Below are 67176 nucleotides of genomic sequence, written 5' to 3' on the forward strand. Positions count from 1 at the left end.
CATGTGGTATTAATCATGGACTTCGTCAATGGGAGCTCAGCGGGCTTCCTCTTTTAAAGACATAAATTGCAATTTGGACAATGATGCTAAAAGGCATATTTTATCTGACAAAATATTTAATCTTTTAATAAACAAATAAACCAAAATATACTAATCTCATATCATATATACTAAAACCCGTAAGGGTTGGTCACTGTGGATGACCAGTGGATTTCCGATTTTGTCCTCGCCCATTCTTCTTTTATTTCAACTTTGCCCCTTTTGCTTTGCTGTCAGATTCCAAACTCGGGTGGCACTGTTTTAGGGCAATGTCCAATAGAAGTCTCTCGACTTCTTCCTCAGAAATCGCAGAAATCCAAAAAGGAAAAAACTGTGCTCTGCAACCGATTAGCGATTTCGATTTCGCTTCGTGAGATCTGTTCGATCTTTGCTTCCTCATCTGTTCAATCTCTTCGCCACGCCATCGTGCTCCCAATTTAGCCTTTGATAGGTGATTAAATCTCACTTCTTCTCAACTACCCAAAAGCCAAATATTTGATTTTTTTTTTTTTTGTGCTTCGTTACTTCTTTGTTGAAATTTGGTGGTGAAATGTCTTCCATTTTGTTCCGTCTCTTTTCCTTTTCATTTGCTCTCTCTCCATCTCTTCGTCTGTCTCTCCGTTTCGATTTTGATTTCGTCGTCTAGAAAGGCATTTTGGATTTTTTTGGCTGTTTTCCAGAAACCAATCGCGCCGTTTTAGGTGTGTTGCTTCATCCGCATCTTATTTTCTGTTTGGTTAGCAAGAAAATTTTTTTTAATTGATTAGTGTAAAATTCAAGTCTTGCCGTTTTGTGCTGAGCGTTTTCTTAATTTTTTTCGTACTTTGTGTGTGGATGTTTGATCTCATTTCGTTTTTTGTTGCAAGAAACATTGGTCTTTGAATTTTAAGGTTTTATTGTACAAGCTTGCAAGCCCTTTCTGGGTGAGGTATATAATTTATATTTTTGTTCTTAAATCTTTTTCCAACAGAATGTTTAATTTTTTTTGGTCCTGTTTCGTTTTTGGTGGGATGATTAATTATTGGGGTTTCCTTTGTCTGTTTGGGTTTTTAGTATGGGTTGTGATTTGGTTGTTTTTTATTTCCAGGGAGAGGTGTTCATGGTTTATGAGTTTGGATTTTTAGTGTGGGTGTATGATTTGGTTGTTTTTTATTTCAGGAAACGTTGCCGTTCGAATTTTATGGTTTTTGTATAGAAGTTTGCAGGCCCTTCTGATTAAGGTATATAATTTATGTTCCTCCTCTTATATCTTTTGTTGAACAAAATTTAAAAATTTTTTGGGTCGTGTTTAGTTTGCGGATCTATTTTCTGTAAAAAAAAATTGGTGATAATTAATTTTGAGGTTGTGTTGTATATGGATTTTTAGTGTGGGTATATGATTTGGTTTTTTTATTTTCAGGAAGCAGTGGCCATCGTTTTTGCCGCTTTTGTATGTACGATTCCAGATGCGTGAGGTATAGAATCTTCAAATTGCTCACCTTAAGTAGACAACGGCGTGCATATGTAGTTTATCATTGAATAATCAACCTCTCATCACTAAATTATCGTTTAAGTTTGTTTTTAATTTAGTTCACAAATGAATCAACCAAGTTATCATGCCATATTGATACGAAATTATAAAGCAATGTCGACCATATTTTGTTTGTTTTTTTTTTTTTTTTTTCATTCTTTTGAGATCTATTATTCATATATATCATAGATGATGAACAATAAAAGAAATTAAATGCCGCTTTGGATGATAAGTTGATGTTGATGACAAGTACTATTGATGATACCCACCATTTCTCATCTGTTCTAATGTTGCAGGTATGTATATTATGTAACAAGTTCTCTATCAGTTTGTTAATATCCATAACCAATACAGGTTTTCAAACACTTACACAGGTTTGTATTTCAATGAAAAAATTCTAGGAAAAACAAAAGGAGGTTAAGCCCATCTACATAGGGAGTCGAAAGAAAAATTAAACTCAAAACTAGAGAATGAGAATGCGTCTGATGAAAAATAGGAAATGAACACATATAAGGTAATGTCACAAGGTGAGATTTCAGTATGAAATTTTCATTGTCATACTGATTAATGCTTTTAAACCAATTGGTATAGATTCTATTTGTAGTTTCTTTTGCTTGATCAATTTACATTACTTTTTTGAACCAAATGCAAGTTCCAATATTGCGATAACAGAATAAATTAATTGAAATTGAAGCTTTTTCTGATTGAGAAATCTCTTTTTGTTTAAATAGTGTTACAAGTTTTGTCTTTATTATTTTGCCAATAGGTGGACTTAAAAAGGATCAAGTATGTAGGGGAATGGTAGGATCAACATATCAAAGGTAGAGATTGACTCTTTCTCTCATGTTAAACTTATACTGTGATGTTTATTATTATTAAATTTTGAAAAAATTATTGCTTATCATAACCTTATCACAATACTAAATAACAGGGAGAGAGATGAAAAATAGAGAGGAATCTATTTGATTGTATGTTTACTTTGGAGATTTTGGATAACAGTCATGAATTATGGTCTTAGTGCATCTCTATTTTTTTTCTTCACGTTTTTGCATACTGTTTATAGCTAAATGATTTTTATTTGGGTCTTCTAAATTTTTAACTATTACTCTGAATCTCTGATGAAGTTTTATTAATTTTTTATTCATTGGTTTCAAGTATGGCCGTTGACTATGTGAATTTTAAGTTTTGCACAGTTAAAGAGACTAGATGGTAATGTTTCATTTCTCTCTTTCTCCCTTCTTATTTTCTCAGCCACGAGTCTTAATAAGATACAACTGACTAAGAATTTGTTAATCATTTTAACACGTATGACATAAGATATTTACTTTTTATGATACATTTCTAATTTTTGCAAATTACTTACTTGATTTACTATTGTTATATGGTTGGCAGAATTTTATGTTAAGTGTGTCACTATATTGTTGTAATAGTTAAATTGGATGTAATATGAAGTGTTGACATAAAACTAGGCACAACTAATTATCTTTCACTTCTTGAGATACAATCATTGTTTGATTTAGCCTATAACTAATAAATCTTTAATTATAATTAGTCTTTTTTAGTTTACTTGGATCAGAACTCATAACCGTATAAAAAGGCAGTAAAAATTAAAGTCTGCCTGTTCTGATGACAACTGATAAATATACAGGTCTGCATGTATACTGGTTGATGAAAAGGTGAGCAATCATTACTTAATGATCTTAAGTAATAAACACTTGGTATTGCTCATTGAAAATTTGTTAATTGTTTCAATGCATATGATCTAACGTTTTTGCTTTCTGTAATAAACACTATCTAGGATCTTTATTTTTTGGGTCAAAAACACTGTTTGGGATCTTTTTGTCATCTTTAGACATTGCTTGATTTTGTATTGTCAAATGATATATATTTTCATAATCATTGTGTAATCATTGTGTCTGTATATTATATGGATTTATTTTTTATAATATTCAGTGTTCTATTCTTTGTATTAGATCTTTTTATACTTAAAACAACTTTTTTAAAGTGTTAATTAAAATGGTTAATTGATAGTTAGTGTTTGCCTATGCATATTATTGCGTAGTATTTACTATGCACATGCATATTCATGTTATGCTATATGTAATGTTCACTGTTATTCACTTATTCACATGATATTTAACAATATTTTTTTCTTGCATTTTTTCCCATGCTGAATTGTCAAGCGACAATTCAATATAAATAAATGAATTTTGTTTCTTCACTGTTAATCTACTGATGCTAGGGATAATTTAAGCTTCTACATTCTTAACATTTTTCATATTTGACTTGCAGGATTAGTGTCAATGTACACCTTTCCGCAACTATTTGTTGTCTTTTTCCCTCACTCTATATAATTTTAGTCAAATTGAACTACTTTTTAAAACTTGAGATTTAACTGAAGTGCCAAGAACTTAGTTAAATGAAAGTTTACTTTGGTTTGATGACATTTACATGATTATTAGGTCCACAATCATTGGATGCATTATCTTTTGTATGTTTTAATCATAATTTGTCATAAAATTTTCAATCCCGCAGCAACGCGCGGGTCACACTTTATAGTATCTACTATTTCTTTACACACCAATGTATGAGTGGTGGTGTTTGTTTGAATAGAGACTTCTATAGAGGACATGGACCCTAATTTAGTGGCTGCATGGTGGCTGTTTATAGCTATTTTTCTAATGGGCACCAATAAGATCAGTGTTCTATAGCTATTTTTCTAGTAGTGGGTATACTAAGACTGCTAGGGCTGGTTTGGTATTGCTGTGCTTTGAAAAAAAGCTACTTCTGCTGTGCTGTGAGAATAAGCAGCTGTGAAATAAAGCAGCAGAGTGTTTGGTAAACTTTTTTGTAAAAGTTCTTTTGAAAAAAAAAAACAGTATTAGAGTGTTTGGTAAACTTTTATGTAAAACAGATATGAAAAAAAGCCGGTTTTTCAAAGCTAGGTTTTGCAGCTTCTTGTTTTTGGCTTTTTTTCATCCAAAACTGTGAAAAAAAGCTGAAGCTGAATGTTTACCAAACACAAAAACAGCTCCCAGCTTTTTTTGATAGCAGCTTTTTTCAGAATCACCTCAGTACCAAACCAGGTCTAAGTACTATTGCACATTGCCAAATGACAGAACTTACAATTGCTGATAGTGATTTTTGGACTCTAGCTACTGTTTGCCCCTAAATAGAGTGGTACTTGTGTATATTGTTGATGATGTCCAACTGATCAATTCAACCCCAAACATTGAAATTCAAGCTTCATCAAACTCTTTTGACATTCCTCACATGTCAGCCCCAAACATTGAAATTCAAGCTTCAACAAACTCTTTTGACATTCCTCACATTTCCGATCCTTTTGGCATATTTGAGGGATTTTTGGAGCAAGCTTATGAAGGAGATCGGGAACAAGGCAAACTTGTTGGGGCAGGTATACATAACATGGAAAATGAAGAGAAAGATGGTGGTGGCAATTCAGAAGATTCAGATTATCGAGACTTAGACTATGAATAAAGTGGTGTCGATGACAACTTATTTGACGACAATGTAGAGAAAACTTAAGGGAAAATGCCAGTGGAAAATGCAATGGAAATAGGAAAGCATCACGTAATTATGAACCCTTTCTTGATTTAGGATTTGGAGATGTTAAAACAGACTACGAAGATTCTGATGGCTTTAGAAGTGCTTCTAGCTCATCATTTGAAGGTGAACAACCAGTGAAGCGGAAAAGTAAGAAGTAAATGCCCAAACTCATTCCTTTTAGAAGTGATATGGATATCAAGAACCCACAATTTATAACTGGAATGATATTTGCCAATAGAAAGGAGTTTAGATAAGTAGTGACATATTATGGTTGTGTCCATGGAAGACAAATAAGATTCCCAATAAGAGAGCGTTATGAAGTTAAGGGTAAGTGTACATAGGACGGACGTCCATGGGTGATTTATGCAAGCAAAGTAGATGGGAGCTCTGCACTTATGGTGAAGACACTCAATGATGTCCATGCATGTCCGAGAAAGGAAAAGCTCAGACTATGCACCTCAACTTGGTATCACATAGGTATGCTGAGGATTTGCTTGACAATCCTAAATGGGAAGTGTACAAAATTTCAACAAACTGTTCATAAACAATACAATTTGCACGTGACACCGGCTCAACGTTATAAAGCACGGTCATTGGTAGCTGAGAACAGTGAAGGGGCTTATGTGGAGCAATATGCAAGGTTATGGGATTATTGTGAGGAGCTCAAGCGAAGAAATCCTGGCAGCACAATTTTGGTGAAGACTGAAATGGAAGGAGGAAGATCTAGGTTTCAGGGGTTGTATGTATGCTTTGCAGCATTGAAAAAAGGCTTTTTGGAAGGTTGTAGGCCAGTGGTGGGATTGGATGGATGTCACATTAAAGGTCAACATCCAGGCCAATTGCTTGCTGCCATTGGTATAGATGCCAACAATGGCATGCATCCAGTAGCATATGCAATTGTTGAAATTGAAGATAGAAGAACTTGGACTAGGTTTCTCTAGCTACTCATAGCTGATTTGGGTATTGAAAATGGGCTTGCTTGGGTCTTTATGTCAGACAAACAAAAGGGGTTAATAAAAGCTGTGAAGGATCTTATTCCAATTGCTGAACACATACATTGTGTTCGACACTTATATAACAATTTCAAGAAAACACACGTTGGCATTGCATTGAAACAAATTCTTTGGTTAGCAGCTAGAGCAACCACCATTCCAGGATTTAAAGCAGAGATGACTAAGATGGAAGTTGAAGATGGATTGATGACAAACCAGCATGTCATTGGAGCAGATCTTCTTTTAGGACATCATCTAATTGAGATATCTTGTTGAATAATCTATGTGAGTCTTTTAATAGTTCAATATTGGGAGCAAGAGGTTGATTTAGCAAAACACACATGTACATGTAGAAGGTGGGATCTCACTGGAATTCCTTGTGCTCATGGAATCTTCTTTTAGGACATCATCTAATTGAGATATCTTGTTGAATAATCTATGTGAGTCTTTTAATAGTTCAATATTGGGAGCAAGAGGTTGATTTAGCAAAACACACATGTACATGTAGAAGGTGGGATCTCACTGGAATTCCTTGTGCTCATGGAATCTTCTTTTAGGACATCATCTAATTGAGATATCTTGTTGAATAATCTATGTGAGTCTTTTAATAGTTCAATATTGGGAGCAAGAGGTTGATTTAGCAAAACACACATGTACATGTAGAAGGTGGGATCTCACTGGAATTCCTTGTGCTCATGGAATTGCTGCAATCTATAGAAAGGAGGACGATCCATACAAGTATGTTCTTTCTTGTTACAAGAAAGCAGCATACTTGAGAGCCTACACTCCTTATATCCATGCCATGCCTAGTCAAGAATTTTGGCCACCTACAAATCACCAACTCGTTGCACCTCCAAAGTATCATAAGTAAACTGGTAGGGCAAAGAAGGTGAGGGCAAGAGAGCAAGATGAGCCACAACCACCATCAACCTTAAACAAATTGCCTAAATGCTTCAGCAATGGTCACTTGTGGAATGTGTGGCAAGAAAGGTTATAATCGTACAACATGCGGGAAGAGGCAATGGCAATCTTCACACGTAAAAGTAGCTTAATGGTTTCGCTTATCTGCATTTTTAGTCACATATGGTTGTTATAAATTGGGGAATATCATCTCATAGGCCTATGGAGAAGCTGGGAGAGGACAAACTTGTGGGACAAATGAAATTGGCCATAACTCACCAACTACTGAAAGTGGGCAAACACAAGCAATGGTGTGCTCACTGAAAACTTTGGTATTTTAAATTTTAGTCTTGTATTTACAGACTGATGTATGTGTAACTCTTTTATTGATCATTTTGTAGCATGCCACTGGAGGAAATATGGGAAGTGAAACTCGACCAAATCAGGGAAAAGAACAATCTGCATCTAATGCAAGTTCTTTTGACCTATGTCTTTGTCCCTCTCTCGTGTGTGCGCTTTTATAACCCAATGACATCTGTTATTTTTAAATTTTTTTTTTTATTGTTTGTAGGTTTCTAAAAGGGGTAGAAAACAAATTGCAAGAGGCAAATCAGTGCACAATTCAAGAAAGCCACATGAAAACCATAGAATCTGAAGGAAATCAGTTGGAAATTTAGAATCTTTGTTAATGTCAATTTTTTTTTTTTGGATGAAGACAATGTTGTGAACTTTAAGCCCTCAGTACTTGGTGTTTTTGATTTTGAACATAACCAAGCAATGAAACAATATTTTTGATATGGTAGCAATGAAATGATCAGGCATTGCATTCTCTTATGGTTGCTCAAAATATGTTCAGATACAAAAGTGGGTGTGTTCAGTTTAGCATGTCACGAAATCGAATTTTATATAGGCTTTGTAATATGAGAAACGAGTTGAGGTTTGGTGCCAAAAATGGAGTTGTAGATGCATATGCGCTACTCGAACACAACTATCCGCATGAATACTCTCTAAAACAAAATTTAAGGGTTTCACTAAAAAACAGTAAAAACATGTTAAAAGATCTTAAAATGACAAAAATAACCCTGAACACAAGTCATGTGCGAGGCACATGACTTATTTTGGATGGAAAACTTAATGAAGTTAGGATGAGATGACAAATTGATGATTTCGACAAGTTGGTATGACAAAATGCTTAAAATTTTAGTTTACATGACACTTTAAAAAAGGCGTACAAGTTTATATGACATTTCAAAAAAATTTCCTTAGAAAAATTATGGTCCCTACGTCCAACCAAATAATAAGGTTTTTGATGAGATAATGCATGCCAACTTCAGCATTATAATGTTCATGATTTTGTTTGCGTCTATACATATATTTACTTCGTAAATGTAGATTAGGTTGGTTGGTAAGACATTGTATATGTTGCGTTCTTATATTTAAGTTTAAATTCTTCTCTTGTAAGTAATAGCTTATAATATCGTCTTAACTAAAGATACTTATTTTTAGTGGGATATATTTTGCTTAAGTATGCATGTTTGCAAATTAAATGAAAACCTCCAAAACGTATGGGGTTAAATTGAATTCTAACCACCACCACCACCCTCATATAATTAGGGCAAAAGGCGAATTTAGGAGGGCTCCCTTCAATCATATTGTGCCCCTGCATATTATTGTGATTCAATGAAGCTCCCCGTTAAATGAACTGCACCAAATAGGGGACACCTTCTTCGGATCTGTGTCCGAAGCTGACAAACACAAGGATCCATGCCACTCATTTTAAATCATATGGTTCTCATTAGCTTGTTCTATTGGCATTTCTCACACAAACCACAAGTTCAGATCTCCCTCTCTTTAACGACTTGGATATCCAAGTTCTTGAACTTCAAAAACAAAAATCCAGAGAGCATCTCGACTCCAAATAGGGTTAGCTTTTCCACTGTGCATGTTGCTAGCCCCAAAAATAAGGGAAACCCCACCCCAAAAAAAAAACCCACCCACAACAAAAGTACAACTATAAGTAAAGCTTTATGAGGGGTCGCTTTGAAATTGATCTTAAAATTAACTAGTCTGTCGTTCCAAAAATTGTTTTGACAATGTTACATTTAAAATTGTCTGACAATATAACATTATTCCGGACAAAACTTTTGTATAAATTTTAAGTTCAAACAAAAGACACTATACATCTTCTTCCTGACTATTTTAGGTGTAAACTCCATTGCTGAAAATTTTACTATGCTCATCATAATTATTGCCAATCCACCAGGCAATTGGGTTAAATTGCCCTTGACCAAAAAAATGATGGTCCATCAGTGCCAAATTGGGCAGGCAATTGGTGGGCTCCAAGAATCTCATTGAACTACCCTTGCAGCCAGTTGGCAATAAGTAACGACATGCCTGACGTCAAGTAGCAGAAGGTTGGCCCCAACCTGGTGCATCGAAGTGAACTAAATGGCTCTAATTTGGGTGTCCCATAATTGTTGGATTTTCAACAGTTTGTTGATCTGGACCATTAAATTTTAAATAATAAAAGAAATTTAGAAAAATGATGTTGTGTCACGTGACACTTTGTGGCGCATTTGATATTAAAAAATTGAAAAATTTAACTGCCATGATTAATCCCTTGGTAAAAAATCCAAAAAAAGAAAAAAGAAAAAACTTATAACAAAATTTTTTTAAAACAAGTTCACACTTAAACAAAAATATGAGTGAATATTACTTGATATATAATGAAAACCCACTTCAAGGAAAACCCACTCCTTTCAGTCCTTTCCGTTGAAAATCTCATCGCCTCTCCTTTCAGCCCTTCAAGGAAAGCCCACTTCTTGGGCCGTCTTCAACCACGTAAAGCTTCACTCTTTTATTAGTTTCTGTGCTTAAATTTGTTGGGGTTGGCAGTTTTGGATTGAAATTTGTGTTTTGGGGTTTGTTGGGTGCCTGCATGTGGAAATTTGGACAATTTTAGTTGTGGATTGTGGGAAACCGACGCAGTGACGGTCCCATTTCATGTAAGTTGCTTTCGTTTGTGTGCTTTTGGTGAAATTATGATGAGGAGGGTTGGGTAGTTGGACTGGTTTTATTTGTTTTGTGAAATTAGAGTGGGATCAATCAAGGTTGAGACCTTTTTAGGTAAGAGTAATTGTGAAAGTTATTTTTTTACAATTTTTTTGGCAAATTTTGTGACTTGGTGGATTTGGAATTTTGGTTATATTAGATATATGAGTAAAGAAAATAGTTGAACTGCATGAAGCTTGATGTAATTCCGGTTTTAATCAATGTTGGACTTGGGAAACCTAGTGAATATACAAGCGAATCTACGATTAGTTGAGAAACTTAAAGGAGCTTGAGGGGAAATGAGGGTTTAGGTATTTAGTGACATTCGGGCGATTCCTGAAGTCTATTTGATGTCGGCGTATCGGAAATGCTTGAACAAGGAAGAAAGGTGCTCGAAGAGCTGCAGTAGTTAACTACTTGGTTTGATTAGATTGCTATGTTAATCAAAATGTCCCCTGTAGTATGTTATAGGGTTAAAGTTTTACATTAGTGTTCTTTAATGACTTGGTTTCAAAAATTTTGTCCGACTTTCCTTGGTCTGTGAGGAAAAATGAAATTATTCTATCTTAATATCTCTGGTAAGAGCGGGTATGCATTCTTAAAGGACTTGTTTGTCATTCTTTTGAGCTGTTTAATGTGCTCATTTCAGTATGCATCATCCAAAGTCTACAACTGCTAAAAGTAGCACTACAAGGGCGAAGGAGGTATCATCTGTTTGGAAATAAGAGCTATAGACATGCCCCATAAGGGTCAATAGGTCTCAGTTGCATATCTAGTTTCTCATGTGTTTCCATCCTGAAGGTTAGAAAAGATGGGTGCTCTAGACGCTTAGAGAATGGTTCATCAACACCAGGGATGGCAGCTGATCTCATGTATGTGGTTACATGCTGGAGTTTTCCGTGTGCTTGCCAACGGTCGGAGCTGATCTCATGTATGTGTTTACATGCTGGAGTTTTCCTTGTGCTTGCCAACCAACTGATCTTATGGAACGATCCAACGGTCAGATCTCCGCCAATTGCTAGAATTTAGTGGCGGTCGACGTTTAATTTTACAAACTTAGAAATTCAATTCAGGAAGATCTGTACGTCGGATTCCCGATTCGTAAGTTCTTATTGTTCTCAAATATTACGTACTATTACGTATTAAAGTTTGGTAACGATCCAACGGTCGGATCATCAATTCATATAATGACCAAGTGGCGGTCTCTATCAAAACTATAGTCATACGACTAGATTTCGTCAATCGGATGTCACGTATGGAATTAGGGTATCCAAATTAGTCTAGGAAGGGCAGGTGGGTTCTCGGTCCACCCGCCGCCCCGACTCGTAGGAAAATTTCACCTACTCTAAAAATTATCAAATTTCACATAAATGAAGATCTCAATGAGTAGAGCAAGTTTTATACCTGTGGCCAAGTCCAATTTGGCCGGAAAAGCTCCAATTTCCCTCGAACTCGCCAGAAACCTTACAAATAAGTGGTTTCAATCCGTCAGCTCCGGTGCTCCTCCGCCCCTACAATTGTTTGGGCTTTGTTCCCTACCTCAAGATGAGTATTTTGGTGGTGGTGATGGTCGACCTAGCTTTCCCGATCGACGGATTTCCGTCGTGGCACCCCCGAAACCGTCAGGTTTCGTTCTTCGGGAATTCAAGGCTAAACTCAGTAAAAATTGGTTGGAAATGAAAGAGGGGAAGGTGATGGTTCATTTACAGGTGGTGGCGAGGTTCGAGTCGCCAGAAAACTAACGGGAAAGCAACGGGGAAGTTGCTGGGTCGCGCGAGTCCGGTGCGGGAGAAACGGGTCAATTAGGTTTGGGTGCCCTCATTTTCTTCTTCTCTCCTTTCCCTCCTATTCTCTTTCTTGATTTGTCCCTTCCCTTTCTCTTTCTCCCCTCCATTGGCCCAACCTCCCTCATTTTTCCTCCATTTCTACCCTTCTCTTCCGTCCATCCCCTCATTTTCTCTCTCACAACCTTCTCTTCCCCTTTCTCTTGTTGCCATTTGGCAGCCCCTAATCTTTTTTTTATTAACTTCTAACGTCCGTAACGTCTCCTTTCTCTTCCCAATTCACGAACAGCCTTTGCCTATGCGCTCGTGGGGTCGAGCCCAATTAGAAAACATTAAGAGTAACCCCCGAAGGTCTACGGATTTAATAATTATTTTCAAAAATTCAAACTTTGTAATTAAGTAATTAAAATCTAAAATTTAATATAAATTTCTAAAAATAATATAAAATCTCTTTAATAAAAATACGTAGTTTGCAATAGTGAAATCCAGGATGTCACATTATTCCGGACAAAGCTTTTGTATAAACTTATAGACATTATACGCCTTCTTCTTGATTATTTTAGGTGTATACTCTATTGCTGAAATTTCTATTATGCTCATAATAATTCTTACCAATCCACTAGGCAATTGGGTTAAATTGCCCTTGACCAAAAAAATGATGGTCCATCGATGCCAAATTGGGCAGGAAATTGGTGGGCTCCAAGAAGCTCATTGAACTACCCTTGCAGCCTGTTGGCAATAAGTAACGATTGACTGATGTCACGTAGCAGAAGGCTAGCCCTAACCCCATGCACCGAAGTGAACCAAACGGCTCCAATTTGGGCGCCCCATAGCTATTGGATTTTCAATAGTTTGTTGATTCAGACCATTAAATTTCAAACTATAAAAGAAATTTAAAAAGATGATGTTGTGCCATGTGGCACTTTGTGGCGCATTTGATATTAAAATTTTGAAAATTTTAATGGCCAAGATTAATCCCATGAAAAAATATCCAAAAAAAAAATTAGAAAAAACTTACAACAAAAAATATCTAAAAAACTTTCAAAGTTCACTCTTAAACAAAAATCTAAGCTGATATTAGTAATAAATAATGACACGTGATGCAAAGAAAGTGGTTGAAAATGGAAAGAGATCCTCTCCGGCTTCTTTTTACCAAATCCATCAAGTTCAGGGACCTATGTTATTAAAATTCGATTGGACGGTTACAAATAGGAGACCAGTATAAAAGTTATAATTGGTTATATAAGATTTAAAGTGCCCGATCCCGGTCTTATGGATTTGGTGGAAGGGATCAGAGTCCTTTCCGTTGAAAATCTCATCGCCTCTCCTTTTAGCCCTTCAAGGAAAACCCACTTCTTGGGCGTCTTCAACCACGTAAAGCTTTACTCTTTTATTAGTTTCTGTGTTTAAAATTGTTGGGGTTTGCAGTTTTGGATTGAAATTTGTGTTTTGGGATTTGTTGGGTGCTCGCATGTGGAAATTTGGAAAATTTTAGTTGTGGATTGTGGGGAACTGACGCAGTGGCGGTCCCATTTCATGTAAGTTGCTTTTGTTTGTGTGTTTTTGGTTGAATAATGATGAGGAGGGTTGGAAAGTTGGATTGGTTTTAATTTTTTTTTTTTTTTGTGAAATTAGAGTGGGATCAATCAAGGTCGACACTTTTTTAGGTAAGAGTAATTGTGAAAGTTATGTTTTTACAAATTTTTTGGCGAAGAAAATAGTTGAACTGGATGAAGTTTGATGTAATTCTGCTTTTAATCAATGTTGGACTTGGGAAACCTAGTGAATATGCATGCGAATCTACGATTAGTTGCGAAACTTAAGGGAGCTTGAGGGGTACTGAGGGTTTTAGGTATTTAGTGACATTCAGGCAATGCTTGATGTCTATTTGATGTTGGCGTATCGGAAATGCTTGAACAAAGAAGAAAGGTGCTCGAAGAGCTGCAGTAGTTAACTACTTGGTTTGATTAGATTGCTATGTTAATAAAAATGTCCCCTGTAGTATGTTATAGGGTTAAAGTTTTACATTAGTGTTCTTTAGCGACTTGGTTTCAATATTTTCGTTCGACTTTCCTTGGTCTGTGAGGCCAATGGTAGAATGATCATGGAAAAATGAAATTGTTTTGTCTTAATATCTCTGGTAAGAGCGGGTATGCATTCTTAAAGGACTTGTTTGTCATTCTTTTAAGCTGTTTAATGTGCTCATTTCAGTATGCATCATCCAAAGTCTATAGGCATGCCCCATAAGGGTCAACAGGTCTCAGTTGCATATATAACTTGTTTCTCATGTGTTTTCATCCTAAAGGTTAGAAAAGATGGGTGCTCTAAATGTGCAGAAAGTGGTTACTGAGTCTTGTATTCATTGGAATTCAGCTTGAGCAAGAATTTGGATTTGGTATGCATCTGGATTTTTAGCTTCATGTATGTTATCATGCATGTATGGCCACATCAACAAGTGTTTGTAGTAAAAGATAAAGCACACGACATAAGTTGTAGAATAATAAATTAGATACCAAGTGCAAAACTTCTTTCATAAATCTAGAAGAGAAACACTTTCCGGATGGCTTTAGCTACCTTGCGATTAATCTACAGAGGATTTCTATGCATTTCTTTATTGAATTGTAATCCTAGAGTAGTGGTCATGTAGTGCTGGTTGCATTTTAACTTACACCAGTATGTTGCTAGGTTTTATGGAAACAAGAGGACGTTTTATTCAGTGGTGAGCAAAGAAAAGAGTTTATACACTGAAGATGGGGTTCAAACTTTAGTTTTAGACATAGTATTCCATTTTACAGAATAAAATTGCTTGAAACAGAATATGAGAGATTATTTCAGTTTTCCGTCACATCTGTGGGAACAAGGATTGTTTTGGATATCCTGTACATGTAGACATGACGCCTCATTTTGAAATGTTTCGAGATGCCTCTATTTGAAAAGATTGAAAAAATAATGGTTTGATGCTGATCTACATCATGCACAGTTGTTTTGATGAACTGTTTTAACTAATTGGTTTGAAATTCTAATGTTTTCTGATTTGTTCTTCTGCAGTTCGAATTGGTTTCCTTTATCTCACGTCTGGTTTGGGTGGGGGTTTGCTTTCAGCTCTTTTTATTCAATATGGTATTTCAGAGCCATATCAAGTTGGACAATGTATGTAAATAAGGTAAATAAAGTTTCTGTATAATCAATGATGCACCTCTTTATAGTATATGACCCTTTCATCTTACAGTTTCAGGTTTCTATCCTCAGTTAGCAGCATTGCTTACTCTCCTTTTCATCATAATAATAAACTTAGCAGTGGCAATTCTACCACATGAGGATTTGTCTCCTGATTTCTTCTTGGATTTTTGTTTTTGATCCACCCCCAGTTTAAATGGCTTACCCAATGGAATGCTCCCCCTGGACGTGTTAGTACTCCAGTTAAATCTAAACACAATACGTATGAGTATGTATTGTGGGTCCTCTCTTTGATACTACTGATTGTTGGGTAAGCTCCTCCTCGATCTCTAATTTAATTTTTTGACTTCATAAACCTAATCGATTCCCTGCACGAGAATCTGGTAGCCACAGTTGGCGCGTGCACATTTTTTTTTTTATCAAATCAGAGAACTGGATTTTGTGTAGATATGTAGATATCATGTGTCCTGTAATATATCCTCATTGTTGTCATTGCGAATAGTCTCTGTATCTGCTTGTTTCTGATCAGAATGCTTTGTAGAAGGCATTGTGTTATCGCTGTTCTCTGTGTAGTACTAATTGGTCACTTTGTTGATAGTGGCTTCTACTTTGTTATTTTGGGTTGTATGTGCTGGCAGGTTGTTGTTTTGTTATTGGAAATAAAAGTTCATTTTCCTCGTATCTACGTAGTATCAGAATATGCAGGCATTTTCTAACAGCCGTCATGTTTTTGACAGGTATACTCTTGGCCTGATTACTCTTTTTCGAGGGGTCAATGTAAACAATCACTGTTCCTGGTGTCGTTATTTGAGCAGTGTCCCTTCGTCAAAATGGAATTGCGAGTCACAAAATATTTATTGTTTGGTAAATTAACTTCCACCTTAATATTTGATAGATAGAAGTGCTTGCTTATTAATACGATCATGGTTGCATTCAGTCGTTCTAGTTTGGCATGCCGTTTAATCTAATGCCTTCAAGAAACGTAATTTAAGAAATGACTCACGAAATTCTAAGTCAGGAAATTGCTTCTACAATGTACTTTGCTAGTGCTATAAATTCGTTTTGTACTGACATATTGTTCTTTATACAAATGTGAGGCTTTGAGAAATATCAAGCATCGAAATCTCGTCAACATTTTAACTGCATGTTCAAGTGTTGATTCTCTTGGTAATGATTTCAAGGCTTTGGTTTTATGAGTACATGGAAAAAGGAAGCTTAGAGAAGTGGCTGCATCCACCGACTGATATTGAAGAAGCAAGAGAGGCACCCAAGAGTTTAAATATTTTGCAAAGGTTCAGCATTTCCATAGATGTTGCTTGTGCTCTCGATTAGTCGATTATCTTCATAATCACTCCGAAACACCGATAGTTCATTGTGATATGAAACCAAGTACTGTTCTTTTGGACAACATGTCAACTAGACATGTGTCTGACTTTGATTAGCAAGGTTTCTCTCACAATTGACCAGTATAAAAGCTTCAACAAATCAGACAAGTTCCGCTGGAATAACAGGAATGATTGGTTATGTGGTTTTAGGTAAATATTCACATCCTCTCCACTGTCGTCCATAGCCGCCGTCGTTATGAACCCGGAGTGGCCTAAGGATCAAGTCAAGGACGAGACTTGTTGGTCCGTTCCCGAATATATAAAAACAACCAAGAAATGGTACTATCTTTCGAAAACAGAAGCAGAACGCGAGGCTCTGGAGTTTGGAAAAAGAAATGGACTTGAGGTTGTGACTGTTTGTCCTTCTATCATTTTGGGGCCAATTTTGCAATCCACTCTCAATTCCAGTAGCTCTCTCATTGTTGCGACTATGATTGGTATCTCTGTGCATATTCATATATTAATGTACAAGACATGTTTTTTTTTTTTTTTCTTTTTAAATTTTGCATAATTCAACTATTTTATTCTCAGTATGCTAACAATATTTTCTGATGTATGAATGACAGAGTATGGTATGGGAAGTGAGGTGTTAATAACTGGATATGTCTACATTTTTGGAATTCTCTAGCTAGAGATGTTTACAGGGAAAAGACCCACTGACAACGTGTTTAATGGGGACTTAAACCTTCATGTTACAACTTTCAATTAATGCTCTTGAGTCTTGAGCCCCCATGAAGTTTAAAAATTAAGAAGATTTGATCTCACTAGTAATTGTCACAAATTTTAGAACGGTTGCATCCTACAAGCTTTCTTGCAATGATACTTTAGGGCAACTACGAGAAAATCAGCAATCTCACAGTCCGGCCCCTCAGAAAACGTAGACTTCAAAATTTTCATTCATGGGTAGGGTCGCTCTGCTAGTGTAACTTTCATATTAGGTGACACTAGTGTGACTTCTAATGTGACGTAATATGGGGTGCCATGTATTTGATTTTTCAGTTTTGATGGTTGCCGAAAGTTTCCGTCCGCTTCTAGAATCAATGTGCTTTAATGGTCTTGGTCCTTGGCGCACCGAAAGTGCCAGACTATAGGTCCCAATTGTGGAAGTAAGCTAGTGAAGTCGTCTAAAAAAAAAGCCGAAGTTATTATTATTACTTGGATTTATTCGTTCACATATTTGAATTTTCAAGAACCATAAACTATGGTATGGGAAGTGAGGCATTGATAACTAGATATGTCTACAGTTTGGGAATTCTCTTGCTAGAGATGTTTACAGGAAAGAGACCCGCTGATAATGTGTTTAATGGGAACTTAAACCTTCATGTTACAATTTTCAATCAATGCTTAGGAGTGTTGAGCCCCTATGAAGTTTAAAAATTAAGAAAGCTTGATCTCACTAGTAACTGTTACAATTTTTAAAAAGGTTGCATCCCAAACAAGCTTTCTTGCAATGATATACTTTAGAGGAACTATGAGAAAATCAGCAATCTCACAGTCCAGCCACTCAAAAAACGTAGAGACTTCGAAATTACCATTCACAGCTAAGGTCGTCCTGCAAGGTAACTTTCATATTAAATGATATTAGCGTGACGTCTGATGTGATCAAAATATAGGGTTCTATGTATTTGTTTTTCCATTTTGGATGGTTGCCAAATGTTTCCAGTCAGCTCCTGGAATCAAGGTGCTTTAATGGTCTTGGTCCTTGGCGTACCGAAAGTGCCAGACAATAGGTCCTAGTATTCTTTCTCATATTTGAATTTCAAGAACCAGAAACTGTGGTGTAAGTTCCTCCTATGATCCTATCCTTCTATAAATTTCCTTGTCATGCAACAAATGGAACTCACCAAATTCACAACTCAACACCCATCTCTCTCTTTCTTTCTGCATCTCTCACTAGTTATATATACAGCTAACCAGATCAGGAATGGGGGTTTTGGTTTCGAAATTCATCTTGATATACTTGCTTTTTAGTGCAGTGTTCGTTTGCTGTTGGAGCTCCCTGCAATCGGGACTTGGAGGGAATGTGACGGATAGGCTGGCGCTGCTTGGCATCAAAGCTCAAATAAAGCAAGATCTGCATAATTACAACGTGATGAGCTCCTGGAACGAATCCACGCACTTTTGCATGTGGCATGGTGTGACGTGCAGTCGACGACATCGCCAAAGGGTCACTAAGCTGGACCTGCAATCTCAAAATCTGGTAGGCAAACTATCCCCAAACATAGGAAATCTAAGTTTTCTAAGGGAGCTGCGGCTGCAAAACAACAGCTTCAGTCATGAAATTCCTCCACAGATTGGGAATTTGCGTAGATTACAGGTATTGCGATTAGACAATAACTCATTTAGTGGCAGTATTCCACACAATATATCACATTGCTTCAACCTTATCCATGTGTTTTTCTCTCGCAACAAGTTGGTGGGTCAAATTCCTTCAGAAATTGGATTGCTTTCCAAACTGCAAAAATTTGCATTAGAATATAATAATGTAACGGGACAGGTCCCTCCTTCCTTGGGGAACCTTTCGTCACTCCAGGGACTAAGTCTTCTCAGTAATAACTTGATGGGAAACATCCCCGGTTCTCTTGGTCAGTTGAAAAAATTAACCTTCCTGGGATTGGGATCAAATCAGTTGTCTGGTAGCATCCCTTCCTCCATTTATAACCTCTCTTTTCTTGTTACATTTTCCATGCCAACTAACCAAATTCAGGGGAGTATTCCATCAGATATTGGCAGTAATCTTCCCAATCTCGAAGTCTTCAACATCGGCTCAAACCAACTTACTGGGTCCATTCCTCACTCGATATCCAATGTCACAAGTGTGTTGAGATTTGAGGTTGGGGGAAACAACCTAATTGGACAGGTACCGAATCTCCAAAAGTTTCACAACCTCCTGCAGTTCAACATTCAACTTAATAATATTGGAAGCGGTAAAGATGGTGACTTAAGTTTTCTCTCGGACTTGACCAATGCCACCCAGTTACAATGGTTGATTATTAGCAACAACAATTTTGGAGGGACATTGCCCATGTCAATAGCCAATCTCTCAACCAAACTTGAAATTTTTGTGGTTGACACCAACCAAATATATGGAAGTATCCCATCTGGGATAGGGAATCTGGTGAGCTTGGAATGGTTGCTTTGGGGGAATAATAGCTTCACAGGTAACATCCCCTCTGACATGGGTAAGCTTTCAAACCTTGGAAAATTAGATATTTTCATGAACAATTTATCAGGAAATATTCCGACTTCTTTAGGAAATTTAACCAAGTTATACAATCTTGCGTTGCATGGAAATTATCTTGAGGGCAGCATTCCTTCAGATCTGGGGGAATGCCATGGGTTGCAATTGTTGTATCTTTCTGATAACCTCCTAAATGGCACAATACCCATACAAGTTTTTAGACTCCCCTCCTTATCTATTTCTTTGGGCTTGTCTAATAACCTCTTCACAGGTTCCCTTCCCCCGGAGGTTGGGAATTTCCATAGTCTAAGTGAACTGGATCTTTCTGATAACATGTTATCTGGAGAACTCCCCAGTAGCCTTGGTGATTGTGAGAGTTTAGAAGTCCTGCATTTGCAAGGAAACTTCTTCAATGGGTCCATTCCTTTGTCTATGAGTTCGATGAGAGGGATTCAAGATCTAGACCTTTCTCGCAATAATTTTTCAGGTGAAATTCCACATTTTTTAGAAGGCTTTAGGAACCTAAAGAATATGAACTTATCATTCAATCAATTTTGGGGAGTGGTACCAACGAGAGGTATTTTCAAAAATGCGAGTGCTATTTCAGTTGCTGGCAACATTAATCTGTGCAGCCCTGTTGCTAATTTAAAGCTTCCCAAGTGCAAGTCTACAGAGACCAACAAACGAAGATTGTCTCGTACCTTGAAACTAATACTCCCTTTAGTATTTGGGCTTACTCTTCCAGGAATAGCCATGGTGTTCTATTTCTTTCTTTGTTCATCAAGGAAGAAAGGGAAAGAAATTTCATTGAGCACTTTGGGGAACACTATTTTGCAAGTGTCATATGCTGCTCTACTCAAAGCTACTGAAGGGTTCTCAGAGGCTAATTTAATTGGTGCTGGCAGTTTTGGGTCTGTGTACAAAGGAGTTCTTGATGAGGATGATAAAGCTCAAGTTGTTGCCGTGAAGGTGTTTAACTTGTTACGCCATGGAGCTTCGAGGAGTTTCATAGCCGAATGTGAAGCTTTGAGAAATATTAGGCACCGAAATCTCGTCAAGATTATAACTGTGTGTTCAAGTGTTGATTTTCATGGTAATGATTTCAAGGCTCTAGTTTATGAGTTCATGGACAACGGGAGCTTAGAGGAGTGGCTGCATCCACCAACTGGAACTGAAGAGTTAAGAGACCATGTACCCAAGAAGTTAAGTCTTCTTCAAAGGCTAGACATTGCCATTGGTGTTGCTTGTGCACTGGATTATCTTCATAATCATTGTGAAACGCCAATAGTTCATTGTGATCTCAAGCCAAGCAACGTTCTCTTGGACAACGAACTGACTAGCCATGTTTCCGACTTTGGATTAGCAAGGTTTCTCTCACAATTAACGAGTAATGTTTCAGCAATTCAGAGTCAGACAAGTTCCATTGGAATAAGAGGAACGGTTGGTTATGCAGCTCCAGGTATATATATGTTAGATATACACTTCATTATATTTCCTTTTTTTATTTTGGAGTATTTAATTTACAAAATTCAAACTGAACTATTTATACACAAATGTGATGTTTGAATTGTAGAGTATGGCATGGGGAGTGAGGTGTCAACGAATGGTGATGTCTACAGCTTTGGCATTCTCTTGTTGGAGATGTGTACAGGGAAGAGACCCACTGATAACATGTTTGGTGATAGCTTGAACCTTCATAATTTTGTCAAGATGGCTCTCCCCGGGCGAATTACTGAGATTGCAGACGCACCACTTCTTGAAGGAGACATGAACGAGAATCCCAATCAATGTAATGCGAGAATTCATAAAGTTGAGGTGTGCTTGAGTACAATATTTAGAATTGGAATTGCTTGTTCTGCTGAATCCCCAACAGATCGACTAAAGAATATCAATGATGTTACATCTGAACTTCATTCCATTAGGAACACTTTTCTTGGATAGAAACTCTTTTTTATGTGCTTTTGTGATAGAGTAATTTTGTGTACTGCATGTGTAAGTCTAGCTTTTATGTTACCACAATAGATGTGGAAGTTTGCAATGTAAATAATCACCAATGAGGTTCATTGTGTGAAGAGTGTATTACTACTTGTACTTCGTATTTTTGTGTAATATTCACATCGATTAAAGTCTAGTTTATGCCATGAAATTGTTGAATATTCACAATGACATATTCCAAATTTTTGAAAGATTCATAACCTCAAGACCTTCAACATTCAATAAAATCATCTTGGAAGCTGTAAATATGGTGAGTTGAGTTTCCTATCAGACTTGACCACCATCAGGGTAAGGTGTTTTCAAAAATCAAAGTGATATTTGAATTGTTGACAACACTAGATTCTGCAAGAGAATTCCTAATCTCAAGCTGCCCAATTGCAAGTCTAAAGAGCTCCGAGAAAAGAAGATTAGCTTGCAGCTTGAAATTAATAATCCCTTTAGTATTCGGACTTGCTCTACTTGCAAGTGTCATATGCTAATTTCTCAAAAGCCAATGATCGGTAATTTGACTGGTGTTGGCAGTGTCGAGTTTGTATACAAAAGGGTTCTTTATACTGATAATAGAGCTCGGCTTGTACTTGTAGATATGAAGGTGTTTAACATGTTAAGTCACGGAGCATCAAAGAGTTTCATATTAAGAATATATTGTAATTAATGTATAATATCGTATTTGTCTAAACTAGAAAAAGCTATTCCATGTATTGCGGATCTCGGCTTTATAGGATTAGAATCAGGATTTGATTTTGCTATTAGTATTTGTATATATATATATATATGGGCTACAAGAAAAAGGGGCTATGGATACAAAATTGAGGACACGGATAAGGAGTTTATGTCCCTTTGAACACTAAAAGGGTGGCACAGTGCATATTTCATAAAGGGCACCAAGTATTGTGCCCAAATGTGAAAAAAGTTGACACAAACACATTATTGGGCATGAAAATCAAGACTTTCGTGCCCAAATGTCCATCCAACTTTCATGTGTCCCTTCAACATCAAAAATGAAAATTTAATATTAATTTACAAAGACACGATAGCAGTTTTCGTGCCCCCTAATTTAATATATTTAAATAAAAAGCATGTTTTTTGTGTCCTCTGCATATTTACTTTTTCCTATTCCACAATAATAAGATTGTTTATTAATTTCAAACTGACACAATAATATTTTCGTGCCTTTTGTTTTAAATAAAATAAGAATACCACCCTCAAATGTACATTTTGAATTATTTGCACTACATGCTTTTTAGATTTCAAACGGCGCGTATAAAAATAATTGTGCCTTTTGTGCAAAATAACAATAAAAAAAGATGAAAAACTTGAAGATGAGAAAAGGTTATTAGTCTTCTCTCTCCTCCCTTCATCCTGTCTCTTCCTTCCCCTTCACTCTCCTTCCCGTATCCTTCCTGTCCATATATTTCAGGCAACAGCGCCGCCTTCCACTTGTCACCACAGACCGTCAAATTATACCTTCATAATCCTCTTCCCATCATCTTTCCGATCCTCAAGTTAGTTTCTACAAATTCATAGCCAAATTTCTTCAATTTCAGATCTAAGAAACATATGATTTTGTTCGGGTTTTGTGTGTTTTGCAGGTATGAGAGCGGCGTACGGGACGGCGAAGAGAGAAGTAGCAGTGGCGTCGATGGGTGATGAGGCCCGAGCTGGTGATGAAGCCGATCGTTTCACTCGGTGACACACGACACAAACGGTCTCGCCTCCGTCCTATCCTCACCTCGCTGCCGACTCCCTTCTCTCGCCTCCGTCGCCATTCTTATCCTTTTTCCACCTACCTTAACTTGCTGTAGTTAACGAGACACGAGAGTCTTAGAGCTGTTGAACCCGTCCAGCTCCACCTCAAACTGCGGCGGCGTCCTCCAGCTCTGCTTCTTCACACGAGCCTGAGGTGAGGACTGCATATTTCCCTCTTGCTTTGCTGTACTGGTCGTGTTACTTGATGGAACTGCGACAGTGCTCTTCAGCTGCTGTGTTCTTCAATCATGATATGTTGCTTTTAATTTTTGGTGCAAAGCTTAAAGGAGATTGTGAAAAACTGCGCTCAGGTCCTCCCCAACGAAGCCGTCAATGGACTCCTCGCCCAAGGTCCTCCGCCCATTTCTCTCTCCTCACTTTGTCTCTCTAAAATTTCAGATTTATTTCTCTAATTTTTTAACTTGAAGTTTTTGGTTCTTTCTATTTTAGGCCAAATGAAAAAAAATAGAATTGGGCTGAGGCACAGTTGTATTAATTAATCCCTAATTCTAATAAATTCCAATTTCTCAACCCTAATATGATTTTGGTTCTGGGTACTTTCTCTCACTCTGCAAATTTGAGCAGCAAAGCACAAATCTTTGTGTTCTTCACTTCAGCCAGTTTCGTATTACAGGTACATCCACTTTCTATCCATTCTATTTTTTGGTAAAGTGATTAGAGTTGTTTCGGTTATAACTGTGTTAAAAGTTTTAGTTAGGATTGAAATCATTGATTGCCCAGCTTTTGCTATGTGGAATTGGAGGTGGGCTTTGTGTTAGAAGTCAAGAATTTGTGTGCAATAATAGGGATTGAGTTACAAAGTTGTGTGCTGTGTGCATCAATTGGTGAATGAATTTGATTGGTTCTGTTTTTTGGGATTGAAATTTGAAACAAAATATTCATGCTTTTGTGGCTTACGTAGGTGAATGAATTTGATTGGTTTTGTGTGCCTACGCTGTTAAAGAAAAGCCGAAAGCAAACGAAACGAAAAAGAAAATTAACAAGAGTGATCGAGCAATGATGAATAAACTTAACAGCGTCGGTGATCCTGCGTGAAGTCGAATCATACGTACTGACCTTTTCTTTCTATGTTGAATTTTATTTTATTTTATTTATGATTTAGGGTCAGATTTGAATGGGGGAGTTGCTGCGATTATAGGAGAGCTTGATCATGGTGATGCAGGTACAAGAAAAATGGATGCTTGGGGTACTTGGCGGGGCCATTCAAAACAACCCAGTTGTTCAGGAGCAGGCAATCATTTTTTTTCCCTCTCTAACGCGATGGCCACATCGAAACCCATCAACCACCAAAGCCACCCTGACCAGGTTGCCGACTCGAACATGAGAAAAGAACTGTGCGGGTTCACTTAAAACCTTAATATTTGATGTTCTTATTCCTGAGAACATGAGAAAAGAACTGTGCGGGTTCACTTGAAACCTTTATAATTTTAGTTTTATTTTAGTTGGGGATAGAACATGTAAAATTCTAGTTGTTTTTATATATAATGGTTGTGAATATCTTTGTAAATTGTAATATTATAGATGCGTGTGGTTGTGGGATGTTTTAATTATATGAAAAAATAATTTTTTGTTTAGCCTCAATCTCAATTTGTAGGGGATTTCGGTTTTTAATATTTTTTTTTTTTTAAATAGTTGACATATTGGGCACAATAACAATAAATGTGCTAACAGGGGTGGCTGCAGGCATCTGACAATCAGAACTGGGCACAAAAGGACCTTTATTTGTGCTTACGCTTTTCAGCACAACATACATTATTGTGTCTTTTTAGCAATGACGATGCCCATAGAGGGCATAGACTCTAAGATAGTAGCTGCACTGTTGCTATTGGTCTATGGGCACATATGTTGATGCTCTTTGGCCTCAAAAGGACATAGATAATTTATTGTGTGCAGTGGCCATTTTTGTTGTAGTGACATAGCCTCGGTTCAATACACAGAAAGTATGCAGCCATATTATTCTTCCATATATCAATCCTAGGAACTACCTAGCTCTTTCTTAATTTGGTATCAATAAAGGCTCTTCGATCCACTTCATCAAACCCCAGCAAAATAAAAACACCATGACAGACAACCAAATATCCAATCCCAACACAAACAATTCGGATTTATCAAATCCATACTATGTTCATCCTTCAAATCACCCTGGCCACGTACTTGATTCTGAAAAACTGAATGGCACTAATTATTCCTTCTGGAGCAAGTCTATGCTTCATGCCCTACAAGCCAAAAATAAAATTGGGTTCATTGATGGATCCATTAAGACGAAAAACCAGGTGACTATGCCTTATGAGCACAATGCAACAACACGATCCTATCATGGATTTCGAATTCTTTTTCTATTACTTCCATTAATTTTGTGTTTATTAAGCCATGGATCTTGGATAGCGGAGCTACAAATCATATCATTTCTGATTCCACTTTATTTACTAACACCAAACCTACGTCTATACCCGTTGTTAATTTGCCCAATGGTTCTTCAATCCCAATCACTTGCACTGGTACAATACCATTTAATTCTGATATAACTTTAGCCAATGTCTTGTGTGTTCCGTCTTTTAATCTCAATCTCATGTCCACTAGCAAAGTCACTAACTCCCTCAATTGTTGTGCCATTTTGTTTCTCACTTTTTGTGTTTTGCAAGACTTGGCTTCAGGGAAGATGATTGGTTCGGGTAAGATGCGTGGTGGTCTTTACTACATGTCGCCTATCCACCAGACACCTGCCTCTCATCAAGTCTCCCATCCTTCCAATTTATGGCACCAACGACTCGGACATCCATCCCCTTCTCGTCTTAAATTAGCTTCTTCTTTGTTATTTTCTAATGATATTTCCTTTGACAATAATTGTAGTGTCTGTCCTTTGGCCAAACAGACAAGACTTCCGTTTTCTTTAAGTTCAATATTGATTCATGCACCGTTTGTTTTATTACATTGTGACATATGGGGTCCTTACAAAATTCCCACTCACTCTGGGGCTCGTTTCTTCCTTACAATTGTGGACAGTTTTAGCTGATGCACTTGGGTGTTTTTAATGTCTAAAAAAAATCTGAGACACAAAATCTCTTAAAGTCTTTTATCACCTTTGCACATTCAGTTCCATGCCATAGTTAAAACCATCAAAGTAGACAATGGGTTTGAATTTCTATCCATGAGGGATTATTTTCAATCTAATGGCATTGAACTTCAACGTACTTGTGTTTACACCCCCCCCCAAAAAAAAAACAAAATAGGGTTGTTGAACGCAAACATCGCCATATTCTTACAGTGGCACGTGCTTTACGCTCTCAGTCCAACATACCCCTCATCTTTTGGGGTGATTGCATACTCACTGTCGTCTATCTCATCAACCGTTTACCTTCACCCCTATTTTCCAACAAATCACCCTTTGAACTATTATACAAATGTCCACCATCCCTTAAGCATCTAAGAGTTTTTGGATTTCTCAGTTATGCTACCGTTGTTCATCCTACCCACAAATTTGAACCTAGAGCTTACCAGTGTGTTTTCATTGGCTATCCCATAGGTAACAAAGGGTACAAACTTTATAACTTGGAATCTAAACAGTTTTTGATAAGTTATGATGTAAAATTTCATGAAACTTCATTCCTATTTTCTAATCTTTCATCTCCTGATTCTCATATCATTGCTCTTAACCCCAAAAATCAGGACCCCACCTCTCTTTCTCCCATTTCCCCTTTAACTCCACCGCTTCATGCACCTAACACCATCACCGATCAACCACCTACCTTAACCCCACATGGTGTTGACCCCACTACTTGCCCCTTACAGGTTGACACTCCCACTCCAAATATCCCACATATTTCCCTTCTCACCGACATCCCTCCCCAACCCGTGCACACCTCTCCTCCATTACTAAACGTCCCCACCCCTCTTGAACCCCCCACACCTCCTAACCATCTCAATGCCTCCCATCCCGACCATGATATTCCCATCTCTTCACCATTCATTCTGCATTCTCTCAGGCAGTCCGCTCATCCCAAACAGCCACCTGTATGAACTAAAGACTACTACTACATGTCTAACCAAGTCACTCACTCTTCTCTGGCACCACGTTCTGCAAAAGGTACTCGTTATCCTATATCTAATTTTCTTTCCAACTCTCGTTTCTCTTCTACCCATTGCTCTTTTTTAACTAACATTACAGGTCAATGTGAGCCCACCACACATGCTGAAGTTATCCTTGATTAGAACTGGCAACAAGCTATGCAAACATAATTAGATGCATTACACCATAATCACACATGGGACTTGGTTCCTCTTCCTGCTGGTCATAAGTTTATCGGCTCAAAATGGGTTTTCAAAAAGAAGTACAAGTCTGATGGTTCTCTTGATCGGTACAAAGCTAGTGTTGTTGCAAAAGGATACACACAGGTTGCAGGAATTGATTACCAAGAAACTTTTTCACCCACTGTCAAACTCACCACTCTGCGTTATCTCCTTACCGTTGATGCTGCCCGCACTTGGTTAATTCACCAGTTAGACGTTCAAAACGCTTTTCTTCATGGCACTCTCCATGAAGATGACTACATGGATCCCAATCCGGATCTTCACCAACAGGGGGAGAATCTTGTATGTCGGCTCAAAAAGTCTCTTTACAGACTTAAACAGGCATCCAGAACTTGGTTCACCACCTTCTTGGACGTTATTCAGAAAGTTAGATATCATCGATCGAAAGCAGATTATTCTTTGTTCACCAAGGTTCGAGGTACTTCAATCAATGTCGTTCTTATTTGTGTTGATGATATACTTATCATAGGAAATAATATCCAAGAGATGGAACAACTCAAAGCATTTCTTCTCAAACGCTTCCGCATCAAAGACCTTAGCAATTTGAAGTATTTTCTGCGTATTGAGTTTGCACGCTCAGAAAAGGGAATTTTTATGTCACAGAGAAAATATGCACTTGATATTCTACAAGACTCAGGGTTTCTCGGTGCACGGCCAGATTCTTTTCCAATGGAACAAAACTTGGCACTTACACCCACAAATGGAGCATTGTTGAATGACCCAACTAAATACAGAAGGTTAGTTGGCAAATTGATATATATCACTATCACTAGACCGAACATCATTTATCATGTTCATACTTTGAGCCAATTTATGCACGAGCCACGGAAACTGCATTGGGATGCAGTTATGCTAATCCTTAGATATATCAAAGGGACTCCTGGTCAAGGTCTACTATTTTCTACCAACAATAATCTAGACTTGAAAGCTTTTTGTGATTCTGACTGGGGAAGATGTTGTGCCACGATAAGATCAGTTACAAGATATTGTGCTTTTCTTGGCAATTCACTCATTTCGTGGAAGTTCAAAAAGCAAGATGTTGTGTCCAAGTCATCAACTGAGCAGAATACCATGCTATGGCAAATACTTTCCTGGAAAAAACTTGGTGTGTTACATATTACAGGATTTACGAGTTCCCCAGAAAACTCATGCTTCATTGTTTTGTGATAATTAGGCAGCCTTATACATCGCATCAAATCCTGTTTTTTCATGAACGTACCAAGCATATTAAGATAGATTGTCATATAGTTCGAGAAAAATTACAAGTTGGTATAATTTGCCCTACGTATGTGCCTACGTTCAGTTAGCTGATATATTCACAAAGGCTATAGGGAAGGATCACTTTGTGAAGTTGTGAGACAAGTTAGGCGTTCATAATCTTCAATCTCCAACTTGAGGGAGAGTATTAAGAATATATTGTAATTAATGTATAATATCATATTTGTCTAAACTAGGAAAGGCTATTCCATGTATTGCGGATCACGACTTTATAGGATTAGAATCAGGACTTGATTTTGCTATTTGTATTTGTATATATATGGGCTATATAGCCTCTGTTGAATACACAAAAAGTATTCAGCCATATTATTCCTCCATATATTCTTCCATATATCAATCCCAGGAACTACCTAGCTCTTTCTTAATTTTTCATAGCCGAATACGAGGCTTTGAGAAATATAAAGCATCAAAATCTCGTCAATGTCATATCTGCATGTTTTCTCGATGATGATTTCAAGGCTCTAGTTTATGAGTTGATGCACCAAAGAAGTTTAGAGGAGTGGTTGGATGATTTGCATCCACCTCCTGTAATTGAAGAGGTAAGAGATCAATACACCTAAGAATTAATATCTTCTTCAAAGGCTAGACATTGTTATTGGTGTTGCTATTGTGCACTGGATTATTTTCATAACCATAGCGAAACACCAATATTTCATTGTGATCTAAAGCCAAGCAATGTTCTTTTAAACACCAAGTTGATTGGACATGTTTATTGAAAGTGGATTAATCTCAGACTGTTACTTATATGAACTTCTCTATATAAGTGAAGGGAATTGAGTTCAAGTTGGTTGGTATGGTAAAAGGGTTTGCAAATGGCCATTTTTTGTAGAATTTTAACCCCAACTTTAAAGCCCAATCAAGGTTTTCTTTCTAGTATTGTTGCTATCAATATTCTCCCATGTGCATTCTGAATTCTAATCCAATGGTTTTAGGAGTCGTTCTACCAATCTTGACAATGAAAGGGTTTCTATTAAACCCACAAAAATGAAAATTCTTAGCCGTTCATTAATGGATTTGAATTCAGATTTATAACAATTGATAGAGATTTTTTTTTTTTTTTTGGGGAATTAATAGGATACTAACAAATATGTTTTTACAACAAAGGTACGTCACGATAATGTGACTTATAGTCGTGTCGCAAACCTTTTAACTTATCGCCCTATCTTTAATGTACTCCAATTATTATTGTCCTCCAATTGATAGTATTTAATGAATGACATCATAAATTGTTCCCAAAATATTAATTATCAAAGCAAATAAACTTGATTGAGTTATAAATATATCGTGAGCCAGTTGGTATGGTTAGCAGAAAAATCAATTTTGTTCATAATTTTCATGTCTTCCGAGTGGACAAGAGGCTATATAAGTGAAGTTCCAAAGGATACGGTGGTGTAATTTGGTCCATGAATTGTCTCGTCCAATCTGCATGCATGCGGTAGGTGACTGACTCCCAAATAATTCTCATTACCAAGCAAATTAAATGCCATTAATTACGAGCTTAAAAACTCTTTAATTATTACCTCCCTATTTGCTTTTGCAATTAGGAAGCTTTCCCCTTTTGTGTACAATATTATAGGAATATTTTTGTTCTCCACACTCAAATGATGGTAATGCCCACTAGCTTACTTATCATCATTATATGAGTTTATATTTCGAGATTTGTATATTAAATAGACAAAAATCTCAAAATTTAAACTTATCCAACGATAATAAATAAGATGGTGACCATTACCACCACTTAAGGGTGGTGAATAAAAATCACCCCAATAATATAAGAGGTAGTTAAGTTAGTTGGTGTGGTAGTTGGTCTTTAGCAAGCTTCTTATAGAAAAGAAGAATTTGGGTGCTTTGGCCGTTTTGCAGAAGAAAATATAAAGAAAAAGGGACATTTGATGTTTGGATAGACATAGTGATGGTGCTAGCTGTAACTGCTTCTTGGTGTTAAAAAAAAAAAAAAAAAAAAAAAAAAAGAAGGAGGAATGAGAAAAGGCTAATTTGCACCCCTTGCATATTATGATGCCAATTTGCTTGGTTGAGAAACTTGTGGCTTTTCTAATGGAGATTGCGTAAAGTTGCAAACAATTTGTTAGTGGTTGTGCGAAATAGGTTTCATATTTGCGAAAATTATGGTCCCTACGTCCAACCAAATAATAAGGTTTATTATGAGATAATGCATGCCAACTTGAGCATTATAGTGTTCATGAATTTTTTTATTTTTTTATTTATTTTTTGTCGAAAGGTAGATATTATTGAATTCGAATAGAAACATTATCTGATGCCAAAGTATTAAATAGCCACTCTCACTTGAGAAAATCCTAGGTTGGGAGTCCCCGATACGAGATACAAACAAAGCCACATGATTTTGTTTGCATCTATACTTATATTTACTCTAACTCCATAAATATAGGTTAGGTCAGTTGGTAAAAATATTGTATCTGTTGCGTTCTTACATTCAAGATTAAATTCTTCTCTCGTAAGTTATATCTTATAATATCGTCTTACCAAAACTAAAGATACTTATTTTTAATGGGAAATATTTTGCTTAAATATGTTTGTTTGCAAGATTAAATGAAAACCTCCTAAACGTATGGGGTTTAATTGAATTCTAACCACCACAACCACCCTCATATAATTAGGGGCAAGAGGCAAATTTAGGAGGGCTCCCTTCAATCATTTTGTACCCCTGCATATTATTGTGATTCAATGAAGCTCCCAGTTAATGAACCGCATGGGCATGTAGGTAGCCCCAAAAATATCCTTAAGTACAACCATAACTAAAGCTTTATGACGGATCGCTCTAAAATTGAAACCTCAATCTTAAAATTAACCAGTCCATCATTCCTAAAATTGTTTGGACAAAACTACATTTATTTGAGTGTATTTTACTTCAATGAGATTTGTTGCTAGAATTTAATAGCTCAAAATTGTCTGACAATATAACACTATTTTGGACAAAACTTAAACGGTATAAATTATAAGTTTGAACTAAGGACACTATGCAACAATTGTCGGGCCTTGAGCTTGCTGGCAATTGGTGGCGTCGGGCCTGACTTCAAGTAATATAAGACTGGGCCCACCATGTACACCGAAGTTAGCCGAACAACTCCAATTTGGGCGTTTCACAGCCGTTGGATTTCCATCGGTTTGTTGATCTAGACCGTTAGATTTCCAATGGTAAAGAAAAATTGGAAAAAGATGCTAATGTACTACGTGGCGCTTTGTGGCGCATTTAATTTCAAAAAATTGAAAATTTAAACGGTCACAATTAATCCAATGGTAAAAAATTCAAAAACCTTACAAAGTTCATCATTTAACAAAAATCAAAATGAATATTACTAACAGATAATGATACGTGGTCTGACGAAAATGGTTGAAAATCTCATCAAAATTTTAAGACGATAATGACATGTAAAGAATAACTGGACCAAAAAATATTAAAAAAATAAAAATATGTTTGTGAAATGTAATTACATTTAGCCTTGCTATTTCTTTTCAAACGGATAGACATGAACGAATATGATTACTGTCTTGACCTGGCCCTCGCCCTCCTAAAAGTTAAAACGAGAGAACTTAGCTCGTATATAAGGCACTCTAAAGCATAATAGAAAATCTACCATTGCATCCATCTGTTTCCTTTTTCACACTTTCTATGTATCATGTTGATTTCTGAAAAAGCAGCCCTGCTTCACTGGCAGCCTTGTCTACCTCCTCTCCCTCTGGTCAAACTGCCTTACAGTTCCATGTTCCTCAGTCCCTGTCCACTTAGTAAGCTTTTGCAACTCCTCTGTTGTTTTTCTGCATCAACTTGAACTCGTGTCAGTACACATGCAAATTACCCTACTCCTCATATTAATCCAAATAATAATAATAATAATAATAATATCTGAAGGAAATTTGATTATTTACAATATAAAGGATTATATATACATGACCCATATTTTCTTCATTTATTTTTGAGGTCACAAATTTCACGGTCCACAAAAGCCTCAAAATTCGACAAACAAGATGATGTATGAAGGATTTATTTTAGATTAAGATCACATAGAAGAAGATCGCAGAAAAGGATAGGAGATGTATATGCGTGCAAAACTATATATTTTGTGGGGGCATATTTTAGTTGTTCCCCTTGCCAAGCTCCTTTCAAACAAGTCGAAGATATTCAACGAGAAATTAAACCACATCCCATTCCCATTTGGTTATGATAATTTGGATTTTTGTTTAAGTAGAAAAATGTTATGTATAACAGGGATTTCGATATACTATAACAAAAACAAAATAAGAGAAAAAACATAATAAGTTATCATTGTTTATCTCTTACTTAATATTTAGGCCCGTAAGGTTTATGTAATTCATTATATGAGCGATATATGGTGATAACCTACCTCGTTTTTACTAGTTCAGCCCAATCCCCTTTATGAAACTCCTATATATATATATATATAGGAGTTCAAATTAAGATTCTCTTTTTATATGGGAAGAAATAATCAGTAAACTAAAAGCTAGTTGGTGTATGATAAAGTTATCCAAGCACTAATGTCATGTTCAATTTTGAGCTCAAATGAAAAAAGTTTTACCTAGGGTTACGACAGAAACTATTCATATTACATTTATTTTTCAAATTAGATTACAGTTTATACGTGTCAAGTAGGGTTTGCGTGACATTCACTTGTGCAAGTGGATTCCAATTATATGTGATAGGTAAACATGGTACATGTAACATTACTTTTTCATCATTTGAGACCCTTTCATGCCTTCATGAGTTAGAGATCACCGACCAATATCATGAGGTCAATCTTGATATAATTCTCCTTCAATGTAGGCCATGCAATTGCATTAATTTGTCTCAACAAATAGCAGTTTACATGAAGAAAAGGATTTCTTCACTTCCATTTAACCACACAATCAAAGCTAAACTGGAGACGAATGTCCATATCACCAAGCCAGTTCCACCATAATTGTCTATACAAACCATGTGGGACAACACCATCAGCTTAAAATTGCGTTGGAACGAGGAGAATAACTTATTACATAGCATGGATATGTGGCCATGTAACGTTCTATGTTAAGAAAATAAGGAAATGTAAACACAAACTTACATATGTTTTTATTTCATTAGCACGGGAACCGATCGTCTCAATGTATCAAAGGCTTCAAAATTAAAGATAAAAAAAATATGTACCAATGAATTAGATTTGTAATATGTAAAAAAATATGTACCAATGAATTAGATTTGTAATATGTGCAAACGGATTGGAATATTAAGTTGCAACAATGAGGACATGATAGAATACTATCTTTCTTTGGCCAAATTATATTTATACCCTTGTAGTTCTTCAGATGTTTCGCTCAAAAGGGATAACTAGTTTCAGTATTTGCAATTGAAGTCGTGTAATTTGCAGAAGCTTTCAATTAAGGACAATCCATTATATCATGAAACGAGATTTGATGTTCTGGTCACAAGATAAAATAACATATGGAATGGCAAATTGACCACTAATTAATTTGGAGCGTGGTAATTTGTTCATAAATACTGCTTTGGAAGGGCATAACAAACTATTCATAGTTGAAATCGTAAACTATGGGCTCGTTTGATTGTGTTTTTTAAATTACTGAAAACGCTTTTAGAGAAAAATATTTTTAGGTTCTAAAAGCACTTTATGTGCTTTTTACAATAAGCACCAGTTATGTGTTTCTTTTAGGAAGCACTTTAAGTGCTTTTCAGGATTTACTAATATTTTTACTAAGTATTGTTTCCAAAAATATTTTCACCAAAAATGTTTTCAATCATTTTAAAAGCACATCCAAACAAGCTCTATAAGTCTAAAAGGCCTCAAGTGCCAAAGAAAACTACAAGTCCTTTAGTTAAAAGAAATGTGAAACTACAAGGATTACAATTTACTTTGGCCTTCCCTTTTCTCATTTTTGAATTTAAAGGTTACTATTTTTATATTTTTTTTATCAAAGGTTACTATTTTTATGGGGTGACAATATAATATATATTTCGTTTTATAAAAAATGATGATGGAATTTTTTTCCATAAGTGAAACTTTAAAAATAATTTAGACAATTTAATATTTTGTTTTGAAAAATAGTACAAGTGTTTATGTAACATCCCATATTGTCCAAGGGAGTGATCCTTATATGCATATTCCCATCCCTACCTAGCACGAGGCCTTTTGGGAGCTCACTGGCTTCGGGTTTCGTAGGAACTCTGAAGTTAAGCGAGAAATGGGCTAGAGCAATCCCATGATGGGTGACCCACTGGGAAGTTGCTCGTGAGTTCCCAAAAACAAAACCGTGAGGGAATGGTAAGCCCAAAGCGGATAATATCGTGCTACGGTGGTGGAGCGGGCCCAGGAAGTGATCCGTCCCGGGCCGGGATGTGACAATTTGGTATCAGAGCCTAACCCTGACCGCGTGTGTGCCGATGAAGACGTTGGGCCCCAAGGGTGGTGGATTGTGACATCCCACATCGCCCAAGGGAGTGATCCTTATATGTATATTCTCATCCCTACCTAGCACAAGGCTTTTTGGAAGCTCACTGGCTTCGGGTTTCGTAGGAACTCTAAAGTTAAGCGAGAAAAGGGCTAGAACAATCTCATGATGGGTGACCAACTGGGAAGTTGCTCGTGAGTTCCCAAAAACAAAACCGTAAGGGAATGGTAAGTCCAAAGCGGACAATATCGTGCTACAGTGGTGGAGCGGGCTCGGGAAGTGATCCATCCCGGACTGGGATGTGACAGTTTAATATTTTAAGACTCGTTTGGAAGTACTTTAAAATAGCTAAAAGTTTTTCGTGAAAATGATTTTAAAACCAATCATTAGTAAAATATCAACATATCCTTAAAAAGTATTTAAAGTGCTTTAAAAACATTTCTCGTAAGGCGATTTTAATCATTTTAAAAACTCTTCCAAACTAACTCTTAGCTTAATTACAGAACAATATTATATATACTAACTGAACTACCTAACGAGAGAACTTTTGAGATTTTTTTTAACAAACCATTTTATTTATGATTTGTAGGACCCAAATTCAAAATATAAACAATGGCAAGTGAATAAATTAATCAGATATGACAGCCCTCAGGTAAAGAACAAAAAGAACTGCTCGGTTTATAAAACCAAATCGAAACGTTCCACTAGTATAGGTCAACTTCTTTAATTTGTATTCTTTTTAGAATTTGGCTGCACTAATACATGTTCGATATAATCATTTTGGCAGTTAGATGCGATGACACTCTACATTCTTACAAACTCTCTCAAATACGGTAACATTAATTAAGTAATGGGAAACATGTGTGACTGTGAAGTCAACATGTTTCTTTAAAATATTATTTACCATATTAGGAATAAGTAAACAATTTCGGAGATACGCACATTTATATTTATAGATTAATAATCGTAGGGTAGCCCAAACCTTTCTTTTTCTGTTGAATATTCATAAAGAAAAAACTACTTCAAACTAATTTATGCTTTCCAAAGATACTGAAATCATCTTTTTCATTTTTCTTCCCACCAAACAAACAAGTTAAACAAAGATGAGAAGAGACTAATTAACTCGAAATCCAAATTTCTAAACCCTCTAAAAACCCTTCAAGTCAAACAACAACAAACTTTCTTTCATTAAATTGGATCGGTTGTATAAATATTAGAATGTCATTGCGCATTGTTCAAAGTTTTTTTTCTTAACTCCAAGTACTTTATGTTATTTTTAAAAGTCTCTTTCATTAAATAGGTCCTTCTTTACACATTTTTCCCTCAATGTCTGTCTCATAATGGTATTTCTAATCGAAACATCTGTAGCTATAAATCTTTATAACTAATTTTCTCTCCTCTTATCTTCAATTGCGTCCACTTATACTTTACCTAAAATATCCTCTTTCTTAACCTTATCATCTCACATATCCAACAAACATTTTCATCTTCACTGCTCATTTTCTTCAGGTGTTAGCGTTTGATGGCCCATCCATCCACCACTATTTCACTCCATCCATCCTTGTAAACTATGGTTGAGATATCCATCCAATTCTCTTTTCTTTTGCAAGATAGATCTAAGATAACTAAAACATTTACTCTTTAATACTTCATGATCTCCAATCCTCATCCTAGAAATCCCATTTTCATTGAATTTGCATTCCGTATACTCTGCATTGAACTACTTAAGTAAGGACCTTTAAATTCCCACTAAAAACCTCAAAACAAATGCAAAATTCTAGATTGACTTTCACATGGACGGTAGAAATGGCTATATTGTTAACTTGGTGAACTATAAATCAGTGTTCGAAAACGCGGCCTAGGCGGCCGCCTAGGCGTTAGGCTGTGGTTCGTCGCCGCGATTAAACCAAAATTGTTGAAGAGATCAGGAAAGGGTATTAGGCGGTGCCTAGACCGGCGATGGGCGGGCTAGGCGGCCTCGGCGACCGCCTAGGCGGCTTTGATGGTAAGTCGACGTCGTTCTTCCGCTGTGGCAATGAGGTTGGACGACTGGGCGACCATCCCGACATTTTGATCTGCACAAAACGAAACGATTGGGCTGGGATGAGAGCGATAAACATCGATCTGCAATTAAAGAATAGAGGATCTGCAATTGCAAGGTAAAGAAGAGGAACTGCTTGGCTGGGGGGAGAGGGAGAGAGAGAGAGAGAGAGAAAGGTACATGCAATTGCAGAGAACCAAATGGGGCGGCGCGGCTGTGCTTGAATAATTAGTGTTAGGGTTGTATTTTCCTTTTTAAATGGATAGGAAAGTGAAGGAACGACTAAATGAAAAACAAAGGTATAAACTAAGGAATAATTAGAGTTAGGTTTGTTTTTGCGGTTGGGCCCATTGAGTTTCTTTAAAAACTAAGGATTAAACATTGTTTTTTTATTAATGAACATTGTTTTTTTTATTAATAAGAAAACAAATCCCAATTTATTTTTAATGAAAAACAAAAGCCCAATTAAAATAAATGGACTTACTAAATATTACAAAATCAATATAAAAAGGCCTAAAATTTTACACATATATTTAAATCCATCTTAGCCACCCACGCGCTCATCTAAACCCTGTCTAACCGTTTAGCAGTAAATTCCTACCGACTACCCAATTAACGTCTAACGTTTTTTAGAATCTTGATAAATCAAGCAACAATGATGAAGGCTCACAGGTTGCGAGTGCATCACACGCTCAAATAAGAGATCATCATGAATCCAATGTCAGGCTGGTCCCGCACACGTCAAATATCTGACCCCACCACCTACGTGGTAAAGAGTTATTGGTCCACGTGTAAGGTCTTGTCCAAAATAAAATCAAGAGTGAGGTGGGAAGCACATAGGGTGCTAAATTTGTGGATGTGACCCATGACCTGGCGGTTCAAGGAACATTTTTATATTCTTCCACATTATTTTACAAAAAATGAATTTTATTTCAAACTTCCGAATGATTAAGAAAGTTTGTCTCAACAATTTTGGCAGTAGACAAGTGAAAATGTTTCAATTAAAAAGGTAAAATCTCGATCACAAAATTCATAAGAACAGTCTGAACAGATTTGGCTCTTGCGAGAAATTAAGCAACATATTATTTCTGATTTGTTTCATTAAGACAATAATTTTATATGCTTCATAGCTAAGTTCTAAAATGATAATTTGGTTTCAAGTAGTTGTTCTATAATGGTCTATGAGACTGACATAACTCTTCATTTTGGTTTGTAAGATTTGAAATCGATATAAGTAGTCCTAAGTTTATCAATCATCAATCATTTTGGCTATTCAATAAAAAATATATGCTAGATAAGGACAAAATTACCCTCAATTTAATAAATAATGAGCCACAATGATTTGACAAAATTGAGGGTATTGTTGTCATTTTATCCTTATTTAAGGAGGTTTTCACAGAATGATCAAAATGATTGATACTGAACAAACTCAGAGTCCAGTCTCAGAACCAAATGAAGAGTTATATCAATCTTAAAAACTATTTTGACGAAAATATCTTTAATTAGTTAAGAATATTTACGGTAAACTTCAAATCTTATGTTCACTTTCATTTTGTAAAGAATTGAATCTGTGTAGTATTTATACATTGAGATTATTATTATTTTTTTGGTAAACATTTATACATTGAGATTTAAACGATAATGAATAATGCAGACTCAACACTACTACAACAAATCACAACTAATTATAACAACTACAACTACCCTAAAACCTGTCTCTGGTGTGATTGATGTCCAAGAGCAATCAATAAGCATGCCTTACACCTTTCACCTCTCCCTAATATCGCTTCTTTAGGGAAAACCATCATTTTTTGCTTTAGCTAATATAAAGGACGGCTTCGTGGCTCCATTTTTTTTTACATTTAACACATATTTTTTATGAGGCCTACTTTGTATGTATTTTAATGATCTGACTTGTCTATTTTTTAGAACATCATTCATAAATCATCTTGCAAAAAATTAGACAAATTCAAAACTATTAAAACACTCATTTGTAGTGAACAAAACAGTTCTACAAAAAAAAACCCTTTATCCAACGATCATATGAATTTCAGATTTGGATGATTTTTTGGCAGACATAATCTTTGAAAGAAGATTTAAAATATAAACGGTTTAGATCATTAAAATGCACTATGAAATGGGTTCTACAAAAACAAGTGGCAAAAGTCATGTAAAAAAAGTAATGTCGCGTATCCTTCTATGTGTGTGTATATATGTGTATGTATGTATGTATATATATTTGTACTGTACTATATTTTAATTTGATAATCAGAGCTATGCCAATTGGTGAATTTCTAGGTGAGTTTCCTTTGTACCTTTCACTGATGGATTCTCCTTTTTCTTGGATGGCCATATTAAAAGCTAAAACGCACAGAAGCTGCATTGTTGGATCACTGTAAATGATCATCCCACCAAAATTTGGACCCCAATAGATTCGAATTTGTTGCGAAGTCCACCATAAAACCCACCCTTCCCCTTCTTTTGATGTCAATAGTTCGATGTGTTGACAAACACAGAAGGTTCCTATTGTTTTCATGATTTATAAAGCAAAGGAGGGGAAAATGATAAAGGGTAAGGTTAATCATAATCATTATCAACATTCACCGTCCTTGTTTCTAATATATATAGCATGGGTATCCAATGTAGTATTAATTTGCATAGTATGTATGTGACATCCCACATCGCCTAGAGGAGTGATCCTTAAATGTATATTCACATCCCTACCTAGCACGAGACATTTTGGGAGCTCACTGGCTTCGGGTTCCGTAAGAACTCCGAAGTTAAGCGAGAAGAGGGCTAGAGCAATCCCATGATGGATGACCCACTGGGAAGTTGCTCGTGAGTTCCCAAAAACAAAACCGTGAGGGAATGGTAAGCCCAAAGCGGACAATATCATGCTACAGTGGTGGAGCGCGCCCGGGAAGTGATCCTTCCCGGGCGGGGATGTGAAAATGTAGCACTATGAGAAAAAATGACACGTATTACAACAACACAAGAACTACTAATTCTTATTCTACTAAGTGGGGTTGGTTGTATAAATTCTAAAACATTATTAAGCCGGTTTTGTGACAAGTTTTGAACTGAGTCTCCGACACATAATCGCATCTTCTAATTGAAATATTTGTAGGTACAATCACCTGCAAACTACGTAATAAGTTAAAAGTATTCTCCATTTGTTAGGTTTCTTAACCTAAAGTGTTGATTATGGATTCATATAATTAATTACAAACCGTATACATCAAGTAAGTTGAGATGCTCGTAAGCATTATGTGTTTGTGATATTTCAAACCCTAAACATTGGATTATAGATACATATAACTATCACATGTAAATCACATACGTCAAAGTAATTTGAGATGCTCGTAAGTATTGGAACCTAAAATGTTTTAGTTTGTTTTAAATTAGGGAGTTTTAGAGAAAAATCATATTTTTACACTAAAAAATCAATTCTAGTACTATTCACTTTATTCTTTATTTTATCTTTATCATTAAAATTCAAAATTCACACAGTTTTCTTTCAAATAATCCAGCTGTTGGCCATAAGCGTAGCTAGGTTGCATGCAGCTAAAGAAACTTGGGGGCGTTTGTTGCGTCGGATTATCTCAGACTGGATTAGCTTCAAGGATTAAGCTGGACTGGCTTAGACTAGACTAAACTGGACTAACTTAGTGAAGCGTTTGGTGCAATATTGAACTAAGAAGCTGGATAATAACAAATTATAATATTATATTATTTAATATATAAATTATTAATATTTTATTATGATCTTATCTTTTTCTTCATTTTTTCCTACCATTTCCGTCCCACTCTTTTCCTCTTCTCTCATCGTCCCACCCTCTCCCTCTTTTTTTCCTCTTAGACCTCTCAATTCATGTCTCTTTCTCATTTCTGGTCAAACTCTTTATTGATTCCAGTCTCTATTTCTCTATCCTCCCTCCCTCTCTAGCTATGCGTTGTTCGAATGGGACCTCACAGCTCCAATTTTCCCGACGAGTTGCAGGTTTCCGATGTGTTTTCCGGCCAAACCTCGTTAAATTGGATGAAGTTAGCACCACCAAAAAATTCATCACCATCCCTGGACCGAGATCTTAGCTTTGAATGCTCGAATTTGTCATGGATTTGAAGAAGCCCAAACAGGCCGAGACTTCCAGGTCATTTTCCAGCCACATTCGACCACATTTTGGCCTCGATTCAGGTAAAATCGTAATCTTGTCACTCCCAGCTTCAATTTGGTATATTTTGTATGAAAGTTGGTTGTGAAATGGATCTGAAAGAGAGTCGGAAAGTTAATGATTGATCTAGGTGACTGGAGATGACAAGGAGTCTGTCGAGAGTGGTCGTTGAGCATGACTAGAACGAGAAAGAGAGGATAGTCTTAGCTAGTCCCATGGTTATTGGAGGGTCTCGCTAAGACCTCTTAGTGAAGGGTTTTGTCCATACTAGTCCCCTTTAGTCTCATTAATGTTAGTCCCAGCATGGAACAAACACAGTATTGGACTAATAGCTAGTCCAGTCCAATCCAGTCCAACTTAATGAGGGCAAACAAACGCCCCCTTATAAGCTAAAGTGGGACAAAAGGTGACCGGGAAAATACATGAATGCATGTAATTATGTAAAATAATAGGTTGGCCAAAGCAAGTAATGGAGTCTAGTCTACGACTCTACAAAAATGGGACCCCCCTGTCTGTTATACAACTGCTTGCTTGCTGGGGTTGCGGCTCGAGAATGAGACGCCTAATTATGTTATTTTATAGGAAGTTTTAATAAAAAATTTAGTTTATTTTAATAAAAAAATTATATTTTATATTAAAAAATTAAATCTGTTACAATTTATTTTAATTTTAATTTTATCTTTATTAAAACTTAAAATTTTCAAAACATTTTCATTAGTTTTTCTTATTTTATAATTACCTTGATGTGTGCTGCATGCCATTTTGTTTGTGATTGTGATTGTGCTTCTGCCCCCACTCACGGTGAAAGCCAGCCGGGCAATAAGGACCGATGATTACGGGATTAAGTGGGTCCTACAACCACGTCGGATGCCCTCTCAGTCTCATTCTCCAATTTAGGTAATTTTCTGTCATTCTTCAATCTAGTTTTCTGTGTATTTCAAATACGATCAATAACTTATATGAAACAAGTCATCGATATTTTTAAGGTTCTTCAATTTACAATATAATATTATATATGTAGTTATTTTGCAAATATTGGCGCTAAACAGGTTTTATGTAAGTTGGTTTTTTTCAAATATAATCGCGTAGTGTTTCTGTTCTAGCTTGTCACAATCTCCAATATAATATAATGGAAAATATATAGCCTAGGATTGAGATATATTAACTTTATAGTCTACACATATTATAATACATAAAATTATTAAGAATATGTAACATTATTCAGTAATACAGCTTTAAAGTGAGAATACAATCTTAAAGCCAACCACAACTTTATCATCTACTTATATTATAATATGTGAAATTGTTAACAGCATGTGACATTATCCAAGGTACATATATAATTTCTTTTAGTTGGCTTTGCCTCATTTTAGTTAAGGTAATTTTCATTTTACTATTCTTTAAAATTTTCAAATTTTGCACTTTATTTATATTTTTTGTTTCACTCTCATACCTAAAAGTTAATTTTTTTTTTCTCCCATTTTCATATTTTTATTAATTCTGTCAAATATTCCGTTAACTGATGTGGACTTACTATAACTCATTAAATTTGCCACATAGACTAGCAAATTAAATTATTGGGCAAAATATTGTTTACTATCCTCATGTTTCATGGTTTTCAATATTTAGTACATGAAATTTTTTTCGTCTCAGAATCATACCTAAACTGTAAATTTTGGGACAGTCTCATACATCATTTAGTCAAACTGTTAAATTTTCCGTTAACTAATGACATGGTCCCTACGTGAACAATGACTGGACGACATGTGTCAATAAGAGACCCACGTGGATATTAAAAATAATAAAAAATGATAATAATTCAAAAAAAAATTTAAATCAAAAGCTAAGACTAACTCACAGGAAGCTCTGTGAGTTAATTTTTGGGCAAAAAAGTTTCTATCAATGCATTCTCATACAAAAAATTTCTTTAAATGCTGATTTAATGCAATCCAGGAGCTAAATGCTTAAATCAGAAAAAAATTCTTTAACCCAGATACTCCTATAGTGCAGTGCAGCAAAGTTTTTCTTGAACCATGACGTATATCAATATAAAATTATCCCAAATATATCTCAGATATTGCAGAAATTCAGACTATGAATAATGAGACAGCCAGAATGTTTTACCCTAATCTTCTTAGGATTTTAACTAAACAACTTGCTCCTGTAACAGCTATATTAAAGCATAAATATTCATGAACACTCATCACCAATAGCAAAAAGGCACAAAGTACTTTCACAGAAATCTGAAGATCCCTTTTATGCCCCAAACCCAGGTTTGTCCTCTCTTTGCCTTCCTCCTTCAGGGCATAATTAAAGATACCCACCAACAATACAACAAAAAAAATATTGCAGTGAGATTTTAAAATACCAACTTTATTTGATATTCCAATGAAATATAACAAAAAGTAAAATAAAAACAAAATGTACAAAAATCATTATTTTCGTAAATAAATAGACAGTGGAATAATAGAAGAAGCCAAACCCAGAAAAATTAAAAACACAGAACCACAGTAGAAGAAGCACACCATTTCCGATCTTTTTATCCTCTTCGAAGATCGATCGATTCCAGACACAGAGAGAGAGAGGAGGAGGGAGACGACGATGGGGAGAGGAGGTAGACGGAGGCGAGAGGAGGAAAACGACGGAGGGGGTTTACCGGAAGCATGTCTTGTCTTGTGTTGCTAGTCAATAAGTCAGTGGAATCCTCACAAAATCCCTCACTCAATCGGGTTAGAGCATTCCCACCGTAGCAAATTGCTCGGGGGACAGTCTCCAGAACAAAGGCCCGAGGGCCGGTGGATGGCCTCCAGCGTGAGGCAGGCCGGGGGATGGGGGAGGCCCGAGGGCCAGGCCCGTGAGGGATTGCCAGGCCTTGAGCCCGAGCTGAGGATGACGCCATGCTGACGCCAGGGTGGCGTCAGCGTATTATTTAATTTTTTTTGTGTCAGGCGCGTGCACCCCACCCGCGCGTGGGGGCGCATCCCGACACAATAATCAGAAAAAAAAAGCTTTTGTCAGTTACCGTTGGGAAGCCACGTGGCTTCCCACGGTACGTTAGATCCTAACGGTCACTTAATGTGGACCGTTAGATCTCAACGGTAAAAAAAAAAAAATGTCAGATTTAATATCCACCGTTCGATCTGAGATCAACGGTGGATATTAAAATGCTTTATAAATTAAAAAATAAATGAAAAAATAGTTTAAAAAATCTGAAAAGTTACCGTTGTGACACGTGGCACAATCTGGAGCGTTGGAATTCAAATTTTTTTATATCCAACGGCAGAGATTAATTAATTGAATAAAAAATTTAAAAAAAATGTAAAAAATTCAAAAAAATTCAAAAAAATTCAAAAAAATATCTGAAAAATCTGAAAAAAATTGTAAAAAAAATTGTTTTTACTTTTCTATAAATACCTTCTCATTATCATCTACCTTACACAACAATTTCATATTTTCTCAACTACTTTCAATCACATTCCTTTCTTTGTCTCAAAGTTTGAATCCATTTTTTTTCAACAAAATGACCACTGGTGCAGGTACGAATTGGTCGCTTATTGAAGATGTTGCGTTGTGTACTAGCTGGGTTGAAGTTACTCATAGTTCGCTTACGGGTAATGAGATGCAGTTGCGAAAAATGTGGAGTCTTATTCATACCGGTTTTCTTGAGAAAATTGGTGGGAAAAGAACCAAAGAATCGATGTCCAGTCGTTGGAAATTACTTAGCCAATCGTTTAGTACGTGGAGAGACGCTTTGGCACAAGCTAGTAATAATATTCGAAGTGGGGAAAATTACTCGGATCAGGTAACAATTTATTATTTATTGTTACTTATTTGTTACATTATAATTATGTTGTTTGTATTATTTATTTATTTGTTTGTTTGTATTATTTATTTACTAAACTTGGAACTCTAGCCCCATGTTATGATTAAAATGACATATAAATATATATATATATATATATATATATATATATATTTGTTACTTATATATATATGTATATATTTGCTAGTTAGTTATTTTCATTATAATTATTTATTTGTTACTTATTTTCATTATTTACTAAACTTGAAGCCTTCTTAGTTATTTTCATTATATTTGTTACTTATATATATATGTATATATTTGCTAGTTAGTTATTTTCATTATAATTATTTATTTGTTACTTATTTTCATTATTTACTAAACTTGAAGCCTTCTTACTTATTTTCATTATATTTGTTACTTATATATATATATATATGTATGTATGTATATATTTGCTAGTTACTTATTTTCATTATAATTATTTATTTGTTACTTATATATATATGTATATATTTGCTAGTTACTTATTTTCATTAAAATTATTTATTTGTTACTTATATATATATATGTATGTATTTGCTAGTTACTTATTTATTTGTTACTTATTTTTATTGTGTAGGAACTTCAAGCACAAGCTTGGTACGCTGCCAAAACCAAAAGCAAAAATAAATCATTCAACCGGTGGGAATGTTGGAATATTGTCAAAGATTGTCCTAAATTTAGAGTTGTGCCAGTCGGTCCAGAAGTGCACATGAACAGCACCCCTCTACACTCTACACCCGATCATGTTCATGAAGATGATGCAGAAGAAGTGCCCGAAACGCCCCTCCCTGAACGCGCGTCGGGTTCGACCCGTTTTCCAATTAGGCCTCAAGGTAAGAAGGCTTCAAAGAGAAAAGGTAGTGCTTCCAAGAACGATTATGCAAAGTTCATGGAAGAACTTACTCGCCAAGGTGAATTGACTTTGGCAAGGGACCTGGCGAAAGATGAGGCTGAAAAGGCTAGAGAGGCATCAAAACAAGCAGCTGTTGAGAGAGAATTTTATGCTAATGAGAGAGAAAGAGAGCTACTTAGGCAAGAAAGGGAACATGTTAGAGAAGAAAGACGGGCTCAACAAGATCGTGAGATTATGAACATGTCTTTAGAAGGGAAGTCTCCAAATTCTAAATTTTTTTGGAAATCAGAGAAAGCGGACGTTGTGCGAAGGAGGCGTGCAAGAGAAGCAATAGCAAGCCAAGGTGGTTCTAGCACCGCAACAGAAGATCATCCTAGCACCACAAATTGGTTAAGTGATGATGAATAAAGTACTTTTTGTAATCGGAGCCCATAATTTTCCAATCACTTTGGGTTGTAATTTATTATTTATTGTTTGTATTATTTATGTTGTTTCCAATTTCTTGAATATTTATTCAAATTAATTTGGTAAGTTATTTATTAAAAGTCCATTGTTCAAATTAAAAGTCCTTGTATAAAATAATTAAAAGTCCATCGTTCTAATTAAAAGTCCTTTACATAAACATAAACATAAACATACTAAGAATTACATAAACATAAACATAACAAAATTACATAAACATAAACATAAACATAAAACATACTAAGAATTACATAAACATAAACATAACAAAATTACATAAACATAAACATAAACATAAACATACTAAGAATTACATATACTAAGAATTACATAAACATAAACATAAAAAAATTACTTAAACATACCAAATAATAAAACACACCAAATAAAATAACATAAACATACCAAATTAAAAAAAAACACACTAAATGAACTTAATTATCTTCAGCTTGTTTCAATGCCCACTGGTGCTCTATCAAGTCAATTTGTCGGGCATTGTGCATGTCTGGCATTTGAAATGCAGTATATCGTTGAATGAGCCTTTCATTGTAACGTCCATCCCTTTGTAATGGCTCATGTTGCACGGGCTCATCGGTGGCGTCATGAGCACAATATATACGTGTTCTTGAATTGTTCATCGGGTCTGGCTCATATTCATCAACGGCTTCATAATCGTACTCATCTTCCACAATCATGTTATGAAGAATGATGCACGTCATCATGATGGATCGAAGCGACTCTACATCAAACAATCTGGCAGCACCCCTGACGATCGCCCAGCGAGCTTGGAGGATACCGAAACAACGCTCTACATCCTTCCTGCACCCCTCTTGACAGCTTGCAAAGTGTTTTTCCTTTGCACTCCGTGGACGTGGCACTGTTTTGACAAAGGTTGACCAGCGCGGGTAGATGCCGTCAGCTAGGTAGTATGGCCCGTCGTACATACGTCCGTTGACCTCATACGTAACTTTTGGTGCATTTCCTTGCAAGACATCGTTGAACACTGGGGATTGGGCAAGGACGTTGATGTCATTTTGAGCTCCCGGGACCCCGAAAAAGGCGTGCCAAATCCATGTATCAAAAGATGCCACCGCCTCCAGAATGATACTTTTTGCTCCTTTTCTGTCCCCGTAAGCGCCTTGCCATGCACTTGGACAGTTTTTCCACGTCCAGTGCATACAATCAATGCTTCCAATCATCCCCGGAAAGCCACGCATCTCCGCCTTCTTCAACAACCGCTCCAAGTCCATGTGTGTAGGTTTGCGGAGGTACTCAGCGGTGTAGATAGATTCGATTGCTCCGCAAAACCTCATCAGGGACTCAAGAATGGTTGATTGCCCCATCCTCGTTATCTCATCCACTTGGTCTGTAGATGCTCCATATGCAAGCATCCGCAAGGCAGCAGTAATTTTTTGCTCAGGCAGTAGACCCATAGCACCAAAAGCATTTTTTTTTTGCACAAAATAAGAATCATGGTTGCAAACAGCAATCATGATTTTGTTGAACAAATGTCGTTCCATTCTAAAACGACGTCTAAAGTACGTATCAGGGAATGCACTATTAGGAACAAAATAATCATCCAAGAGTTCCATACCTCGTCGTTACCTGCTTCTATCAAGGTTTCCGGAACGGCTGGGCCTGCAGATCTGAGCCGCAGCTTGGATGACTCGACGGGAATGTGAGGCTCTGCCCCTTCTTACTTCGTCATTTCTCATTTGACGCTCCTCATCCTCTTCCCTCTCATTTCTTACCCTCTGGTGATTGAAGATTGCTTCAGATTCGTTAAACAATTCTTCCTCTTCCTGATTGTATTCCCACATCATCCTTGAGGAAGAAGAAGACGACATTGAAAGAAAGAAACATAAACTATGAATAATGATACAAATTTTTGTGAATAAGGAAGCAGAAACTATGAATAACGATAGAGATCTTGAGAATTTTGGTGTGAGATTTGTGAGGATGGATGGTGGATTATATAGAGGATTCAGAAATGATTAGGTTCTGCATAATGCCACGTGGCATGCCGTCATTCGTTACAAATCTGATGGAAATCTATCCTCAAAGATTGTGAACGGATTATGACACGTGGCATGTCGTCATTCGTTAAAAATCTGATGGAAATCTATCCTCAAAGATTGTGAACCGATTATGACACGTGGCGCGACGTGATTGGTTAATAATCTTATCAGAAATCCATCACCAATAATTGTATTATTTTGTATTATTTAATAATACTTCGGATAATGACACGTGGCGCACCGAGAACGATTAAAAATCTTATCCGATATTACAATTAAAATTATTTTGTATTATTTTATAATAAAAAAAAATACTAATATTTTATTGCCTATTGCCAGGGCTATTGAAGTGTAACGGTGGAGATGCAAATTCTATTGCCAGGGCTACTTACTGTTCATTAAGGGCAGTTACTGTTTATTAGGTGGATTGAATAGTGTATTGCCAGGGGGGAGGGCTCCAACGCTGGAGTTGCTCTTAGTGACAACCTCCGTCAATTTTCTCCCTCTCAATCTCTCAACCACCGACATCTACCCATTAATTTAGGCTTCTAGTGGCAATTTCGACCCATCCCTCAATCCCGACACCAACCCTTGATTTGAGGAGAAAAAAATCAACCCTAACCCCCTTTTATGGCAACCTCCCTCCTCCCTCTTCCTTCCCCTCCCTGCCGTCCCCCGCCTATCTCCCTCTCTTTTGTATCTGCAGCCCATGCTTTTTGTAAATAATACAAAATCTAGGGCCCATTTCAAAACAAACATGAATAGACTGGTAAAACCGTAAATCTGTTAAGAGACAAAATTACCCTCCAAACTTTTAACATTTACCCTCCAACCCAGTCTCAGATTTGATGGCAGTGGTGTAAATAAAGCAAATCGAGTGACAAAGATTCGACTGTAGCTAAGCTACAGTCCTCAACTTTGGAATAAATACTAGCAAAAATGTCCGCACTCTACTGCGGGTCTTGAAATCGTTGAAGATGATACTATTGTTTACAAGCTTTTTTCTCTTTGAAATTTGGACACTGGACACTTGAATTTCAAATGGGTTTTGTACTGTGTTTCTTGGTTTGATTATACTTTGGGTTATTGATTTTTCCAACCTCTAGAGTCTTGATGATATTGATGATTCGTTAGTTGGAAGCTCTCATTCCACATATCTCCGTTATATTTATAATAAAATCAATAACAACAAAAACAGAAAATAAAACACTCCACCAAACAAAAAATGAAAGACTTCTACGACCTAAAAGGACGGATTTCTAAGTGAAATGGTGGAAAGCAAACACTAATTTTCAAAGCTTCAACTAATACAAATTAGAAACACTTAAATTCATTTGTTTTCATTATTCAAGTTATGTCCTAAGAATAATTACTAATAGTAAACGTTGCGCAGCCAAAAGCTTTAAACACTTCAAAAGTTATGGAAACTCTGATTTCACTAACAAACACAACAAACCCAGAACACTAAATTCAGTATACCTACTGCTCACATACTGTATGAACATCCAAACAGAACCCATAATACCAAATTTAAAACCCTAAGGGGGCGTTTGTTGCGCCGGACTATCTCGGACTGGATTAGCTTCAAGGACTAAGCTGGACTGGCTTAGACTAGACTAAACTGGACTAACTTAGTGAAGCGTTTGGTGTAGTATTGGACTAAGAAGCTGGATAATAACAAATTCTAATATTATATTATTTAATATATAAATTATTAATATTTTATTATGATCTTATCTTTTTCTCTATCTTTTCCTACCATTTCCGTCCCACTCTTTTCCTCTTCTCTCATCGTCCCACCCTCTCCCTCTTTTTTTCCTCTTAGACCTCTCAATTTATGTCTCTTTCTCATTCCTAGTCAAACTCCTTATTGATTCTAGTCTCTATTTCTCTGTCCTCCCTCCCTCTCTAGCTATACGTTGTTCGAACGGAACCTCACGGCTCCAATTTTCCCGACGAGTTGCAGGTTTCTTGATGTGTTTTCCGGCCAACCCTCGTTAAATTGGATGAAGTTAGCACCACCAAAAAATTCATCACCATCCCTAGACCGAGATCTTAGCTTTGAATGCTCGAATCCGTCATGGATTTGAAGAAGCCCAAACAGGCCGAGACTTCCATGCCATTTTCCGGCCACTTTCCGGCCACATTTGACCACATTTTGGCATCGATTCAGGTAAAATTGTAATCTTGTCACTCCCAGCTTCAATTTGGTATATTTTATATGAAAATTGGTTGTGAAATGGATCTGAAAGAGAGTCGGAAAGTTAATGATTGATCTAGGTGACCGGAGATGACGAGGAGTCTGTCGGGAGTGGTCGTTGAACATGACGAGGACGAGAAAGAGAGGATAGTCTTAACTAGTCCCATGGTTATTGGGGGGTCTCGCTAAGACCTCTTAGTGAAGGGTTTTGTCCATGCTAGTCCCCTTTAATCTCATTAATGTTAGTCCCAGTATGGAACAAACACAGTATTGGACTAATAGCTAGTCCAGTCCAGTCCAGTCCAACTTAGTGAGGGCAAACAAACGCCCCCTAAAATCATAAATACGGCCCCAACAAGGCCCTTAATACACAGACCCTTTTCTTTTTTAAATCTAGAGTAAGATAAAGTGCTTAGTTACTGGTGGTGCGGCACGATTAAGGCCTGGTTTGGTACTGAGGTTATTCTGAAAAAAGTTGGTATAAAAAAAAGTTGGGGGCTGTTTTTGTGTTTGGTAAACATTCAGTTTTGGCTTTTTTTTCACAGTTTTGGGTGAAAAAAACCAAAAACAAGAAGCTGCAAAACCCAGCATTAAAAAAATCGACATTTTTTCACATCTGTTTTATATAAAAGTTTACCAAACACTATGCTGCTTTATTTCACAGCTGCTTATTCTCACAGCACAGCAGAAACAGTTTTTTTTTAAAGCACAACAATACCAAATCAGCCATAACGCATGCCAGCATTGCAATATATCCTCCACCACAAAATCTCAAAAGGGCTTTTCAACGTTTGAAGCATCCGAAGAAGATGAAGAAGCCTCGTTGCTTTTCTTTTGTTTATTTTTCTTTGATTTTTGATTGTTAGTTGAAGCTACACCGGCTTTCGTTTTCAGCTCAGGTCCTCCACGGGTTCATCAACATTTTCTAATTCATCATACTGCAACCACCCAAGAACCCACAAAAAATGGAAAATTAGAAAACACATCCTCACAACTAAACTTCTATACAAAAACTCTTCAAGAGCTCAATCGAAAAAAATAAATAAATAAATATAGCCTCATATCTTTCTACTTGTCATGCTCTAATTAATTCATACTCTCCCATTTCCAATTAAATTGGGTTTTATCTAATAAGGTTTCGAGTTGAAGTATTTGCTCTAAAGTGTAAAGGCTTACGCTACAAAAAAATAAAAATAAAATAATAATAATAATAATAATAATCAAAGTAAAACCCTTTTACAGAATCCAATCAACAAATGTTCACCTTTTTAAAATGAGAATTTGTTTCATTTTCTTAAATCCAAAGAAAGCAAAAATTAAAATTAAATTTAAAAAGTGAATCTGGTGGTCATCGTTGTTTTCGTTGCCATTGTTGAGGAGGGATTGATTTTAGCTTTTACGTTGAGCTACTAGCTTTCTTCCTCCTCCTGATTCAGATTATATCACGTGTCAGTCTTCTTCTTCTTGTTCCTTCAAAACTTTCTTAATTCTCAAATTTTTCTAGTAAAATCAGCTTCACCCTTCAGTGATTCACCTTCCAACAAATAAAACCCAAATTATTGCAAACCTTGCATACCCAAAAGAATATCCCCAGAAGATAAGTTTCTTTTTCCACATAAATGTTTGAAATCTAATGTTGGAACAATACGAATCCAATTAGACAGTGTTAATCGGAACAATTAACTTTTCTCAAGAAGTATTGAAATCAAGTGCTTTCTAGAAAAAGGTACCTTCTCGAAAATGAGTGGTCGGCAATCGAATCGTTCGAGAAGAAAGTAATGAACTTGTGCGAAATGTGATTAAGATTTTGAAAGGAGTTGGAGTCAGAATGGATTTCCCCTGTTCCAACTTAAGATGTATACTTCAATGAAAAAATAAGAGGCATTTGCAATGCATTTGAACTGAAGTTAAAAATTAGGATTTAGAGAAGGAAAGGGACCCATTACTCTAAAGCAGAAAAAGTAAGTTAAAAGATTGTGGTTCTTTGCTTTACTATATTCTTGCAATGGATTTTTATTTTTATTTTTCAAATTAAAGCCAGTTTAATATTCATTTATTTGGACAGTGAACTGAAAATTCTTAAGCAAAATAGTTGAATAATCCTTTGCTTAGACTTTTGATTATGGTGGATTCGTTAATTATAATTATGTTGCAGCTGCAGTTAGTTTAGTTAGTTTTTATGAACATGTGACAAACCGAAACTGAAAAAGAGATGAGTATAATCTGTCCTTACCACAATTGGAATGATTGCAATCCAGAAATAAAGATTAGATCCTGTCATAGTTCACAGAAAACAGTCACATAGAAGAGTATCCGAGTAATGAAATACGCAAGCTACTAATATTACTGAAGGTGACTACAGATAAATCCTCTCGAGTTCAATGCATACGTTTCACATTGAAAAGCATGAAAACAACAAATCCCCAGAGTGTGCCACTGCAAGATAGTTAAGAAAATGCATTTAGTTATTCATTTTCTGTGGAATTCAACTAATTTACCATTCGATCATAATAGGGGAAAACAATTCAACCGTAAAATTAAAAAAAATTAAACCTAGCAAATTTTCTGTAATTCAAAAAACACATAAAACAGGTGGCAACAAAGATTTAGAGTTAATTTATACCATGGAGTGCCAACTGATGGACATTAACAAGATGCAAAGCGAAATTAGAAGACAACAAAATATTCAAAAAAAAAAAAAAAAAAAAAAAGGAGCAAAGGTGGATCATATAAGAATCTTCTTTCTTCAATCATATTATATTGCATTATTTCAAAAACTAAGTATCTAATATTTCACAAAAATTAACGACTCCAGAAGTTACCTTCCAAGAGATGAGTTGGTAGTTTCCATCTATTGGATTCGAAGTGGGTCTGCACAAAAAAAAGTACTTTGATGACATGACCCAAGAGGAAGATGGAGAAAACCTCATCTCTCGAATGCCCTTTTGGCTAAATGGTTTCGCTGCAAAAATCACACACAATTTCAACATAAACTTGAAATTAAGGAAATGACTTAACACTATAACGATTTGAAAGCTTTGGAATTTAAATCACAACTCTTACAAATTCAGCTAGATTATGACTATAATTCGTCAGTAACCCCCCTCTTGCTCATACATGAATGTCATTTTTCGGAGGCCATAGCTACAACAAAATAACAGTACAATTTTCATTTCCCACTACCAACTGTGCGGCAGATCGACTTCTGTGTAGATGCAAGCTCGTGATCTGGGAATGATTCCTCCAGTCAGAAACTCAACCAAACATAGAGATCCACAACCTTTAATTTTGACACAACCAAAGAATTTTCAGAAGCTCACCTCATATAAAACTTATTTCTTTCGGTTTTGAGTCTTACTAACGAACAAATAGTACAGACCATGATATTTTCAAGTAAGGTGAGAACTAAAATGATCACTACAACTAAATCTTACGGGCTATAAATTAGTATTTCCATCGATTTGAGAGTGAATATTCCACTAGTGAAATTTTGAAATTAAACTCCCATATTCCCTCACAAAACAGGCAATCTAAACAAACTATGTTACCTCGTGAAGGGATTCAAGCTCATCGAGTGTGGCTTCCGATTTTGGTACCTTAAGGTATCGTTTGGTATGCAGACGGGACGGGACGGAACGGGATAGGAAGGGACGGGATGGGACAGGACGGAACGGAATGGAGCGGGAACAAAGATGCCCTCGGATGGAAACAAGAAGGAAGAAGAAGGAGACGGAGAGGTTATAATTTTGTGTTCCACGGATGTGGAACGAGTCGTTCCAGGGGGTGAGATGGAACGAAAATTCACCCAAAACTCGTCCCGTGGAACAGCTCGTTCCACCCGTTTTAGGCGCACCAAACGTGGAACGGAACGTCTTGTCCTACTCTGTTCCGTCTCGTCCCACGTACCAAACGGTACCTGATCCTGGCGTGAATCTTTCCCAGAGCCTAACAATGCCCTTTTTGTGCAAACTATGAAAGGATAGAATAGTTAAAATGGTTACCTGTAAAGAATAAACAACATGTGACAATCGAGAATAGTATTTTAATGTCACATGCTTAAAGTTCTAAGCTGAAATTTCATCGCATATGTCAACTGGGCTTCAAATTGCAATGATAATAAATCAGAGTCGGTCAAAGTTTAACAAACCTTCAACGCCACCTAAACTTTAATTTTCATTTTTTTTGTTTTCTAGAAATCTCAAACACATTTCATCCTGATCTAACCACCACACTATGCAGTCCAAATATAAACCAAAATTCAACTAAACCACTCAAAACCCGCTAACAAAATACTTCACACAGATACAATCAGAGCAAAACCCAGATTCAATCACACACACAAACCCTCAAATTAACACAACCCAGATGCAAAATCCCCAAATTTAACTGAAAACCGCAGCTCAGAAGGAGCTAAAAGATTACCTTGCCATCGACGACGAGGCAGCAGTCCTTGCGATCATTGTGAGTGGAGACCTCAGCCAAAGTGTAGACCCTTTTTAAGGGCCAGATCCCGGACTTGTGGATTTGGTGGAAGGGATCCGGAGTCCTTTGCGTTGAAAATCTCATCTCCTCTCCTTTCAGCCCTTCAAGGAAAACCCACTTCTTGGGCCGTCTTCAACCACGTAAAGCTTCACTCTTTTATTAGTTTCTGTGTTTAAAATTGTTGGGGTTTGCAGTTTTGGATTGAAATTTGTGTTTTGGGATTTGTTGGGTGCTCGCATTTGGAAATTTGGAAAGTTTTAGTTGTGGATTGTGGGGGAACTGACGCAGTTGGCGGTCCCATTTCATGTAAGTTGCTCTTGTTTGTGTGTTTTTGGTGAAATAATGATGAGGAGGGTTGGATAGTTGAACTGGTTTTTTTTTTTTTTTTTTTTTTTTGTTTTTTTTTTGTTTGGGAAATGAGAGTGGGATCAATCAAGGTTCAGACTTTTTTAGGTAAGAGTAATTGTGAAAGTTATGTTTCTACAAATTTTTTGGCAAATTTTGTGACTTGGTGGATTTGGAATTTTGGTTATATTAGATATATGTGTAAAGAAAATAGTTGAACTGCATGAAGCTTGATGTAATTCTGGTTTTAATCAATGTTGGACTTGGAAACCTAGTGAATATACAAGCGAATCTACGATTAGTTGAGAAACTTAAAGGAGCTTGTGGGGTAATGAGGGTTTTAGGTATTTAGTGACATTCAGGCCATGCTTGATGTCTATTTGATGTCGGCGTATCGGAAATGCTTGAACAAAGAAGAAAGGTGCTCGAAGAGCTGCAGTAGTTAACTACTTGGTTTGATTAGATTGCTATGTTAATTAAAATGTCCCCTGTAGTCTGTTATAGGGTTAAAGTTTTACATTAGTGTTCTTTAGCGACTTGGTTTCAAAATTTTCGTTTTCGTTCGACTTTCCTTGGTCTGTGAGGCCAATGGTAGAATGATCGTGGAAATTGTTTTGTCTTAATATCTCTGGTAAGAGTGGGTGTGCATTCTTAAAGGACTTGTTTGTCATTCTTTTAAGCTGTTTAATGTGCTCATTTCAGTATGCATCATCCAAAGTCTATAACTGCTAAAAGTAGCACTACAAGGGCAAGGGAGCTATCATCTGTTTGGAAATAAGAGCTATAGACATGCCCCATAAGGGTCAATAGGTCTCAGTTGCATATCTAACTTGTTTCTCATGTGTTTTCATTCCTGAAGGTTAGAAAAGATGGGTGCTCTAGATGTGCAGAGAGTGGTTCATCAACACCAGGGATGGCGGATGATCTCATGTATGTTGTTACATGCTGGAGTTTTCCATGTGCTTGCCAATATGCTGGAGTTTTCCATGTGCTTGCCAATATGCTGAATCTTGTATTCATTGGAATTTGGCTTGAGCAAGAATTTGAATTGGTATGCATCTGGATTTTTAGCTTCATGTATGTTATCATGCATATATGGCCACATCCATAAGTGTTTGTAGTAAAAGATAAAGCACACGACATAAGTTGTAGAATAATAAATTAGTTACCAAGTGCAAAACTTCTTTCATAAATCTAGAAGAGAAACACTTTCCGGATGGCTTTAGCTACCTTGTGATTAATCTATAGAGGATTTCCTATGCATTTGTTTATTGAATTGTAATCCTAGAGTAGTGGTCATATAATGCTGGTTGCATTATCACTTACACCGTTATGTTGTTTGGTTTGATGGAAACAAGAGGACGTTTTATTCAGCGGTGAGCACAGAAAAGAGTTTATACACTGAAGATGGGGTTCAAACTTTAGTTTTATTCCATTTTACAGAATAAAATTGCTTGAAACAGAAGCTGAGGGATTATTTCAGTTTTCCATCACATCTGTGTGAACAAAGATTATTTTGGATATCCTGTACATATAGACATGGCGACTCGTTTTGAAATGTTTCAAGATGCCGTCTATTTGAAAAGATTGAAAAATAAATAGTTTGATGCTGATCCAAATCATGTACAGTTGTTTTGATGAACTGTTTTAACTAATTGGTTTGAAATTCTAATGTTTTTCTGATTTGTTCTTCGGCAGTTCGATTTGGTTTCCTATATCTCATGTCTGGTTTTGGTGGGAGTTTGCTTTCAGCTCTTTTTATTCAATATGGTATTTCTGTTGGTGCTTCTGGTGCACTTTTTGGTTTATTAGGAAGCATGCTTTCAGAGCTCACATCAAATTGGACAATGTTTGTAAATAAGGTAAATAAAACTCTGTATACTCAATGATGCACCTCTTTATAGTATGTGCACGACCCTTTGATCTTACAATTTCAGATTTCGATCCGCAGTTAGCAGCATTGCTTACTCTCCTTTTCATCATCATAATAAACTTAGCAGTGGGAATTCTACCACACGTGGACAACTTTGCTCATATTGGAGGATTTGTCTCCTTATTTCTTCTTGGATTTTTGTTTTTAATCCGCCCCCAGTTTAAATGGCTTACCCAACGGAATGCTCCCCCTGGACGTGTTAGTACTCCAGTTAAATCTAAACACAAGACGTATCAATATGTATTGTGGGTCCTCTCTTTGATACTATTGATTGTTGGGTAAGCTCCTCCTTGATCTCTGATTTAACTGTTTGATTTTATGAACCTAATTGACTCCCTGCGCGAGAATCTGGTAGCCACAGTTGACGTGTGCACATTTTTTTTTTATCAAATCAGAGAACTGGATTTTGTGTAGATATGTAGATATCATGTGTCCTGTAATATTTTCATTGTGAATAGGCTCTGTATCTGCTTGTTTCTCATCAGAATGGTTGGGAGAAGGCATTGTGTTGTCGCTATTCTCTGTGTAATACTAATTGATCACTTTGTTGATAGGCTTCTACTTTGCTGTTTTGGATTGCACGTGTCGGCAGTACTTTATTGTTTTGTTATTGGAAATAAAGGTTCATTTTCCTCGTATTTGCGTAGTATCAGTATATGCAGGCATTTCCATAGATGTTGCTTGTGCTCTCGATTAGTCGATTATCTTCATAATCACTCTGAAATACCGATAGTTCATTGTGATCTGAAAGCAAGTACTGTTCTTTTGGACAACATGTCGACTGGACATGTTTCTGACTTTGATTAGCTAGGTTTCTGTCACAACTGACCAGTATAAAAGCTTCAACAAATCAGACAAGTTCCGTTGGAATAACACGAACGATTGGTTATGTGGTTTTAGTTAAATATTCACATCCTCTCCACAATATCCTTTTTTTATCTTTTTAAATTTTGCATAATTCAACTATTTTGTTCTCAGTTTGCTAACAATATTTTCTGATGTTTGAATGGCAAAGTATGGTATGGGAAGTGAGGCATTAATAACTGGATCTGTCTACAGTTCTGGAATTCTCTTGCAGGAGATGTTTACAAGGAAGAGACCCATTGACAACGTGTTTAATGGGGACTTAAACCTTCATGTTTCAATTTTCAATCAATGCTCTCGAGTCTTGAGCCCCCATGAAGTTTAAAAATTAAGAAAGCTTGATCTCACTAGTAACTGTTACAATTTTTAGAAAGGTTGCATCCACGCCAAGCTTTCTTGCAATGGTACTTTTGGGGAACTATGAGAAATCACAGAGTCCAGCCCCTCAAAAAACGTAGAGACTTCAAAATTTCCATTCATAGCTAGGGTCGCCTAGCAAGGTAACTTTCATATTGACACCAACGTGACGTCTGATGTAACCAAAATATAGGATTCCATGTATTTGTTTTTTTCATTTTGGATGGTTGCCAAAATGTTTCCAGTCAGCTTCTGGAGTCAAGGTGCTTTAATGGTCTTGGTCCTTTGCGTACCGAAAGTGCCAGACAATAGGTCCCAGTAGTGGAAGTAAGCTAGTGAAGTCGTCTAAAAAAACAAGCCAAAGTTGTTATCATTTACTTGGACTTATTCCTTTTCATATTTGAATTTCAAGAACCAGAAACTGTGCTGTAAGTTCGTCGTATGATCCTATCCTTCTATAAATTTCCTTGTCAAGCAACAAATGGAACTCGCCAAATGCACAATTCAACACCCATCTCTCTATTTCTTTCTGCTTCTCTCTCTAGTTATATAGTTAACCAGATCAGGAATGGGGGTTTTGGTTGTGAAATTAATCTTAATATACTTGCTTTTCAGTGCAGTGTTCGATTGCTGTTGGAGCTCCCTGCAATCGGGACTCGGAGGGAATGCGACGGATAGGCTGGCGCTGCTTGCCATCAAAGCTAAAATAAAGCAAGATCTCCATAATTACAACGTGATGAGCTCCTGGAATGAATCCACGCACTTTTGCATGTGGCATGGTGTGACGTGCAGTCGACGACATCTCCAAAGGGTCACTAAGCTGGACCTGCAATCTCAAAATCTGGTAGGGAAACTATCCCCAAACATTGGAAATCTAAGTTTTCTAAGGGAGCTGTGGCTGCAAAACAACAGCTTCAGTCATGAAATTCCTCTACAAATTGGGAATTTGCGCAGATTGCAGGTATTGCGATTAGACGTTAACTCGTTTAGTGGCAGTATTCCTCATCATTTATCATATTGCTTCAACCTTATCCTTGCGAATTTCAGTCGCAACAAGTTGGTGGGTAAAATTCCTTCAAAATTTGGATTGCTGTCGAAGCTGCAAAAATTTTCATTACAATATAATAATGTAACGGGACAGGTCCCTCCTTCCTTAGGGAACCTTTCGTCTCTCCAGAGACTAGGTCTTGATAGTAATAACTTGATGGGAAACATCCCTAGTTCTCTTGGCCAATTGAAAAAATTAACCTTCTTGGGATTGGCCTTAAATCAGTTGTCTGGTAGCATCCCTTCCACCATTTATAACCTCTCCTCTCTTGTTACAATTTTCATGGCATTTAACCAAATTCAAGGGAGTATTCCATCAGATATTGGCAAAAGTCTTCCTAATCTCGAAATCTTCAACGTCATCTCAAACCAACTCACTGGGTCCATACCTCCCTCAATATTCAACGTCACAAGTGTTTGGCTCTTTGACGTTGGGGCAAACAACCTAATCGGACGGGTACCGAATCTCCAAAAGCTTCACAACCTCCGGTTCTTCAGCATTCAACATAACAATATTGGAAGCGGTAAAGATGGTGACTTAAGTTTTCTCTCGGACTTGACCAATGCCACGCAGTTACAAAGGTTGATTATTAACACCAACAATTTTGGAGGGACGTTGCCCGTGTCAATATGCAATCTCTCAACCAAACTTGAAGTATTTTTGGTTCACTATAACCAAATATATGGAAGCATCCCATCTGGGATAGGGAATCTGGTGAGCTTGGAATCGTTGGATTTGGGGAATAATAGCTTCACAGGTAACATCCCCTCTGACATGGGTAAGCTTTCAAACCTTGGAATATTAGATATTTCCAATAACAAATTATCAGGAAATATTCCGTCTTCCCTAAGAAATTTAACCAAGTTATTCTATCTTGGGTTGTATACAAATCATCTTGAGGGCAGCATTCCTTCAAGCCTAGGGGAATGCCATGGGTTGCAATCGTTGTATCTTTCTTATAACCTTCTTAATGGCACAATACCCAAACAAGTTTTCAGACTCCCCTCCTTATCGATTTCCTTGGACTTGTCTAATAACCTCTTCACAGGTTCCCTTCCCTCGGAGGTTGGGAATTTTTTCAGTCTAAGTGAACTGGACGTTTCTGATAACATGTTATCTGGAGAACTCCCCAGTAGCCTTGGTGGTTGTGAGAGTTTAGAAGTCCTGCATGTGCAAGGAAACTTCTTCAACGGGTCAATTCCTTTGTCTATGAGTTCAGTGAGAGCAATTCAAGATCTAGACCTTTCTCGCAATAATTTTTCAGGGGAAATTCCACATTTTTTAGAAGGCTTTAGAATCCTGAATAATCTGAACTTATCATTCAATCAATTTTGGGGAGTGGTACCAACTGGAGGTGTTTTCAAAAATGCGAGTGCTATTTCAGTTGTTGGCAACACTAATCTGTGCAGCCCTGTTGCTGATTTAAAGCTTCCCAACTGCAAGTCTAAAGAGACCAAGAAACGAAGATCGTCTCGTAGCTTGAAGCTAATACTCCCTTTAGTATTTGGACTTGCTCCTCTAGGAATAGCCATGGTGTTCTCCTATTTCTTTCTTTGTTCGTCAAGGAAGAAAAGGAAAGAAATTTCATTGAGCACTTTGGGGAACACTATTTTGCGAGTGTCATATGCTAGTCTACTCAAGGCTACTGACGGGTTCTCAGAGGCTAATTTAATTGGTGCCGGTAGTTTTGGGTCTGTGTATAAAGGAGTGCTTGATGAGGATGATAAAGCTCAACTTGTTGCCGTGAAGGTGTTTAACTTGTTACACCATGGAGCTTCGAGGAGTTTCATAGCCGAATGTGAAGCATTGAGAAATATTAGGCACCGAAATCTCGTCAAGATTATAACCTTGTGTTCAAGTGTTGATTTTCATGGTAATGATTTCAAGGCTCTAGTTTATGAGTTCATGGACAACGGGAGCTTAGAGGAGTGGCTGCATCCACCTACTAGAACTGAAGAGTTAGGAGATCATATACCCAAGAAGTTAAATCTTCTTCAGAGGCTAGAAATTGCCATTGGTATTGCTTGTGCATTGGATTATCTTCATAATCATTATGAAACACACATAATTCATTGTGATCTCAAGCCAAGCAACGTTCTCTTGGACAACAAATTGACTGGCCATGTTTCTGACTTTGGATTAGCAAGGTTTCTCACACAAGTAACGAGTAATGTTTCAGCAATTCAGAATCAGACAAGTTCCTTTGGAATAAGAGGAACGGTTGGTTATGTAGCTCCAGGTATATATATGTTAGATACATGCTTCATTATATTTCCATTTTTATTTTGGAGTATTTAATTTACAAAATTCAAATTGAACTATTTATACACAAATGTGATGTTTGAATTGTAGAGTATGGCATGGGGAGTGAGGTGTCAACAAGTGGTGATGTCTACAGCTTTGGCATTCTCTTGTTGGAGATGTTTACAGGGAAGAGACCCATTGACATCATATTTGGTGATAGCTTGAACCTTCATACTTTTGTAAAGATGGCTCTCCCCGAGCGAGTTACTGAGATTGCAGACGCACCACTTCTCCAAGGAGGCACGAACGAGAATCCCAATCAACGCAGTGCGAGAATTCATAAAGTTGAGGTGTGCTTGAGTTCAATATTTAGAATTGGAATTGCTTGTTCTGCTGAATCCACAACAGATCGACCAAAGAATATCAATGATGTTGCATATGAACTTCATTCCATTAGGAATACTTTTCTTGGATAGAAACTCTTTTTGGTGTGCTTTTGTGATAGAGAAATTTCATGTACTACCTGTGAAGTCTAGCTTTTTTGTTACAACAGTAGATGTGGAAGTTTGCAATGTAAATAATCACCAATGAGGTTCATTGTGTGAAGAGTGTATTACTACTATGCTGTACTTGGTATTTGTGTAACATTCACATAGATTAAGGTCTAGTTCGTGCCACGAAATTGTTGAATATTCACATTGACAGATTCCAAATTTTTGAAAGATTCATAACCTCAAGACCCTCAACATTCAATAAAATCATCTTGGAAGCTATAAAGATGGTGAGTTAAGTTTCCTATCAGACTTTACCACTATCACTGTAAGGTGAATTCGAAAATCAAAGTGCTATTTCAATTGTTGACAACACTAGATTCTGCAAGGGAATTCCTAATCTCAAGCGCCCAATTGCAAGTCTAAAGAGCTTCAAGAAAAGAAGACTCATTGCCTGAAAGTAATAATCCCTCTAGTATTCGGACTTGCTTTACTTTGCAAGTGTCATATGCTACTTTCTCAAAAGCACTGATCGGTTTTCTTCAGCTAGTTTGACAGGTGTTGGCAGTTTCGAGTTTGTATACAAGGGCGTTCTTTATACTGACAATAGAGCATCAAAGAGTTTCTTAGCCGAATATGAGGCAAAACGACATTGTATACATCTTTTGAGGACCCGAGCCAATGACAATAACATTGAATTGAAGGCAACTACAAAAATTGTACATTATATAAAGAGGCAATCTCATAATCAAAATTGTCAAAATCAATATTTTATGGCTACATTTTTTCATCAGTCAATCGATACACACAAAACACAGAATCACATACTCAATAAAAATTCAAACCCAGAAATCTGAAATTAGCAATGTTATTTCTAACCCCCCCAAAAACAATCCAAATCTTAGTGGTTACATTCATTAGTCAAGCACTCAACCACTCAGGCACATCGACTACAACTTGAGAATGTTATGCAAATCTTAGGCAGCTTGAATCATTAAATTTGAGTTGGAAGAAGCTCTGTTACCTGCTCTGCTAGTTGAGGAGTGTCACCAAATTCGGCACTATCATCAGCATCAACACATTTCACACGCTCCCGCTTCCAAAACATTTCACAAAATCGAAAACCAAATGAGATTTTGTAGCAGAAAAGATTGACGGAAAAATAAATTAAGAAAAGCAATTAATATTAAATATGGAGGATGAATGATGTTGTCCAATAAATAAGACAGTTGTATATATTTCTCGACCATGAGAAAACATCAAATTAATAGAGGCATTAATCCTAAGTTTGCCATTCATTGTTGTCGGTCTAAACTTGATGACATATTGTAAAGTCCTCTTACATACAGATTAATGAAAAATAAATTTATTTCCATGAGTTATTTGATTTTGCAAATTCAAAATAATTGAAGAATACCGAAAATTACTAAACCCCATCACAACATCCCATTAGTGAAAAATCAAAGACAAAAGTCAATTACTATCTTTCTAAGCATCCAAATATAGCATACTCAAAATACCAAATTCAACTCCAATGTCATAAAAAATTAAAAAACAAATTAGCCAAATTGGAATGGTTAGATCAAATAAAGATTTAAGTCAACCAATTACACAAAATAATTCCTGCAAAGTAGGCACCTAAGAAAATATACCACTATGGTGGTGGAGGAGGCCCAGGCTCAAACAGTGGAGGACAGCAGTATTTAAATATACCGCAGCAGCACGGAATCCACGAACTGCATAATCAAAACAAAATTTTTAAAATTTATGTTTAAACTTAAATTTGAAAAAAAAAATGCAGTAGAATTGTCTAATGAGAAATTCTCCAATGTGGATAAAATTAATCTTGCGGGATGCAATTAGTTGTATTGGGCTGGCAACCGGCTTATGCTCAAATCCCACTAAATTGATCATACACCCTTCCAACTACAATTCAAAGGAAGAAGTTCCAAGTCGATGCATAATGTTTGCTTAACTAAAATAAATTGCTTTTCATGATTAAAATAGCCAACCAACCAACATTCATTTGATAAAATTGAACATTTGGAGTTACATATCCACACATTCCACATATTTAAGATCGAACAAACCTTCTCATGAAGACCACCCAAAGGTCCATTAGTGAGTTGTGTGACCAGAGGATTTACTGCACTTGAGTTTCCTCGTGTAGCTGCAAGAGCTGTGAGCTTACGTTGACCGTCAGCCACTTCTCCGCTTAAGGTTTGAGTCACCGATGATGCAGAATTAATAGCTCCCTGCAAAGAAGTGAAAAAGAAACCTTAATTTGTTAAAATGTGATTAATTACAGTTTTCTCAATTGATTAAAATATCATCCGATGGTGTTTTCTAGGCTTTTTTTTCCCTTCCTTTCGCAGGACATTATTTCATTAGCCATCTGCAGAATTGTAATTAATAGAATCGGTGTTCTTTGAAATAATCATAACACTTCACTACACAATGGTAGCAAATTCTAACAACAAATTGTCAAAAACAATGAGAACAATTACCAGAAATTTCAAATCTTTTGGGGGTTCAGAGTAATTACCAGAGAGACGAAAGCTAAAACAGGGTTATCAAACAGCATGATTCAAATATAATTTTATTAGGGTTGGTAAAAGATCAATAAAAAATGAATTACAGTCTCTCCAATCAGAAAGTAGTCACAATTGACAACCCAAGAGATCTGTAAATCAAATATATAGGAAAAGATCAATAAAAAGTGAATTACAATCTCTCCAATCAGAAAGTAACATTTATTTCAAAAGATTCAGACTCATTTTGGATATAGATAAACATTGGCATGTTAATGATAAGGCATTCAACATTCACGTAAAGAAAATTGATATACATGTTATCCATCAATGTTTTGGTAACAAATTCCCAAATCGCTCTATCTACCAAACATTTGCAGATCTATAGTTACAGATGTTCACTTTTATGATATTCAACCCAATACCCAAATTATTGGCAAAACGACATTGTATAGATCTTTTGAGCACCCGAGCCAATGACAATAACATTGAAGGCAACTACAAAAATTGTACATTATATAAAGAGGCAATCTCATAATCAAAATTGTCAAAATCAATATTTTATGGCTACATTTTTTTCAAACCCATAAATCTGAAATTAGCTATGTTATTTCTTACCCAACAGCCCGCCCCCGCCCCCCCCACCCCCCCAAAAAAAAAAAAAAAAAAAAAAAAAATTCCAAATCTTAGTGGTTACATTCATTAGTCAAGCACTCAGGCACATCGACTACAACTTGGGAATGTTGTGCAAATCTTAGGCAGCTTGACTCATTAAATTTGAGTTGGAAGAAGCTCTGTTACCTGCTCTGCTAGTTGAGGGACCAAATTTGGCACTATCATCAGCATCAACACATTTCACTGACTCCCGCTTCCAAAACATTTCACAAAATCGAAAACCAAATGAGATTATGTAGCAGAAAAGATTAATGGAAAAATAGATTAAGAAAAGCAATTAATATTAAATATAGAGGATGAATGATGTTGTCCAATAAATAAGACAGCTGTATATATTTCTAGACCATGAGAAAACAACAAATTAATAGAGGCATTAATCCTAAGTTTGCCATTCATTGTTGTCGGTCTAAACTTGAAGACATATTGTAAAGTCCTCTTACATACAGATTAATGAAATATTAATTTATTTCCATGAGTTATTTGATTTTGCAAATTCAAAATAATTGAAGAATACTGAAAATTACTAAACCCCATCACAACATCCCATTAGTGAAAAATCAAAGATAAAAGTAAATTACTATCTTTCTAAGCATCCAAAGATAGCATACCCAAAATACCAAATTCAAATCCAATATAATACAAAATTAAAAAACAAATTAACCAAATTGGAATAGTTAGATCAAATAAAGATTTAAGTCAATCAATTACACAAAATAATTCATGCAAAGTAGGCTCCTAAGAAAACAAACCACTATGGTGGTGGAGGAGGCCCATGCTCAAACAGTGGAGGACAGCAGCATTTAAATATACTGCAGCAGCACGAAATCCACGAACTGCATAATCAAAACCAAAAAAAGAAAATTATATTTAAAGTTGAATATCCACATATTCCACATATTTAAGATCGAACAAACCTTCTCATGAAGACCACCCAAAGGTCCATTAGTGAGTTGTGTGACCAGAAGATTTACTGCACTTGAGTTTCCTCGTGTAGCTGCAAGAGCTATGAGCTTACGTTGACCGTCAGCCACTTCTCCGCATAAGGTTTGAGTCACCGATGATGCAGAATTAATAGCTCCCTGCAAAGAAGTGAAAAAGAAACCTTAATTTGTTAAAATGTAATTAATTACAGTTTTCTCAATTGATTAAAATATCATCCGATGGTGTTTTCTAGGCTTTTTTTCCCCTTCATTTCGCAGGACATTATTTCATTAGCCATCTGCAGAATTGTAATTAATAGA

General features: G+C 36.4%; 4 protein-coding genes, 3 long non-coding RNA genes and 3 pseudogenes across 41 annotated transcripts in view; 7 read left to right on the plus strand and 3 right to left on the minus strand.

Annotated features, from left to right (window-relative positions):
* The first annotated feature begins 309 nt into the window (after positions 1 to 309).
* Positions 310 to 7792, plus strand: LOC137720102 (uncharacterized; annotated as a pseudogene). Its single transcript, XR_015953561.1, has 9 exons — positions 310 to 490; positions 1198 to 1259; positions 1439 to 1493; positions 1739 to 1845; positions 1951 to 2076; positions 2316 to 6429; positions 6693 to 6966; positions 7009 to 7319; positions 7410 to 7792. The product of XR_015953561.1 is annotated as an uncharacterized LOC137720102 (transcript).
* Positions 7793 to 9784: 1992 nt separating this feature from the next.
* LOC148692804 (RHOMBOID-like protein 1) lies at positions 9785 to 17144 on the plus strand (annotated as a pseudogene). Its single transcript, XR_015953562.1, has 7 exons — positions 9785 to 9849; positions 10861 to 10990; positions 14184 to 14238; positions 14892 to 15006; positions 15093 to 15330; positions 15758 to 16555; positions 16972 to 17144. The product of XR_015953562.1 is annotated as an RHOMBOID-like protein 1 (transcript).
* An 850-nt stretch (positions 17145 to 17994) lies between these two features.
* On the plus strand, positions 17995 to 21740 carry LOC148692805 (uncharacterized). Its single transcript, XM_088679852.1, has 2 exons — positions 17995 to 21045; positions 21160 to 21740. Exons 1-2 carry the CDS (start codon positions 18330 to 18332, stop codon positions 21525 to 21527), a joined length of 3084 nt encoding a protein of 1027 aa, XP_088535978.1. The 5' UTR covers positions 17995 to 18329; the 3' UTR covers positions 21528 to 21740.
* Positions 21741 to 22946: 1206 nt separating this feature from the next.
* LOC148692806 (uncharacterized) lies at positions 22947 to 24925 on the plus strand. 6 transcript variants are annotated; one of them, XR_015952862.1, is made up of 5 exons: positions 22947 to 23086; positions 23174 to 23484; positions 23611 to 23964; positions 24253 to 24399; positions 24514 to 24925. It is a non-coding gene; the product is annotated as an uncharacterized LOC148692806 (long non-coding RNA). The 6 variants fall into 6 exon arrangements; XR_015952863.1 differs by having other exon boundaries at positions 23611 to 23681; positions 23781 to 23964; positions 24253 to 24925; XR_015952861.1 differs by having other exon boundaries at positions 23611 to 23681; positions 23916 to 23964; positions 24253 to 24925.
* Positions 23079 to 23449, minus strand: LOC148692807 (uncharacterized). Its single transcript, XR_015952864.1, has 2 exons — positions 23339 to 23449; positions 23079 to 23296 (listed from the first exon to the last, which is right to left on the minus strand). It is a non-coding gene; the product is annotated as an uncharacterized LOC148692807 (long non-coding RNA).
* Positions 24926 to 36989: 12064 nt separating the features above from the next.
* On the minus strand, positions 36990 to 37664 carry LOC148692808 (uncharacterized). The gene is made up of 2 exons (XR_015953685.1): positions 37594 to 37664; positions 36990 to 37447 (listed from the first exon to the last, which is right to left on the minus strand). It is a non-coding gene; the product is annotated as an uncharacterized LOC148692808 (long non-coding RNA).
* Positions 37665 to 44690: 7026 nt separating this feature from the next.
* LOC148692809 (uncharacterized) lies at positions 44691 to 46827 on the plus strand. The gene is made up of 2 exons (XM_088680594.1): positions 44691 to 45387; positions 46010 to 46827. The coding sequence occupies exons 1-2, from the start codon at positions 45106 to 45108 to the stop codon at positions 46691 to 46693; spliced, it is 966 nt and encodes a 321-aa protein (XP_088536720.1). The 5' UTR covers positions 44691 to 45105; the 3' UTR covers positions 46694 to 46827.
* An 8217-nt stretch (positions 46828 to 55044) lies between these two features.
* Positions 55045 to 58363, plus strand: LOC137742120 (RHOMBOID-like protein 1; annotated as a pseudogene). Its single transcript, XR_015953386.1, has 3 exons — positions 55045 to 55587; positions 56652 to 56722; positions 57491 to 58363. The product of XR_015953386.1 is annotated as an RHOMBOID-like protein 1 (transcript).
* Positions 58364 to 59391: 1028 nt separating this feature from the next.
* Positions 59392 to 62920, plus strand: LOC148692810 (receptor kinase-like protein Xa21). Its single transcript, XM_088679853.1, has 2 exons — positions 59392 to 62233; positions 62347 to 62920. The coding sequence occupies exons 1-2, from the start codon at positions 59515 to 59517 to the stop codon at positions 62712 to 62714; spliced, it is 3087 nt and encodes a 1028-aa protein (XP_088535979.1). The 5' UTR covers positions 59392 to 59514; the 3' UTR covers positions 62715 to 62920.
* Positions 62184 to 67176, minus strand: part of LOC148692811 (enhancer of mRNA-decapping protein 4-like) — an 8857-nt gene continuing 3864 nt past the window's right edge. For 7 of the 27 annotated variants that reach the window (XM_088679856.1, XM_088679870.1, XM_088679872.1 and 4 more), the window contains 6 exons: positions 66850 to 67037; positions 66062 to 66768; positions 64820 to 64984; positions 64382 to 64465; positions 63754 to 63825; positions 62184 to 62761 (listed from right to left, as the gene is read on the minus strand). Coding sequence is in view for 15 of the 27 variants with exons in the window: in XM_088679870.1 (XP_088535996.1) it covers positions 66736 to 66768; positions 66850 to 67037 (221 nt within the window). In the remaining 12 variants the exon portion in view is untranslated. Of the gene's footprint in view, positions 62771 to 62858; positions 63330 to 63483; positions 63829 to 64367; positions 64466 to 64819; positions 64985 to 66061; positions 66769 to 66849; positions 67038 to 67176 lie in introns of those variants that run through there. The other 20 variants (XM_088679861.1, XM_088679859.1, XM_088679855.1 and 17 more) reach the window with 16 other exon arrangements.

Source organism: Pyrus communis, chromosome 11 (genome assembly GCF_041283825.1).
Source record: "Pyrus communis isolate YQ-2024b chromosome 11, ASM4128382v1, whole genome shotgun sequence".
Lineage (NCBI taxonomy): Eukaryota > Viridiplantae > Streptophyta > Magnoliopsida > Rosales > Rosaceae > Pyrus > Pyrus communis.

Coding starts and splice junctions, on each gene's coding strand:
- LOC148692805 (XM_088679852.1), top strand. CDS start 18,330: ATGGGGGTTTTGGTTTCGAAATTCATCTTGATATACTTGCTTTTTAGT. Junction 21,046..21,159: donor GGTTGGTTATGCAGCTCCAG/GTATATATATGT, acceptor TTTGAATTGTAG/AGTATGGCATGGGGAGTGAG.
- LOC148692809 (XM_088680594.1), top strand. CDS start 45,106: ATGACCACTGGTGCAGGTACGAATTGGTCGCTTATTGAAGATGTTGCG. Junction 45,388..46,009: donor GGGAAAATTACTCGGATCAG/GTAACAATTTAT, acceptor TTTATTGTGTAG/GAACTTCAAGCACAAGCTTG.
- LOC148692810 (XM_088679853.1), top strand. CDS start 59,515: ATGGGGGTTTTGGTTGTGAAATTAATCTTAATATACTTGCTTTTCAGT. Junction 62,234..62,346: donor GGTTGGTTATGTAGCTCCAG/GTATATATATGT, acceptor TTTGAATTGTAG/AGTATGGCATGGGGAGTGAG.